This window comes from Trichosurus vulpecula, chromosome 1, assembly GCF_011100635.1.
Source record: "Trichosurus vulpecula isolate mTriVul1 chromosome 1, mTriVul1.pri, whole genome shotgun sequence".
Taxonomy (NCBI): Eukaryota; Metazoa; Chordata; class Mammalia; order Diprotodontia; family Phalangeridae; genus Trichosurus; species Trichosurus vulpecula.
Window position 1 is genome coordinate 181,075,943 of NC_050573.1, and position 72,089 is coordinate 181,148,031.

The 72,089-nt window shown below is 39.3% G+C and overlaps 1 protein-coding gene and 1 long non-coding RNA gene across 3 annotated transcripts in view; both read right to left on the bottom strand.

Annotated features, from left to right (window-relative positions):
- Positions 1 to 310: 310 nt before the first annotated feature.
- Positions 311 to 27,716, bottom strand: LOC118831650. Its single transcript, XR_005009148.1, has 4 exons — positions 27,638 to 27,716; positions 24,063 to 24,185; positions 2,147 to 2,222; positions 311 to 1,203 (listed from the first exon to the last, which is right to left on the bottom strand). It is a non-coding gene; the product is annotated as an uncharacterized LOC118831650 (long non-coding RNA).
- Positions 27,717 to 55,791: 28,075 nt separating this feature from the next.
- The window catches only part of MCUR1 (mitochondrial calcium uniporter regulator 1), a 21,424-nt gene continuing 5,126 nt past the window's right edge, over positions 55,792 to 72,089 (bottom strand). Inside the window, exons 3-9 of one of the 2 annotated variants that reach the window (XM_036734971.1) lie at positions 70,549 to 70,652; positions 69,767 to 69,868; positions 68,571 to 68,612; positions 66,100 to 66,171; positions 62,975 to 63,028; positions 60,519 to 60,633; positions 55,792 to 59,313 (exon numbers count right to left, since the gene is read on the bottom strand). In XM_036734971.1, coding sequence (XP_036590866.1) covers positions 59,258 to 59,313; positions 60,519 to 60,633; positions 62,975 to 63,028; positions 66,100 to 66,171; positions 68,571 to 68,612; positions 69,767 to 69,868; positions 70,549 to 70,652 — 545 coding nt within the window. In that variant the 3' untranslated portion in view covers positions 55,792 to 59,257. The remainder of the gene's footprint in view (positions 59,314 to 60,518; positions 60,634 to 62,974; positions 63,029 to 66,099; positions 66,172 to 68,570; positions 68,613 to 69,766; positions 69,869 to 70,548; positions 70,653 to 72,089) is intronic. The other variant, XM_036734978.1, reaches the window with a different exon arrangement.

The window sequence follows — 72,089 nt, forward strand, 5'->3', positions numbered from 1 at the left end:
TCTGATTTTTTCTGCCAAGGAGAATGACCCTTGGAATTGAAAGGACAGAACAAAAATGGCTAATGGACCTACCCCTGTGACCCAGGACACCACAGAATATTCTGGGCTCACATTGACCAGGTTTGGTCCTAGAGACTGACCCCTTTGAAGGTCAATTTCCTTCTCTGGCTGGTCTTCCCCACTAGGAATTACTCCATGAAAATCTATATTCTATCTATCTATCTATCTATCTTTTGAGGTGCCTTTTGGGAGAGCTGGTTCAGATGTGAAAGAATTCACTTAGACCTTCTCTTTTAGCCAATGGAAGCTTTTATTTTATGTAAAAAGCATCACAGGCCTCCTTAGCAAGAAAGCTAAATGAGACTCTGATATTTGGGGGAGTTATGCTTATGTAGAGGTTTCAGAATGATAATGTAGTTTTAGAGGTTTTTATGGGGGTTAAAAGATTAGGGACAGGAGGAAGAAGATGGATGACACAAGATAAGGGAGACAGGGGAATTTTATGATCCAGAATGGGGGGAGACAAGGAATTTTATGGTTCAGGATAAGGGGGAAGTTTTATGGTATTTCAAGATAAGGGGGAGAGACTTTAGGACACCTTCAGGTTAGAGAATAAACTAGGGAAAAGCAATTCTTAACTCTTAAAGCACTGTTTGTATCCTCATCATTTCTATCTAAATATATGTACCCATATATGTGTGTGTATTCCCCAAAAGAGTATTTCTTCATCTGCAAAATTAAGGAGATAGGACTAAATGACCTTTGAAGTACCTCTCAGTTCTAAATCTATGATCCTATAATCCTTCTCAGGCTATGTGTGGGTACACACATGCCTGCTTTTGCCAAGTGTTCCTGCTGGACTCTATGCCCTTCAACTACTACCACAGTACCATAGAATTAGAGGATGAGAGCTGGAAGGGAACCTGGAGGTCATCTAGTCCAACCACTTCAATTTTCATATAAAGAACTGATCCTCAGTAAGTGTTAAAGCTGGGGTTTAAACCCAAGTCCTCTGATTTTAAATCCATCAATTTCCACTACACCATTCTTCCTTCTCTGGATCTCCCCTCTCAGGCTACATACAAGCAGATGTGTCACATGCCTCTACAAATAAGTTGAAATCAGTTGCCTCCGAGGGAAAACAAGGGAGAATCTCTTTGCAGTCCTGACCGACTCTGCAGGTCTCTGGAAGCAAAGCACAAGCTGAAAAGCAAAAAGAGGGTCTTCAAAATGCCAAGGCTAGTTTTTCAGCTCACTTTCATAGAGCGTGGATAGGGGTGATTCCTCCAACAAAGTCCGTCCTCATGAATCCCATCCATCCAATTATCTTCAAGGCAGCCCCAGTCAGAGAAGTCATCTGTATCCTCTAAATAAGGCACCAGTGGGCATGCCTACACTCCAAAGGGAGATCCTGAAAGGTCATGCCCTGTTAACTTCATCAAGTTGACTGGGGAACTCATCAGATTGATCAAGGACTCCCCCAATCAGATGCCAATACAAAAAGTTGAAATCCAAGATAAATAGAAACCAGTTTTGGTGGAATAATAAGGTCAGACACCAGATTTTAGGGGTTAAGAAGGGAGTGAAAGAAAAGAAAATGGAGGTACTTATCATACATGGCCTTTTGGAGTTTAGCTACAAAGAGCAGAAGAGTTTTAGGACAAAAGTTAGCAGGGATGGAAGGATCAAGTGAATTTTTTTTTCAGGATGAGGAAGACATAGGCATGTTTGTAGGCAGTAAGGAATGAGCCACAGTAGACAGGGAGAGATTGAAAATAAGGGAGAGAGTGGGGGTAAAAGAGGGGGAAATCTATTGGAGAAGATGGGATAGAATGGGATCTTTTGAATAAGTAGAGAGGTTCACCTTGGTAAGGTGTAAGGTCACTTCATCATGTGAGACAGGAATGAAGGAGGTAATAGTGAGAAATGAGGATATCCATCTATTCCTTCAGGGCACTCAAACTTCTCTAAGGACCTGAAAGAAGAATATCTAAAGATCTTAGCCAGATCCTTATCCTCAGACGGACCAGCTAGGGACCTGGCTTTTCCCCTTCCTCCTCCACTAGCTGGAGGACTAACATAGGGGTGAATCATGCCCCACATAAACATACGTTGGTTCCCTGAGACAAAGCCCCCGGGCCCCTACCTTAGTTGTGGTACTGTTCTTTTCCATTGTTGCCTGGCTTCTGTGTGTTCCAGTTTGCAATCTTTTTGGCAGCACTCTGAAAACAAGGGTGAATTTGCATGTAATAGCTATCTTTCTGCTAGGCAGAACAAGCAGGCCCAATAACCTACATTCTACCCTAAAGTCATGATCCCAAATAAGATTATTTACCCAAAGATCATGGATTTGGAAGGAACTTTAGAGATTTTAGGAAGTCCATTTTCCTCCTTTTATAGAGAAGAAATCTGAGGACTAGTGAAGTTAAATGACTTCTACAAGGTCATACACATAAGTAAGTGGCAAACCCAGAACCTGAAAGTACACCCTGATTCCAGAGTCAGTGTTGTTTTTATTCTTCCATCTGTCAATCAGTCAACAAACATTTATTAAGAACTTTCTACATGCTAGGCACACTGAAAACACGTGAATAGAAAATTCCCTTACTGCAAGCAAGAGAAAGCATGAGGGAGAAACAGGGAGAGTAATTCTTCCTGATATATAACCTTACAGAAAACTTAGCTTACATCAGTTTACATGAACACCAGAAGCAACGAAGCATTTGCTTACTTTTTTATTTGTGCTAACTAAAGCATTTTATTGTTTTAAAGAATCACATAATCGTAGAATTTAAGACAAAGAGGGAAACTTTGAGATCACCTAGTTCAACTGCCTTCTTTAGTCTGATGCCCAGTGAGGTAATATTTCTTGTCTAAAGTCACACAGCTGCCTACTTGGTAGAGCCAGGACTAGACACCAGGTCTCCTTAGATCATAGATTTTAGAGTTCAAAGGGCTTTATGGATCATAGGATCATAGATTTGGAGTCGGAAGGAATCTTGGAAGTCAGCTGGTCATATCTCTTCATGTTATAGAGAGCTGAAGGCTGAATAATTTTCCCAAGATCACACAGATAATAAGTAAAAAAGTTCTATTTGAACCCAGTTTCTCTCACTCCAAATCTAACGCTCTTCCCACTGACCCATGCTTCTCACTTCCAGTCTGCTGTTCATTACCCTAACGCCAAATTTCATCTTAGTCATTTGAAAATTCAATGTTTGTTGACCATCTATCACATAATAGGTTAGGTATAGCTAGTAGATAATTAATATTTAGAATTTAGTCATGATGATACTATACAAACCATGGGGAAGATTTAGAACACTAGTTTACAATCTAAATATGGTGAGAGGGTTGGATTAGAGTCCACCTAATGGAGCACATTTGGGGATAGGGGGTATGGTACCTACACAGGCATAGAAAGGAGTAATATATACTAAGGTCCTTGCTACATACCCTATGGTAGTTTTTCCTCTTAAAAGGCAGTGAAACTGTCCTTGACACTTTATTGTTTCAAGAGATTAAGGTTCAGCTACTCACTTAGCTTCCTGGAGACCTAAGTACAAAAGCCAAAACTGGAGGAGTGACTAGCTCCTCCCAGGAGCTTGACACAGGCTTCTGAAGGGACCATTAGAATAGCCAATGCAAAAGCAGGTAAATTGAGCCCAACTGAATCAACACTGCATCATGGTTGAACACTCCCTGCCATGGCTAAGTAAACATTCTTCTGCCGACAGTTGGATGGTCTGCAAGTTTCTTATTCTAATCATGAACCTGAACCACTGGACCAGACTGAGTTAGGCCTGGCCAGCAAGACAACTATAGTGCTGAGTTTATGGCTCAGAACTCATGTGATGCCTTGCTGCCCCCATCCTTACCCCCCAATTCATGACAAGGGGACTGAGTTAAAAAGGATATGGGGTGGGGAAACCTGTGGCCTCAAGACCACATGTGGCCCTCTAAGTCCTCAAGTTCAGCCCTTTGACTGAATTCAATCCTTTTATTGAGGGGATTTGTTCTGTGAAGTTTGGATTCCGTCAAAGGGCCAAACTTGAGGACCTACAGGACCACATGTGGCCTCAAGGCTACAGGTTCCCCACCCCTGGATTAACCACTGAGGAATACAATCTACTCACTCACTCAGATTTTAAAGGGAGAAGTAACTTCCACAGTCTTGCTATCTTCTTTTTTCTCCCCACTTAATAGTATTTTATTTTTTCCAATTACATGTAAAGATAGTTTTCAATATTCGCTTTTATAAGATTTTGAGATCCAATTTTTTCTCTCTCTCCCTCCCTCCCTTCCCCCCTCCCCAAGACAGTAAGCAATCTGATATAGGCTATACATGTACAATCATATTAAACATGTTTTCACCTTAATCATGTTATGAAAGAAGAATCAGAACAAAAGGAAAAACCATGAGAAAGAAAGAAAAAAAGAGAAAATAGTATGGTTCAATCTGCATTCAGACTCCATAGTTCTTCCTCTGGACGTGAGTCTTTTGGAATTGTCCTTAGATCCTTGTATTGCTTAAAAGAGCTAAGTCTATCGCAGTTGATCATTGCACAATGTTATTGTTATTGTGTCCAATGTTCTCCTGGTTATGCTCACTTCACTTAGCATCAGTTCATCTAAGTCTTTCCAGGTTTTTCTGAAATCTGCCTGCTCGTCGTTTCTTATAGCACAGTAGTATTCCATTACATTCATATACCACAACTTGTTCAGCCACTCCCCAATTGATGGCCATCCCCTCAATTTCCAATTCTTGGCCACCACAAAAAGAGCTGCTGTAAATATTTTTGTATGTGCGGGTCCTTTTCCCTTTATTATGCTTGCTATCTTCTGAATATAGGGGCTTGCTACTACGGCAGCTCTCCCTTGGACTTCCCAGAAAGGGGAGGTGCGGATGGGCTGGGGAAGGGCTAAAAAAGGGATTTCTTCTTCCCTTTCTAACCCTTCCCCACCTTTGACATATGGCAAAGAACACAAGAGTGTGACACTAATTCTCAAAGCCTGAGCTGCCTCTTCTGCTCTGAGTTACTTTTTGCAAGTGACTATCCTGAGAATTCTAGAGTTAGTCTCCCCACCATCACCCCAGTTCCTCAATTGATGCCAGCTGCCTATTAGGTGATACTACCTGCAGCTACTAAGGAAGAGATGATCCTAAAAGGGAAGATGAGCCCAAGCCATGCACTGGCTTGCCAGAAGATATGGACCTTGAGTTAGCGATTTGGACAGTGCAGAGCCAAGGTGAAATGAGTGGTCTCCTATTAGTTTAGTAAGTGTTAAAATGAAACGAGACATTCATAGGTCATTTACTGGCTAACAAACTGATGTTTTCTTAGTCATAACATATAAAAGATGTTCAAGAAGGGCACCACATAGCTTGGGTAGGTATGGCCTGCCTCACCTCTGTATGGAAACTGTCTGATTATATATAGTGGCTCAGGGGGCCTTGGGACATCCTCTAAGACTGCAAGGCCTTACTCCACAACTTTGAGCCTTTTAGGCCCTTAGACAACTAGGAAATCATAATAATGAGGCCAGGGGTCACCAGGAATATGCCTAAAGGGAAGTGCAGCTCCAGTCTTCGCCCCCTAGGCCAGTCATGTGCCAGGGACATTTTTGTCACCTTTCATGGGAAAAGAAAATCTGGCCTAAGTCACATGAGGAGTCAGATGGAAATTGGAAGAATGGGGAACTCTGGTGGGCAGTGATCCAATCACACAAGATACGGGCGAAAGTGCCTTTTCAACAGTCCCACAAAGTGTTTCATGTTAAATACATCAGCCTCCGGGGAGAATCTAATAATACTATGAGACTATAATGGGCAAGCTAGGTGGTGCAGAGCACTAGGCTTGGAATCAGGAAGGTTCAAATCCAGCCTCACACATTTAATAGCTGCATGATCCTGGACAAGTCACTTACCTCTGTTTGCCTCAGTTTCCTTATCTGTAGAATGAGCTAGAGAAGGAAGTGACAAACCACTACAATGTCTTCACCAAGGAAACCCCAAATGGGGTCACACAGAATCAGACACAACTGTCAACAACAACAACATAAGAATACGATAAGCTGATAGAAAATTACAGCTGACTTTTTTATAGCCCTTTAAGGTTTGCGAAGCACTTTGTATATATTTATCTCATTTGATCCTCACTCTGCAAGATAGGCTGGCTTTTATAATTCCCACTTTACAGGTGAGGAAAACTGAGACTGAGAGAGGATAACTGACTTTCCCCTATGTATGCAAGGCAGAATTCTGACTCGGGTCCTTCCTGACTCCTAGTCCGGTACCCTAACAACAGCCACACCTAACTTCCAATTTTAAAGTCTTTGTAAGTGCATGCTTATGAATCTTTTGGGTTTCAAATATTTCTTTGGTGGTGGGGAAATAAATATTTATCCTATCCCAGATCTACTTTGCACACAGAAAAATACCCTCTTAATCCCTTCTGGGGAGGCCTGTGACATTAGCCAAACCTAAACTTTGTCCCCATACTGGGATTGGGGTAGAGACAGAGTGATCCAGAGACAAAGTGTAAGACCCCTCCCTTTAGAGGCCAGACTTTCCCTGAATTGAGCCAGCATGAGGGCATTCGTGGGAGAGGAAACTCCTTTCCCCCTTGGGCCACTCAAGTATTCAAACAGAGGCAAATAGCAGAGTAACTTTTTTTTTTGCTGCCATTTTACCATTTTTCTCTAATTTATGATGTCACGCTTAATAATTAATGATTTATAATGAATAATGCTTTTTATTTGTTTTTCCTAAAAGGTCTACATACAAAGAAAATATATTTAGTAATATGTGTCACTAATCAAATTTGAGCATTTCTAAAGTATCATATCTTGAAATGCTTTATCTATATCTTGAAATACCATAAAAATAGTCAGATTGTTAATAAACCTCATTTCTTCTATACCCCTTAACTTCTGGTGTTTCTTTTTACCATATTACCTATTGTAATAGGAAGGTTCTTTTTTAAAAAAAAAAAGTGAAGCTTACTCTGGACACCTACAGTAATTTGAATTCTTCAAATACTATTCAATACACATCTCTTGTTTTCAAATACTGGTCAGACTAAATACAACCATGAACATAAACACTTAAATACAAATTATCTGGATTTGGGGAATAGGTAATTCATCTAAGGGAGAGAAAGAAGGGAGGAAAGGAGAAGGGGAAGAGAGAGGAGGAAAAGAGAAAGAGATTCTTTAAAAAATTGATGTCCTTTGTTCTTATTTTATATTCATTTCTGAATTTATCCCTCCCCGTCTCCACCATTCAGCCAGCCTTTCCTTGTAACAAAGGAAAATTTGCTTGCGGAGGAAAGGAACAGGGAGAGTCATTCTCCCTGTAATCCATGTAAATCCCTTACATCATTTATGTGAACACTGAGTATTGAGAATTCTAGGATGATCTATAAACCACATTGTTTCTAACCAAAATCATAACCGTTTGGAATATTGAATGGTGTTTCATAAAAGACACAGAGTTACACTATTCTGTACAGGCTGTGTACTTCCACAAAGACAAATGCAGACTAATTTTTTATCCCCATCACGGTAGAGGTCATACAATCTGGATATCACAGTCAAAAACAAAATGCTGTCTTTTGATAAGCCTTTACCCTTGACCTATATTTGATGTTTAACATCTTGCTAGAGATAAAGGCACTGAGCCAATGTTAGATAATGCTGGAAGCACAGAAGGCCAGTCAGTCCCCAAGTATAGTAACACCTTTTATTTGTAGAGTGTTTCCTACATTTCATGTGGCTTTCTCAAATGGGCTTATTCTTTTTGTTAAAATTCTATAGCAGAAAGCTAATTGTTTTAAGTGAGCAAGTGAGGATCACGGATTTATAGCTGGAAGGGATCTTAGAGGTCATTTCACCCAATTCCTTCATTTTTCAGATGAGGAAGCTGAGGCCCAGAGGGGCTAAGTCACTTGTCCAATGTCACACAGGTGGGACTTAGGGCAGGTCCTCAGACTCCAAATCAGCACTATTTCCACCACGCCATCTTCGCCTCTCTGTTTCTGTTTTTGTTAAAGTTCGACCCAAATTTGAAAGGGAGTGGAAGTCCTGTAAACTCTTGAAACTGTACAACTCATAAAGTCTTGAAACTGTAAAAACTTGTAAAGTCTTAACTTAAAATTGTAAATGTACACTTGAATTATCTATGAAGAAAAATCATGATTGTCCAGTGATTCCATCCACATTCCCTTATTAACGTAGCTATATTGTCCTTTTTTTCTTGTTGCTATTAATATATAATACAGCAGCACAATATAGGCTGGACACGATTTAGAATGTACTTGTTCCACTGATTTCCTGTTTATCTAAGTTCAGACTGTCCCAGCATGTAACACCGTACGTACACTCATAACATCTGCTTGCCTGCATCTCCTGGATGACAGCAGCTTGGCTGAACGTGGCTCCTTTAAGGGGTAGGAGGAGACGGTGGGGATGGACTGGTGGTCTGCCAAAGAAACATGTGAGCATGATGAGGATGGCTCAGAACTTGAACATGTAGACAGGATTGATAGAGAATATAAATAGTTCTCCCTTCCCTTGGCAAAAGCAACAAAAAAAAGTGACTTTTCAATAGAAAGAAATGGTCATTTCAGCTGGAACTAGAAGAGTACTATCCATCAAATTGAAAAAGAATTTTTTTTTAAACAGGAAGTTTGGGGCCACATAGAAGCATGTTAATAATTGGCATTCCTGTAGCACATTATTATCCCCACTGAAACTAAAGCCAAGAGAAGTTAAATGACTTACTTATCCATAGTCATATAAATGGCAAAACCAGTACTTAAATGCTGGGTTTTTTGACTCCCAAGTTCAGTGCTCCTTCCACTAAACCAGGAGGTTGTGGAAATGCTCAAAGGCACAGGGGATTCTGCCCTGAGTCAGGAAGAACCGAGTTCTAATCCTGTCTCAAGCACGTACTAGCTATGTGACCCTAAGCAAGTCATTTAACTATGTGCCTCAGCTTCCTCAGCTATAAAACAGGAGTCAGCACGTACCTTCCAGGGTTGTTATGAAGATTAAATGAGATAATATTTATAAAGCATGGTGCCCAGCACATAGTAGGTGCTTAATAAATGAGTGTTCCTTTCCCTTCCTTTATCTCCATCTTTGAGATAAAGCAAAGGACTTAAGAAGTATGGAAATGCAAGACTTACAATATCCAGTAAGATCTCATTAATTCAGACAACCAATTCTGAATCTGTGATACTTGCTGGACTAAACTGAAGTTTACATTCGAATTATATACGAAGACAGGGGTTACAAAGAAAATATTTTTAAGCTTATTAGTAGATTTATATTAACGGCATTTATTTAACCTAAGTCAAACAGAAGAGACCATCTGGAGTAGTACATAGAATGCTGGCCTTGGGGTCATAGAAACTGGGTTCAAATCCCATCTCTGACGCTTTCTAGTTGTTTGAATCTGGAAAAGTTATTTAACCTCTATCTACTAAATCACAGTTGTAACCTACAGTGGTGCATGGAATGCCTGTACCAATTGACTGTTGAAATCACAGATCATTTCAGTAAATTAAATAAGCTTCTTCTAATACCATTAACTGTTGGTGTGCAAACTGTTAACGAATCACAAATGAGGTGAATGCATTTCTTCAGACAAACCAAAGATAACTTTTCCTTAAAGTATGGGAGGTTGGGGGGAGGTCACAAAACCAGCATTTATTAAAAGCCTGCTATAGGCCAGACGTTGTGCTAAGCGCTTTACCAATATGATCTCATTTGATCTTCACAACAACCCTGGGAGTATTACTATTATTATCCTCATTTTACATCTGAGGAAACTGAGACAGCAGAGGTTAAGTGACTTGCCCAACATCATCCGGTTAGTAAGCTCTCTGAGGTGGAATTCGAACTCAGGCCTTCTGACTCCATTTCTAATGTTCTATCCACTGTACTATCTCTACCACTTTGCCATCAATATGGTTACTGATACCTTGGGAACAGTTTTATGTGATCCAGCTCCCTGCCTGCCAGATTACAGCGGGGCCCTGGTTGCCCTAGCAATCACTCTTCTACTGGGAGTTGCCTGGGTACTCTTTGCATCTAGATTCCTGCCTCTCCCAAACCAGAACGTAAATATAATGATTTACACTTTAATTAATATGACACCTGTGGCACGGATTTCAATGCAACACCAATTCATTGTATTTTAACATGGAGCTGAGTCCTCGGACTCTCTACGCAAAGGTTTCATTATATTGTAAACCAAAGTCTCAGGCCACTTACTATTTTTTTTAAAACAGTATTGTAGCACTGGTAGACCTATCACAAGGTAAATGACACCAATTCTGAAAGTACTTTGGTAGGCCCAATTTGCCTGTCAGTTGGAACAGGCAACTTGAATCTCTTGAATTTGAGCAAAGTATTAACCTGCCTCCAAAGGCATGTTTCTCTCTGGACTGTGTATTGCTATATTTCCCATTGGATTTGTAAATGGCATTCAGGTAATATTAACAGTGTTCTGGGATGCCTAGTTCTGTACATCTAAGAACAAAGAGCTAACGTAAATGGGGCTGAGATTATAAATATGCCTGCCCTATAGGCAGCTGCCTAAGGAGTGTGACTTCACAATCACTAGGTGCGTGGGGGAGCTTTTCTTCCTAGCTCAAAATGCCTTGAAATGCAATAATGAGAGATTTATTTCTTTGACTGAGAATTTGACTTCTGTTAAAATATAAATATTGCAGAAAGTTATACCTTACCTTTACCTGTCATTCACACCTTAGTATAAATGAAGTTCTTAGCGCCTAAGAATAAGTTTTAGAAAGGGGAAGAATGAAATATGAGGGTGCTAAGCTCCTGCTGCTGGGAGAGCAAAGAGGAAGGTTTGGGGGCAGTACCAACTAGGTTACTTGTAATTTTGGGTCTTTAAGAATCTTCCATAATTCAAACACCTTTAATGGGAGTGTTATCAACTAACGGAGATTTATTTATATATGTGCGGAAAGCCAAGCCTTTTAGGAATGAATAATAACTATGGCAGAGGTGATCATTACACAGGGACTCGAGAAAATTGCCAAAGATAAAATTTCATCTCTTTCAAATTTTTCCTAAGGCTAACATTTTCTATTACTTTCATGTAAGCAGAAAATCCTTGTCTTTGTCTAATTCACAACCTTTGTCAAAAACACTTCGCTCCGCTCACCAGACAACACAAAGGCTTTTGAATCACTGTATAAGCCAATGAAGACTGTTGCCTGAGAATTCCTTATTGACCAATTTTTATGACAAATTGGTGTTGAAGAGAGACTTCCACATGATGCTTGTGAATAGTTAATTGAAAAAGCTGTGAAATAGCAAGGCATCTAGAATCTAAATTTAGGTTGGTATTAGAAAGGGTGCATGGAAGGAAGGAGCATATAAGACTGTTTAATAGAAATGCTAGTTTATATTGAGTATTCTGTCTATTTCCACTCCCACAAGGGTCATTTTTTTTCCACTAAGACCATAAGCTATTTATGGGCAGGGACAATATGTTACCATAACACATTATATGTCACCATAATCATGATGTTGATAACAGCTGACATTTATATAGTGCTTTAGCAAAGCACTCTACAAATATTATCTTATTTGATTTTGTAAAGTATTAGATCTAGAAAGGTCCTTAGAAATCACCTAATTTAACTACTCCATTGTTCAGATAAGGAAAATGCAATAAAGTGACTTGACCAAAGTCACATAGGTAGTTATTGGCGTATCTGGCATCGGAACCCAAGTCTGGTGCTTTTTCCACCACAACATATATCCACAGAAGAATATTTGGTTGGGAAAAATTAGATGGTTAAAAACCAGGAAATCCATAGACACTGCAAGTGTAGAATAATACTAATATATAGTTAATCCTTCTATATTTCTGGGGAATACAGGGTCAGGGTTACAGTGGCCCCTGTGAAAAATCCATGTAAAGTTTTGGTACCAGAGGAGAAATCTAATTTTTTTCTTTTTCCTTCATGGAGGGTTTACAGTACTTTATTGTAAAATCTGGATTATGTATTTGGTCATAGGCTCTGTGTCTGCTGGCCTTCACGTGTCATCTGCAGCTTCCACAAAACTCTTCCAAAATTTGCATTTAATTTCTGATACTGTCCTGCCATATATCATGATGGGGAAAGTCATGATGTGGAAGGGACTTACAGTGCTTACTATGTGACACGTACTATACTACAAACTCTTGTTACAAATATTAACCTTATTTGATCCTCAAAACAACCCTGGGAGGTAGGGCCTCTTATCATCCCCATTTTACAGATGAGGAAACTGAGGCAAGCAGCATTTAAGTGACTTGCCTAAGGTCACACAACTATTAAACATCTGAGGCTGAATTTGAGCTCAAGTCTTCCTGACTCTGGGCTCAGAGCTCTACCCTCTGAGCCACTACTCTGATATGGCTCTGATATGAGGATCTAAACAAAGCTCCAACATCCAGGCAGAGGGTACAGCATGATGAGAATCTAGCATGCTATACTTGAGGTTGACTCTTCTGTCTCAGGTTTTGAGCAGGTAACTTCCCATCTCAGTTTCCTGATTTATAAAATGGGAATTAGACTAGATGTCCGCTAAGGCCCCTTCCAGTTCTAAATCTAGAATTCTTTGAAAAGACTGCTTTTATCCCTTGAGTTTGGTCTGATTGGAGTCTAGGATATAAGAATCTTCCACCATCTTTTGGGATTGGGGGTAAGGGAACATAAGTCTCCCAGAGAGATAGAGACTCATAGAACCAAAAAGCAGAAAAGTAAACAGCAGATGGGAAAACCTGGATGCTTTTGTTCCAGGACATCACCTAGAGATGGATAGAGTGCTGGGCCTGGAGTCAAGAAGACTCGTCTTCCTGAGTTTGAATCTCAGACACTTACTAGCTATATGATCCTGGGTTAGTCACTTAATGCTGTTTGCCTCAGTTTCTTTATCTGTCAAAAGAGCTGGAGAAGGAAATGACAAACCATTCTAGTATCTTTGCCAAGAAAACCCCAAATTGGGTTTATGAAGAATCAGACACAAATAAAACCACTGATCAAAATTACCTAGTGATAGCCAAAAAGAGAGGATGAGGGGAATATGGAAAAGCCATCCCACTGTCTCATTGTTAGAAACGATGATCTGTTTCTAAGAGTAATAAACATGGATTTCCAAAGGTGGGGGAAGGAATCTAAAGTGGAGGAGTTTGAACTACAGGGGTTAGATGAAGAGTGTCACATGGGAGAGGTAGGGAAGAAACAAGACATACTTAGAGATAAAACAAAACAAAACAAAAAAGATTTTAATATTTCTGAAGAGGAGAGAAGAAAAGGCTCTGAGGAGGAAACAGAAGCTTGTCCTCTGTGTAAGGAATGCTAAAGGAGAGCTGTAGAGACTATCCCGTAAGAGATCATCCAATAAGGGTCAGAAAAAGAAGCTGAGAGTAACTGTGGTTGGTATTGAAGGGGTATTGAAGCAGGTATTGTTTACCTGATAACGGTGGTCTTCCTGAGGCACGCAGCCAAGATGCAACAGAAAATCTGCCAAATCTTATCAAAATGGATGACTGCTACCCACTTCTGGTGATTAATGTGGGTGTAAATGATACTACTTGAGAAAGAAAGAATATTAAAAAAGATTTCAAAGTCTTGGGCAAAAAAACCTAAAGACTGTAGGGACATAGCTTGTATTTTCCTCACTGTTACTAGTTGAAGACAAGGAATACAAAAGAGAAAAATTGGTTTGGGAAGCAAACATCTGGCTAAGAAGATGGTGTCTGAGAATAGGATTTTGGCTTTTGGACCATGGCTTAAAATATAGGGGTGGTCAACTCCTGGCCAGGGATGAAGTATACTTAACAAGGGCTAGTAGGAAAGTGTTTGCTGAATATTTTTATCTAATGAAGAGGACTTTAAATTAAAAAGGATAGTGGGAAGAGTGAGGAAGAAAACTGCTTATATATGTGTATATGTCTGTGTATACATATATGTAAACATATCTAAATACATTATGGGAAAACTTTATTATTTATTATATTACTTTAATCTAGCATCATATTGCTAGATATTGCTTAACCTAGGCTATGCAGGGTTTGTAGGTTATACTAACCCCAAAGACCCTACAGGGGAGCCACAGATTACTGCAGAGAATGTTTGGACCTTTGGCTTTGCCCAAATTTTATTGAATGTTTAGACTTACCTGCTGATATACATTTCATGCAGCCTACATGCTTTATCTGGAAACTGCCCCTTTTGGAAATTGCCTATATGCAGGGCACTCAGCTGACTGTTTCTTTGTACTCTTGTTTGAATTTTATATCCATGTAAAACTTACAGAGATTCAGAAGAAAAAGGCTACGCCTTTTCTGGCTCTCCCGTCTGCTGAATGACAATAAAATTCTTTCTAAAAAGCGTTTTTTAGAATGTGTTTAATAGGAATGTGTGTGTAGAGCACATATCAGATTGCATGCCATCTTGGGGAGGGAAGGGGGTCGAAGGGAGAAAAAACTTAAAACTTATGGAAATCAATGTTGAAAACTGAAAATAAATATTAAACATTTTTTTTTAAAAAAAGCCTTTTTTAGGTTTGGGATTTTGTTCTCAATTGACAACATAAAAACTATGAAGAGTAGTTCCAACGATGAAGAAGAATGGAAGGAGGAGGAGGAGAAATAGGAGTTACCTGAAGAGAATGATGCTGAGACACAGAGAACTCACAAACCAACTGAGATTTTTGAAAGATAAATACAGAAGATAGAATCAAAGGCCAATAATAGAGGATAAATATGAAAGAATCGTAATAATCCTGTTAAAAAGAGAGTCAGGAGTGCTAACACTTAGAGATGAGCTGAGACCAGAGGACCACCACTTCAGGTGGATGGGATAATGATTACTGCTCAACTGTTACTTTGCTTCTGTTTTCTCTTTGCATTTCTTTGTTGTTCAGTCATTTTTCAGTCCTGTCTGACTCTTGGTGACCCCGTTTGGGGTTTTCTTACTTTTCCAGCTTATTTTACAGATGAGAAAACTGAGGCAAATAGAGTTGAGTGACTTGCCCAGGGTCACGTAGCTAGTAAGTGTCTGAGGTCACATTTGAACTCAGGTCTTCCCGACTTCAGGCCTGTGCTCTATCCACTTTCATACTTAGCTGTTCTTTTCCAATAACTAAAGATGTCCAAGAATGGAATAGGTTACTTGGCAGGTATCTTTCTGGTGTGGGTTGTAATAGACAGTTGGTGAAGCTCCTTCCAACTCTCAAAGTCTGATTTTGTAAGATGACCTGTTTTACCCATTATCCCACATATAGTAATAAGTAAGAGCCAGGATTTGATCTTAGGTATCTTGACTATAGGCCTAGTGCCCTTAAACTGTATGGCATTGCTAGGCTCAGCAAATATAGGGGAATCTTTTGGAAGCTAAGTTTGTTAACAACAACGTCACTTTATATATACATGAAAAAGGGATGAGGGGGCAAATAGATACATTATTATTGTTATTCTTTTGTTAAAGTTTATGGATTTTTCCTTTATAAGATTTTAATAAAGAGTTTGGATTATATGGTTTTTGGGTTTTGTTTGTATTTGCTGAGATTATTGAATTTATAACAAGTTATTTTTAACTGAATTTGTTACCTTTGTTTAATGGGCTAAATGTCTTGGGGGAAAAAAAAGAGCTAAGCCAGAACAGGAAGAGGAAGCATTTAGCAACTATCAAATGTCTCAGTCTAAATCCCATGACTTCTTCTTTTTTTTGGATGACTATATTTCAGCTGGGCCTGGCTTATCAATAACAGTACCCAGTTATATATCTCAAAATTTGGCCTATATCCCTGATGCCTGAAATCCCACCATTAGAGCTTCATTTAACTGCTCCAGGTCAAAGACTGGATGGGCTAATGAATTAATCCATTGGTGGTCATCAGCACCAGGCTGGGAATTAGTTTACCACCACAACAGGGATTTTAACAACAGAGAGAAGAGCAGATAAAGGAATTAGCAGAAGGCCTAGCTTGGGTGGGTTGCCCAGAAGTAGTAGGAATATTAGGGTGGGGAGTCAAAATTAACAGCTGGGAAAGAAATTCTGAAAGATGAAGCTTAAATATCTAAAGACCAACTAGTTTACACCTCTGCCTAGGGCTGGCCACGGTCCATGGGGCTTATTCTTCTCTTTAACTTATTATGATTCAGTAGAAACCTCCAGCAGTAGGTACTACCAGTTTTTTTTTTCTGGGGCAGCCACACTGAATAGAACAGGTGTTCCAAAGTGTAAGCAAGCTGGGTATATGAAAATCCAGATTTACAAAATCTGGTTAAATTCCTTTCAATAACAAACAACTCTTTTAGTATGTTTAAAACATAATTATATTCATAAAAAAATGTACATACCACTGAAAAAAAATTTACCCTTACTTCCTGAGAAAGAATACATCTATTGCAAAAAAAAAAAGATGTACCACAGTACACATCTATCTAGATTGCTACTGAGAGAGAGGCCCTGTGTCCAGCATCTGAATCCTTTGTGTATTCACTACGTGTAAGTGTAATAGCAATTAAGATTTGAAGATCTTTCCCACCCATTAATAGGCCATGTGACCTGCTTACGTCACAGGAAGCCTAAGTCACATGTGGTGGGAGGACCTTACTGAGAGGAAAAGGAAGTTGTGTCATAGGAAATGCTGAGAGAGAGCCGTTATGGCTGTTAATGGCCATCATGATAGTTAGACCTGAGGCAAAGACAGCCAACCTGTGATAGCTGAACTGTGAGTTTTGGGAAGACCCCAGCAGGGGGTCAGAGAGGTTTTGGGATGGCAAGACTCCATGTTGTGATATTGTGTTTTAAGTTCCTTGCTGTTATGATAAAGTGGGCTTATTGGTTGTGGGAGCAGATTGCCTGGTTATGGGATATGGTTCTCTGGTGTCTGAATAAATGCTTTACTTCTTCTATCTTCTATATAGAGACTCTTTCATACTTTGTGATACAGAACTAATAGACATATTCACAATTACCGTTGATGTTGTGTTTATTGCCTCGCTGTTACAGTAAGGTATTTTGATAGCTTCTGTGGGGACTATAAAGATAAATAATTATAATTCACATCTTTATGGTGATTTACATACATTATCTCATTTCATTTTTGTAACAGTCTCATAGAGGTAGGCAATGTGAGCATTATCATTATTATTCTCATTTTGCAGAGGAGAAGACTGAGTCTCAGAGGTTAAGTGTCTCGCCCAGGTCACCAAGCCAGCAAGCAGCACAGTGGATAGAATGCTATGTCTGGACTTAAGAAGACTCATCTTCCTGAGTTCAAATCTGGCCTCAGATACCTACTAGTTGTGTGACCATGGGCAAGTCACTTAACCCTGTTTGCCTGAGTTCCTCATCTGTAAAATGAGCTGGAGAAGGAAACAGCAAACCCCTCCAGTATCTCTGACAAGAAAACCCCAAATGGGACCACAAAGAGTCAGACATGACTGAAAATGACTGAACAAAGTATTTAAACCCAAGTCTTTCTTCACTGGTTCAAGTACTCTTTCTGCTATGCCACTCTGCCCTTTCCAGAAGCTTAATAAGGAACCAGGTAGAATGTTAAGAGAAATTTGAGGAGGAAGAGGTCAGTTCAAGCTGGGAGGTCAGGTAAGACTTCATGAAGGAGTGGGAGGCTAAGTTGGATCTTGAAGAAAGGGATAGACTCCAGCTAGAAGTGAGGAGGAGTCCATTCTACACATGGAAAGACAATATGAGAATAGGTATCTATCAAAAGAATCAGAGCCAGCCTCACTGAACCTTGTGGGGTTTTTGTCCTTTGTTCTCAAAGAGGACCATGACATCAGGGATGTGATGACGTAACTTGCAATTGACTAATTTGAGCGAGGGAGGGCTGTGCGAGGTCACCAGCCTCACTTTCTCCTCCAGAGCCATCTGGGTCCAGTGGCCTGATATAGATCAGGAGGACTAGAGATGGCCCAGGATACAATGGGAGACCTTGACCTTTTAAGCTAAAGTCTTTTCAGGTTCTCACTTTGAGTGAGGCCTCTTTAAGCAGGGAGTCAAGGGATGGTGCCTTTAATTAAAAAAAACAAACAAACTGGGAGGGGAAGGCTCTCAGGGTTGCTGGCCAAAGAGAAACAGTTCTTATTTACATTCCCTGAACCTTAGACAGAGCACATAGGTGGTTTGGAGCTATTTGTGGAAGGCCTTCAATGCGAGAATCAGTTTATACCTTATTTAGGAGGTCACTAGGAGTTGTTGAGTAGAGAAGTGACATCATACCAGTAATAAGGAAGATGAATAACAAATGTTTATTTGTATTATTGTTGATGTTCCTGATAGGAGATAGGGTAGACTGGAGGCAGGAAGAACATCTAGGAGGCTAAGAAGATAGTGGGGAGAGAAAAGAAACAACCCACAGGGGTGGCTGCAGTGGGAGTGGAGGAGTATGATGCAAGAGATACTGTGCAGATTAAAACAAACAAGAGGTCTTGGCAGCTGATTGGATGTTTTGAAAGGATGAGAAGGAGCAGTCAAAAATGAGTACAAGTCTGGCATCCCAGAGGCTGATTCTGCCATCAGTAAAAAGAGATAAGTTAAAGGATGTTTTTGTTGAGGGCAGGGGAGGAACAGAAGTGGTAAAAGGGAAACTGACAGGTTTTGGCAAGAGATTGGACTTGGGGGATAAGAGAAAATGAGGAATCTGAGGATGACATCTAAGATCCAAGCCTGGGGGACTGGGAGGATAGTGGGACCCTCAACAGTGATAGGGAAGTATGGAAGGGGCAGGGTTTGAGGGAGAAAGATGAGTTCAGGTTGGGAAATGGGTTTAAGATATCTATGGGACATAGACATTTGGTCTGAGATTGATGAGCATAGTCTCTGGGAACCCACTTGAACTTGATGGGGTACAGTCTCTGGGAACCCCCTTGAACTCTCCTTGAATCTTCCCACTTGATCTGCCCTTCATTATCTAGGCCCAAATCTCTACCTAGCCTAGCCTTTTATTATCCATCTGCTTCCTACCCTTGATCCCATCAAAATCCCATTCTCTTGTTTCCTGGAGTCTTGACCTCTAGTCACCAGTCACCCCAGACCCATCAAGATCCTCCTTAGACTCCTCCTCAAGACCCTCCCTAAACCCCTCTTCTAGTCACCCCAGGTTACTTGACCACCCCTCAATCCCTCCCACAATCTTTCTGTATATAAGATCCATCTTGCCTCCATGAAGGCCCTCAGATTCAACCTAGCTCAGTAGATTGAATTGAGCACCCCTAAAAAACCTATGATTCCCTAACTTCATCATTTTCTTTAATCTCATCAGGATGCCCAAAAGACAGTAGGAGATGTGAAACTGGAGGTCAGCAGGAAAGGTTAGGGCTAGATAAGTAGATTTGAGACTCATCTGCATAGAAATGATCAGTGATAACATGATAATGAGATCACCAAGTAAAATAGTGTGGTTCAGTCCAGCCTGATTCTCAGTGACCTCATTAAGGGCAAAGGTGCTGGAGTAGTTTGCCATTTCTTTCTCCAGTTCTTTTTACAGATGAGGAAACTGAGGCAAACAGGGTTAAGTGACTTGCCCAGGGTCACACAGCTATTAAGAGTCTGAAGTCAAATTTGAACGCAGGAGGATGAGTCATCCCGACTCTAGGCCTGGTGCTCTGCTACGCCACCAAGCTGTCCTAGTAAAATAGTATGGGAGAAAAAAAGGGGCCAGGGAAGAGCCAAGTGGGGCATCCATAGTGGTAGTTATGTCCTAGAGGAAGATCCAGTAAAGGAGAAGGAGGATCAGAAGAGAGTGGTGTCCTGAGAATTAAGAGAGAAGAGATTATCAAGGAAAAGAGAATGACAGCATGCAAGGCTACAGAGAAGTCAAGAAGAATGATCAATGGGAAACGGCCTTTCAATTTGGCAATTAAGAGATCATTAATAACTTTGGAGAGCACAGTTTTGGTTAAATGATGAGTCGGAAGCCAAACTATAGAGTTAAGAGTGAGAGGAGAGGAAGTGGAGGCAGCCATTTGCCATCACAAGGAGTTAGCCACAAAAGGCAGGGATGATATGAGGCTACAGTTATAAGCAATGGATAGATCAAGGGAGAATTCCTTCTCAGGTTCCCTACCATCTTGTTCTCCCTCATCATCTGGACAAGCTCAATATACTTCCTCTGCTGGGTCACCAGAACTGATTCTTCTCCCCATGCTCCACTCCCAATTCAAGATAATCTTGCTCCGCAGATCTTGGGGCAATTTGGACTCTTAAATGCTCTTAAGATATTCTGGTTTGCGTGAGAGGGTTCGTTGGTGTGTATACTTAAACCATGTCCCTACTAGATTTCACACTCCTGAGGTCATGAAATTCACTTTTTAGTTCCTCAGAGTTGACCTTAGTGGACCTGAACCCTTCCTTCTAATTCATGCCTTGTACAGAGTAGGCTCTTACTAAGGATTTGTTGAATCGAATTACTTCCAGGGACTGCATCCATTCATTATTCCTGGTTGCTCCAGTGAGAGCTTGTTAAGAACTGTGTGCCTGACTTCATCATGGCAACTTCAGGTCTTCCTCAGTCAGCCCTGACCCTGAGGCTGTTCTTTCAGGTTTTACAAAGCCCAGCTTATGTATTAAGGCAGGTCCTGATCTCTAGCAAAGGAAACTGTCTGTTCCACCCAAGCGTCCTTGGTGCCCATGTCCTAAGAGAGTGCTCTGTCTTTTGGGTAAACCTAGGGCTCTTTGTGGGGTGGAGGTGGATTGGGTTTCCTTTGTAAGCTGAGAGGGACTGGTTCATCCAAGTCATCTTCTGGGATCCAGCCTTTTCTTCTACCCCAGGGCTGGGGCAGAGGTATTGAGAGCTGTGGCTTTGCCTGGTTTATGATTTCTCTGAAAACACTACAATTCTCTAGAACTCTGAGTGGGTTTTGGTGGTGGTGGTGGTGGTGGTAGAGGTTAGAATGTATAACACAGTTGTCCAAAAGAGGAAATATGGTGAGATTTCTTTGTGATGAAAAGAAAAGAATTTCCACCCAGGAGCCATTCATAATTACATGACATTCCATAATCACTTAAAACACAGATAATGAACAGCATTGAGCTCCGTGCAACAAAAGAATCAAGCAGAACAGGTACAACTTCTTTCCCACTTACATGAAAATCTTGGCTTCTTTACCATCTCAAAAGATAGCTTGTAATGAATTGAGAGTTTCCCATAAACTTTACCAGCTTTAATGGATAGCAGAAACATTTTTATTGTGCTTTGGTAGGCCCACAGCAGCATTTCCGGGTCTCATTTCTTTGTTGTTTTAGAGAAAAGAAATAATCACCTGAGGAATATCCCGAGGTCAGACAGCATAGCATCATGGGATTTAAGAACTTGAAGGAACCAGAGGATATCTAATCCAAACACCTCATTTCACAGATGGAGAAATTGAGACCCAGCTGAAGCCGAATGACTTGTCTAAAATCACACAGGGACCCAGGTCTTCTTAGTGTAAAACTGACAGTTTTTTTTTTCAGTTTTTTTCTTGAGGGGGGAAGGCAGAGCAATTGGGGTTAAGTGACTTGCCCAAGGTCACACAGCTAGTAAGTGTGTCAAGTGTCTGAGGCCATATTTGAACTCAGGTCCTCCTGACTCCAGGGCCAGTACTCTGCTCACTGCACCACCCAGCTGCCCTGTCAGTCTCTCCATTATATCCTGCTACTTGCCCTCCAATATTCTGGAAGTGACAGCAGGGACGAATGTTCGAGGTTTGAGAAGTTGCTTCAAGTTATTTCTGAGAACAGCTTGTTCCCTCTGATTCCAGGCTGTTCTCCAGGGCTAGGAGTTTACTGATAGTCACTCTCAAGCAAATAAGGCACTGTCCAATCTAACCGTACCTAAGTTAGCTGGATCAACCAATGCACTCCATTAGAGTAAGATCTTTTGTTTTCATGGGTTAAGGAATAAAATATTGCAAATGGAAAAAAGCTTCTTGATTGTTCTGTTCTCAGATTGGAAGACAGCCTGTTACAGTTGCAAAAGGAGAAAGAGAAACTATTGTTTCTCAAATCTTCCTCCTCCAGGAGGAAGAGGAATAAAACACGCAGAATAATATATATGTTGAACATTCCTCTATTTCTCCAGAAGCAGATTTGTCTTTGGTAACCTGTTACATGATGGCTTGGCAGGCAATGGTGAGAATTTGTAGTCTTGGCCTCTACAGCCCATTCCTCCCAGCAGGCAGGCTTCTACGTCCAGCCCTGGTTGTAATTTCTCTGAGAGGTTGCCAAGGAGAATGTGTTTAAAGTCATTACTGATTGCTATTTAACCTCTATTCAGCTCTCGCACTGAATCAGGGGCTGCACTGACTGCGTCAATCATAATCCCTCTGCTCACGTTCCCTTGTCCATTCCAACTAACAAGGATGAACAGTGTCATTAATGATGTGCAGTATGGATCAGGGAAGCCGTTAAGGTTCTGTCTTTACACCGAATAGCTGAATGTCTCAGACATACCCAAATTTATGCTGGGGAGTTGGGAGGGAGAGAATATCAAGGGACAGTCAGTGAGAGCACAATTCTCTAGTGAAGTCTAAGGGTATGGATTTCTTTATAGGCTGGAATTTTGCTTTCTGAAATGCATTCTTAAGTGTCCAGCTTGGGGGTGGGAGGGAACTGTTCCTTCTCTAATGATTCACCATGGTAACATATCTAAAACACTAAAAAGGAAAAATCTTAAGCCTAAAATGAAGAAAGAAGAGACAAAATACGATAATTATAATGATAATAATAACTAACATTTTTATAGTGCCTACTATGTGCCAGTTAGGGGCAGCTGAGTGATGCAGTGGATAGAGTGCCAGGCCTGGAGTCAGGAAAACTTGGGTTCAAATCTGGCCTCAGACACTTAGCTATGTAACCCTGGCCAAGTCATTTAATCCTGTTTGCCTCAGTTTCCTCATCTGTAAAATGAGTTGGAGAAGGAAATGGCAAATCACTTTGCCAAGAAAACCCCAAAAAGAGTGGATGAAGAGTTGGACACAACTGAAAAACAAGTAAACAACAATTGCAATTAGTTGATTCTCTGAGTCTGACAGTGCCAGGCAGCTTCTGATCCAGAGAAAAGTCTATTGAACATGCCCTAGCCCACTCTGAATGTAAAAACTGTCAGCATACTTTCTGCACCAGAATACCTAGTCTAAATCCAGCCAACATAGCTTACTAGTGATTTGTGGACATATAGGTTAGCAGGTAGAGCCTTCACAGACCTTAGATTCTCACCAAGTGACTGTTTTTTAAAACGGTACATTCTCCTCTTAATAGATTTGACTCAGATAAGTTCAAAGTTTTCTCCACAATTCATTTTCCTGGGCATAGTGGAGAGAGTGGTGAACTTAAAGTTGGGAAAACCTGAACTCACACTGGGCTTCAGATACTTACTTGCTGGGCAAGTCATTTAACCTCTTCGTAACTCAGGGAACTTCCTAGGACTTAGCTAATAACACTAATAGCTAGCATTTCTATATTGCTTTAAGATTTGTGAAGTGGTTTGCAAGCACACCATTTCATCCTTATAACAACCCCTAAAGATAGCCAGTAAAATGAGGATGTTACTATCCTCATTTTACAGATGAAGAAACTGAGGCAGGGAGATGAAGTGATTTGTCAAGGGACATAAAGATCTGAGGATGGATTCAAACTCAGGCTTTCCTGACCTTAGGTCCAGAATTTTACCTACTCTACCGCTTAGCTGCCTACTAAGTTATAAACTGGTTGGTGGAAGGAATTTCCATAGCTCAAGGTTCCTACTTGATACTGAAATTACAGATTACTCATTCAAATATATAGACATTAGGATACATACATGCTATGCAAATTAAAAATAAGAAAAATCTTTGGGTCATGCAAACCTCTCTGAAAATGTTGTTTGAAGTAAAGTTGTTATGCCTCTAAAAATTCTTTTTTATCTAGAGGATAGTGGTAATTGAGTGGGAGGAGGGTCAGAGGAAAAACTGGTAAGTTCTCATGTTTTTCCATAAATGTAACTTCAATAAGAAGATCTGAGAACAAACTTTCACTTACGTGCTGCTGGGTAGGTAGTAAATGAATTACCAGCATAATCGGTCCATGCAACCAACCTTCAAATGCCAATGTGAAAGACCAGAGGTGTGGCCAGCACAAAACTTACAGCAGAAGCCAAAGAACCTTTTGAAAAGAAAGCTAATATGTACCAAATACACTGAAATTGTCTTTATTATGGTATCAGAACATTCAAGTCAAATCAAGAAGCATTTATGGAGCCTACTCTGAGCCAGGCGTTAATAAAAGTTTCAGGGGCCCTCTTGAAACTGAAGTGAGTACCTGAACCCTCTTAACTATAGACCAAGCCCATCATTTAACAATTTGAGATAAGGGTTGATCCTCAAGAAAGGTAAGGCCTTGGCAAATTCACACCAAGATGGAAGTAAATGGTAGGATAGGGACTGTGTGAGTAAGAGAGAAACTCCCTTTATCAAAGTTTTTCTGCAGTTAATATAGACAGTTGCCTAGAGACCTGAGAAGGTAAGTAACTTGTTTAGAGTCACACAGCCAGGGTGTATCTGTCAACCCAGGCTTACAAAGGTGTGAAATTCAGAAAAATCAAGTACTTGGAAACAAAAGCCAGCTTTATTGAGAGGAGAGACTGACAGGATGGCGGATGGACCCAAGCAATTAGCTGGGATCATGGACCCAAGCAGTTATCTGGTGAAGGGAGTGGGGCACTCATTCCCAAACCAATAAAATTCAGTCAATTTTTATAGGGTTCTTATCAGGTTGTAGCAGGACCAGGCGTTGGGGGGAGGGAGACCAAAGTTTGAACCTCTGGAGTAATGCTGATTCATACTAGCTGGGGAAGGAAAGACTTGGGAAATTGGCAGCTAAGAAACTTTCAAACTCCCTGAGAAGGGGCTTTGGGCCATTACTGTTGAACTTACTCTGACAGGGAGACCAGGGGAAGTTTTCCTGGGGTTCTTCATTTAGTGGGTTCCGGGGGACTCCTGTATTCCTTAAAGTATCATAGATAAGAGTGTCTGATTTAATACTTCAGATGCTTTTTAGAGAATTGGTTTTGATTGGGGATGAGCTTGGGAAGGGAAGGAAGTGGTTTGGAAAAGGAGAGAAGGGAGGAGCAGTATAGGAGAATTTAAGGGCACAGCTCTGGGAAGTGGACAGGCACAGAAAGGAGAGGTTGGGAGTATTGAGCAAAATATTCTCTTTCACAGTTTTGCCCAGGAATGACCACATATGCTGGCATTTCTTCAAAACCAGGTTTCAAAGAAATTACCCTCCTTTAAATAAATTGATCTAATTTGTTGCTTTGTTAGAGTTAAGTGTGGACCAGCATAAAATAAGTACACCTCTCAAGTGCAGGTTGTGAACGGAAAACCCTGGGTGTATTCAGATAATCCTGCTTCTCCCCAGCCCTCCCAAGTTTTGTACTGGTAATCTGCCCCAGTGCCACTTGTGTGGCTGATTGGAAGGCTGATGTCCTCCCTAGTCTTTTGAGTTCCTCTGATTCTCCTTAGCCAACCTGGCCTAGTTATAGATTCCTCTTAACCTTTAATTCTGCCAAGGCAGGATTGAAAATTCCACCCCTCCCCCCACCACAAAAAATTTGTTTAAAAAATCAGAGAATGCTAGAAGAGATCTTAGCTCTTGTCTAAGTCTAATTTCCTCATTTTCTAGCTAAGGAAATAAAACCACAGAAGTATAATAACTGCCCTCGAGATCTTCTGCCCTAGACATGTGCATACATTGAGCCAGCACTCAGCTTAGTGGACATATTAAGAAGACTGGCTAGCGACAGCCCTGTCTAGATGGCCCAGTAGGTAGAATGCTGCAGAGCCTAGAGTCAGGAAGACTGGAGTTCAAATCCGCCCTCAGAAACTTACAAGCTGTATGACTTAACGTCACAGCCTCTGTTTTCGCCACTGTGAAATGGGAATACTATTAGCACCTACTCCATAGGGTTGTCGTAAGGATGGTCCCTGGCAAATAGTAGTAGGTTAATAAATGCTTATTTTCTTCTATCCTAGGAGCATGCTCTGAAGCGAAGAGGTGAGTTCATGAATCCAACATGTGTCCAGGACCTCATTGATGAGTTATCTCCTCTCTAACTGCTCCCCCCCTTTCTCTTATATACCCAAACCCTTTTTATTTTTCCTACCCTTTATCCTGCTTCGGCTGAATGCTGGAACAAAGTACTCAGATGCCTATCCGAAGGCAGCCGCCACCACCAGGTTTGGTGGGATTTTCAGTCCCTTCTAGAGCTGGCTTCCTTATCTTTTCTCTAGGGCAGAACTCCCCATTGCCCTCCCACCCTCACCCCCAGGACCAGGACCATATTGCAGTTCAAGTCTAAAATTGCTGGTTCCGGGATAAGGAAGGCATCCCTCTATCTGGTCCTAAAAATTTCACCTCTGCACTGACTCCTGCTACAGCTTCCTCAGCTCCTACAGGAGGTCTTGGTGTCTATGTCCTTCGATCTATTTATTTCTATCCTGTTTGGTTTGCCTGGGGCATTTTCATTAGCTGATTATTAAAACCGGTTCTAATTTTCAGGGAAGCCTAGCTTCTTCTCCTATTTTCCAACGCTTGCCTCCTGGCTTAGTGTCATCAGTGGCTATGATGCTAGGATCCAACGTTCCCTCCAGGAAAGCAGTAGTATTGCCAGGAGCAAAGATTTGCTTCTATCTTTTCCAAAGCTCACACTTCACTCTGGGTTGCCCACAAAGTTCCAGTTTCCGGTGTGGGGCCCCGCCTCCGTGGCTCAGCATATTTGCTGAATAAACATGAATGACACACCCCTAAATCCAGTGAATGATTAAGCCTGTCTCTACTCAGGTTTCTAGGCTTGCCCACTTTGCCAGGTTCTCTCTGATGACTCATCCCTCAGGTGCCTCCAGGGGAAAGGTTTCCCAGAATCCTAGCTTTATGGTCGGATAATAACAAAGTTACTTTATGTATAAAGAAACAGACAATTCCACCCAAAGCATCCGGAAAACCATCACCTCACAGACTGCCTTGGTCCAAGCAGCTATGAAAACAGCACTCTTCTATTCCAAAATCAATTTATGGTTCTTTTAAAAGGAGCAATCACAGCAGATTCCAGCCATCAACAGTAGCCAGGATACAGTAGCAACCTTTACTCTGGTGGGGCTATTGACACAGCTGAAACCTGAGAATTCCTTGCTTTCACCAGTCTATTTGTGGGCTTGGGGTTTTCTCCATTGATACTTAGATAAAAAAGACAGGCTATTTGGGGCAGGGGAGGGGTGGTTGTTTCGGATTTTTTTTGTTGTTGTTGCTCGATTGCCTTGGTCCAGGGGTGGGGAACCTGTGGCCTTGGGGCGCTCTGGTCCTCAAATTCTGCCCTTTGACTGAATCAAAACTTCACAGAACTAATAAACGGATTTGTTCAGTAAAACTTGGACTCAGTCAAAAGGCCACACCCAAGGACCTAGAAGGGCACATATGGCCTTGGGGCTGCAGGTTCCCCACCCCTGTCGTGGTAAGTACCATTCTCCCTTTTCCATAATGCCTTCTTCCCTTAAGCCCTTGTCCCACCCAGTCTTCAACCCCTTTCCAGGGGGAGATGTGGCTAATTTTAAACTTACCAGTTCAAGCTGGCAAATAGTTGCTATCACAACCACAGCTAAAGGGTGCTGTGGGAAAACAGGAAGCAAAGCTTGAGAGAACGGAAAACAACGGGAAGGTGACTTAACCCTTCCCCTCCACCAGAAACCAATGGCTTTAAAGTAAGACTTGATCATTCTGGTAAAGAATTATGAAGACAGTACTAGCTACTTCCTCTCTTTCTCTGTTTAAAGTCCTATCTCTGATGAGAATTAGAGAGCAAATTTCTATGTTGCTCTTGTCAGTCAACAAACATTTATTAAGTGCCTACTATGTGCTGGACCCTATGCTAAGTAACGGGATACAAAAAAGAAGCAAAAGATAATTCTTGTCTTCGAAGAGCTCACAATCCAAATGGGGAAAGCAACAAACAGAAAATACGTACAAACAAACTATATACAGGATAAATGGGAAATGGTGAAAAGAGAGAAGGCGCTAGAGCTAAGATGTGTTGAAGAAGGCTTCCTGTTGTTACTCGGTAGTGGCCCTATCTGGGGTTTTCCTGGCAAAGATACTGGAGGGGGGGGTGGTTTGTCATTTCCTTCTCCAGTTCATCTTACAGATGAGGAAACTGAGGCAAAGAGAGTTGAGTGACTTGCCCAGGGTCACACAGCTGGTAAGTATCTGAGGCCAAATTTGAAGTTTTCTTGACTCTGGGTACAGACAGCTCTATCCACTGTGCCACCCAGCTGCCCCTGGCTAACTGTAGAAGATGGTATTTTAGTTGGGACTTAAAGGAAGTCAGAAAGGTCAGTAGTCTGAGCAGAGGAGGGACAGCATTGCAGGCTTGGGGGGACAGCCAGAGATAATGCCCTGAGCCGAGAGCCCAGTCTGCATCCTTTGACTGAAGAGTATGAGGGGTGGGAAGGGGCAAGACGAGTATGGGGTAAGAAGACTGGGAAGGTGGGAAAGGGCTGGATTATGAAGGACTTCGCTTCGAATGCCAGAGGATTTTGTATTTAATACTAGAGGTTATCGGGAGTTTATTGAGTAGGGGGGTGACGTGGTCAGACCTGCCCTTTAGAAAAATCACTTTGGTGACTGAATGAAGGATAAATGAGAGTGGGAAGAGTTAAAGCAGGCAGACCTACCAGCAGGCAATAGTCCAGGCATGAGGTGATGAGGGCCTGCACCAGAGGGGTGGCAGCGTCACAGGAGAGAGAGGAGAATAATTAACAGATGTTACAAAGGTGAGATCCACAGGCATTGGCAACAGACTGGATATGGGGGGTGGAGGGGGTGGGGTGAGACATGTATCACCTTGTACCACCTCTTTGGGGATGTTCTTCCTGTTGCCCAGGAAGATTCATTTAATTGATTGTTGAATGGAAAGTATAAGGAGCATTGATGAGGCTCTTCTGCAGAGGTGAAACGTAAAATGGCTAATAAGCAGCCCTGTTGTAGGTGTCTTTAGAAGGCTTGTGTACTAAGTCTTCCTACCCCTGAGGCCTTCCTTTCTTCTGGTGGAAAGTGTAAGGATGATTCTAAACTTCCTAGGGTGAGCATGTGGTGGGGACATCCTTCTACCTAAAGCTTGTGAGTGCCCGAGCTCTTAGGAAAGTCTGCGGGATAGGGCCACCTGGAATGAAAAACATTTAGCGGCTTCCCTGTTTCCCAGCATCCAAGGGATAGGATATCAGCTACTGGAGTCAAGCATTATGTTATGACAGTAGCAGTCAAGACACCCACAGAGAGATAATCTACCGGGAAGAACAGAGCCCAGTTGGTGCTGATCAGGCTCTCCTTGGTAGAAGTAAAATGTATATTAGCTAAAGAGCAGTCCTTATTGCAAAGGTCGTGGTGAAGCTTGTTGTACCAGACTCTCAAGTGATCGAACTCCAAGAATTCCTCTAACATGCCTCAGAAACCACAGTGTCCTGGATATTCACTCCAGCCCTAGAATTCATAAGTTGAAAGTAGCCCTCTGGCCCAGGCTTCTCCCTTCTCCCTCCCTCCCCACAGCTTCCATTTAAGGCGGGCACCAGCCAAGACCAGTCATGTCTCCATTATTCTCCAGGCTGTACTCCTGACTTTCTTCACCATACATACCTTCATTCTCTTCACCACTAGTTTTAAGCTTCCTTTTATGGGCTGTCTCCCTCCATTAAAATGTAATCTCAGGGCAACTAGGTTGTGCAGTGGATAGAACATCAGTCCTGAAGTCAGGAGGACCAGACACCTACTAGCTCTGTGACCCTGGGCAAGTCACTTAACCCCAACTGCCTCCAAAAAAAAGACAAATCTCCTTGAGGATAGGACTGCCTGCTTGTGTTTGTATTCCCAGGGCTTAGCTGTGGTTTAGCCAGCCACAGTGCCTGGCGAAAAGTAAGTGCTTTATGAATGCTTTCTGCCTGGCTGCCTTCCTGACTAATTAAAACTGCCTGTTCCTTACCTGATTCATATTTGTACTCTGGATACTTTTTAACTTCCTCCCCTACTGTTGGGGGCGGGGAAAACCCTTAGACTTGGAGCCGAAAATAGAATTGTTCACCAGGAATCTGACATAGGGAACGGAATTGCAGCACTGGCTGGGAGCCCCTTATTTATAATAGCTCCCCTATTTAGGAGTCAAGCCAGAGTGTAATAGGAGGGCAGGTAAAGGACAGAAAAAGGCAAAGTTCACCAGCCCCAGGGCTGAAATCTAAAATAATAACTGTTTTTTTTTAAAGTAGGATTTTAGAACTGGAAGGGATTTTAAACGTCACCTATTGCAACTCCTTTATTTTAGAGATGAAAAAGCTGAAGCTCAGAAAGAGGAAGTAATTTTTCCAACATGATCCTTATCTGGCTTCAATTGATATCATCAAAGTCAAGAACCTGGGCTCTCTTCCACTATATATACTACCCGGCTTCTCATTGTTATGTTCAGGGTCAGTGCATGATCGTTCCAATTCTGCTCTTCCCTTGGAATCCCTCCATTCAAATCTTTCCATACTGCTATGTGGTCTTCTCATTTTCATTTACTATGGTTTGTAATAGTGAAAGGCAGTGACGCATGATAGATAACAAGCTGGCGTCAGTGTCATGACAGCCTGCCTCAGACACATATTGGCTTTGTGATTCTGGGCAAATCACAGCCTTTCAGGGCCCCAGGCAACCTTCTAAAAGTGAGATCTGAAAGTTGCAGAACAGCCTTTTTGTTTATTGATAGAGAGAGCTCCTTTTTAGGAGTTCCTTATGCTGAGTTCCAACACTGGTTAAAAAAGAAAAGGTATGATGGTATATTCTATCACATTAATAAATTGTCCCTATTTCAATAGATCTGTGATCTCTTCAATATTGGTATTACCTCACATGCTACAGATCAGAACCTATCCTTCCTATACTATGTGACTCCTATCCATGTATCCTGCAGGGACATCATCCAATGTGCTGGGGGCCTCTGGGTCTCATGACATTTCGTGAACACCAAAGGAGCTCAAGGATTGTCCATCATATTTCTCGTTACATAACTGGCCCATTTAATTTTCTGGTCATATATCTCTTTGAAAGTATCTTTTTTCCCCAACTTCATTTGTGCAATACTTTGTTGATTAAATTCTGTAGCCTACTCACACCAACCAAGATTGTTCTTTGGAGGGGCTACAATTTTGATTATTTAGAGATTAGGACATTCTATGATCGGGAGTCATATAGTGTCATTGAAAGGATATTGAGTGGGAGATAATTCTTGTGAAGACTTCACAGAGAGAAAATATAAGAATTATTTCTGGAATAAGCAGGAGCAGTGAGAGGATGGAATAGACCTTGGGATTTAACCTTGTAGGAATGTGATTACTTAACTCTCAGGAATTTGGGGCCTGGGGCAATAAGTGCCTCTATCTCTCTGTCTCTCTCTCTCTCTCAGTGCTAGCACAGAGTTGTTACCAAATCCAGGAAGACACACTCCCCCCCCCCCCCCCCCCCATTCCTCCTCCTTACCTTAGATTGGCTGTGCTTGATTTCCTGGTTCTTTGTCTAGCCTTTCGAGCCTAGATTGTAAGCCGCCTCCCAGCCAATGGAGAGGAGGGATAGTGGTGGGCAGGAATCTTTTTGTGTTAGGATATAAATTGGTCTCTTGCCTTTCATAATTCGCCTCTTCCACTAGTCCATCCTAGTGGAGGTGATGCCCAAATCACTCGAGATTTGTAAAATAAAACTAATTCCTTTTCTGTTCCTACCTGAGAAGCCTCTGTGAATTATTGGGGTACTCGGGTGGTCTCGCTACCCCACACAATATTGATGTTAAAAAGTTAGACTTTTTTTTTCAGGAAAAACTTGGGGTCATTAAAAGTACTGTGATTGAAGCAGAGATTCACTGCTCAATAAAAACTGCTAGGGAAACTGGAAAGAAGTCTGGCAGAAATTGGGTTTAGACCAGAATCTCACACAATACACCAAGATATATTCCAAATGGATATATGACCAATATGAAAAGTATCACAGCAAACAAACTAGAAGATCACGGATGGAAATATTTATTACAGAGGAAGTATTCATGACCAAAAAATAGAAAAGATAGACAAAACAGATAATTTTTATTACATAAAGTTGAAAAGTTTTTGCACAAGCAAAATCAATACACAAAATAAAATTAAAATTAGAATGGAAATGTAAATGTGGAAAAATATTTGCTGCAAGCTTTCCTGATGATGGTCTGATAGCCAAGATTTTTAAGGAAATGATTCAAATATATAAGAATAAGAGTCAGGCATGGTGTCATATACCTCTAATCTCTGTTGTCAGGGAAGATAAGGCTGGTAGAGCTATTGAACTCAAGAGTTCTGAGTTGTAGTAAGGTTAAGCCATTGAGTGTCTGCATCAAGTCCAGTACCAATATGGTGAACCTCCAGGGTGGGAGGTGGGTAGGTGGGGGTTCCAGGCTGCCTAAGAAAGAACAAAGTGGCCAAGGTGAGAAAAGAACAAGTCAGAACTCTCAAGTAAGTGCATCAATGATGAGATTAGACTAATGAGTGGCTACTAAACTTGTAGGCTGGATGATAGAGAGAAATCTAGTCTCAAAAAAAAAAAAAAGAACTAGAATCTTTCCCCACAAGGAAAAGGAAATTGACAATTGCTAAAGGAGCTTTGGGAAAATAGTCATAATAAAATACTATTGGTGAAACTGTCAATTTGTCCAACCATTCTGGAAAGCAATTTGGATCATACACTTGATATAGTGATACCACTACTAGGCCTATACGCCAAAGAGATCAATGAAAAAACAAAAGGACCACATATACAAAAATATTTATGACAACTTTTTTTGTAGTGGTGAAGAACTCGAAATTGAGAGGGTGCCTATCAATTGAGGAATAGCTAAGCAAATTGTGTTATATGAAAGTAATGGAATATTATTCCTCTACAAGAAATGAAAAAAGATAGCTTCAGACAAACCTGGGGAAGATGAATATGAAATGAGGCAATATGAGGAGAGCAGAACTTGAAGATCAATTTATGTAACAACAGCATTAAAAAAACCCCCACCAAAAAAGACTTAAGAACTCTGATGAAAGCAATGATGAATCACTAGGCTCAGCCCTTAAGAATACAAAAAACGGCACAAGACAATCCATGTTCTCAGGTAGTTCACAATCTAATGGGGGAGACAACATGCAAAAAAAAAAACTGTATATAAAAAGTTATATACTTAGGTTGTGAGCCTGAGGGCTGGAAGGATGTTGGTTCTCAAGACAGGAATAGGGAAGTTAGGGACAGATAATGAGTTCGGTTTTGGCCATCTTAGTCATCAGTTGGAGATGTCCAGTAAGCATCTGGAATTGCCAGTCTGCATCAGATGAGCTAGATGTGTACAAGTTTGAACAAGAGAGATAGGAGACATTCCTGAGACATTTAGAAATTTTGAGAATCTAAGAATCGAACCTCTGTAGTCTTGACTTGGTCCTGAGCTTGGGGGATAAAACCAGTAGCTTTGCAGACACTGATGATGCAAATATTATTTATCCTCTTTTTTATAGATCAAGAAACTAAGCCTGACAAGATGAAAAATGCTATCCATCTCCACAGAAAGAAATGATAGCATCTGAATGCAGATCAAAGTGTACGTTTTTTACTTTATTTTTATTGAGGTCTTTTTTTTTATGGTTTGTGTTTTCTTTTGCAACATGGTTAATATGGAAATACATTTTGCATGATTGAACATGTATAATCTATATCAGATTGCTGGCTTTCTTAAGGAGGGGAGTTAGGAGAGGTGGGGAGAGAATTTGAAACTCAAAAATTTTAAAAAACAAATGTTAAAGATTGTTTTTGCATGTAATTTGAAAAAAAATATAAAAATTTTCACTTAAAAAAAGAAGCAAAGTCTGAGAAAACTTGTAGCTTTGTGTCCCTTCCCCACCCCTGTCAAGTACAGTCAAGCTAGTCAAGTACAACAGCCAGAACTTGTGCCAGTTCTTATGTCTAAACCTGTATTCTTTCTGTTATACTTGCCTATTAATTAACACTCACCATTATATAATGTTTTTACAGTATAAAAATAATTTTGCACGTAGTATCTCATTTCCTACTAACTCCTGCAGGTGTTAGGTAATAATATTTGGCCTTTATACAGTACTTGAAGGTTTATAAAGTACTTTGTACACATTATCTCATTTGAACCTCAAATAAAACTGAGGCTGAGAGAGCTTGAGTAATATGCCCATCGCCGAAGAACTACTAAGTGCCAGAAGTGGGATGTGAACGTAGCTTTCTCATGACTCAGAGTCCCAATGCACTTTCTACTATTCCATGCTTTTGGGGTAACGATTATTATTCCTCTTTACAGGATAGGAAACGGGGGCCAAAGACTTATGACTCCAAGTTCACCGTCCTTTCCACTGCATGGGAAGGGGAGGCTCTGGCATCTTTATAGAAGACTGTTCTTTGAAGTGAACTTGGTCTTTCGATATAACTCACTCCTAAAGAGCCATCAGTACTGGGGCTTGATATAAGTTTAATCCCTTTCTGGCCTGAAACTATGTGCTTATGGTGCCCCCTTCTGGATGCCACGCTAAGACCAATCCAATCCATCCTGAAGCCACTTCCCTCCCTCTTCTAATGACTCAAATATTCCCTCTTCTCTAGAGATGACAACAAGATCTAGAACTTTACGCCTAATTTTGATATGCTTAGTACACGCATTGAGGACTAGACACTTTGATCTGTCATAGAGATTAAAAAAAAACTTCAAGTGAGAAATAGCTCGATTGCTTTTTTATCATATTTTATTATTTAATATTTTAGTTTTCAACATTGATTTCCACAAGATTTTGAGTTACAAATTTTCTCCCCATTTATTCCCTCCCTCCCACTCCAAGATGGTATATATTCTGGTAGCTCCATTCCCCAGTCAGCCCTCCCTTCTGTCACCCCATCCCCCCCATCCCTTTTCCCCGTAATTTCTTGTAGGGTAGGATAGATTTCTATGCCCCATTCCCTATATGTATTATTTTCCAGTTGCATGCAAAACCAACTATTTTTTTTGAGCATCTGCTTTTAAAACTTTGAGTTACAAATTCTCTCCCCTCTTCCCTTCCCACCCACTCTCCCTAAGAAAGCAAGGAATTCAACACAGGCCACACATGTATCATTATGTAAAACACTTCCACAATACTCATGTTGTGAAAGACTAACTATATTTCCCTCCATCCTATCTTGTCCCCCTTTATTCAATTTTCTCCCTTGACCCTATCCCTTTTCAAAAGTGTTTGCTTTTGATTACCTCCTCCCCCTATCTGCCCTCCCTTCTATCATCCCCCTTTTTTTATCCCCTTCCCCCTACTTTCCCGTGGGGTAAGATACCCAGTTGAGTATGTATGTTGTTCCCTCCTCAAGTCAAATCTGACGAGAGCAAGATTCACTCATTCCCCCTCACCTTCCCCCTCTTCCCTTCCAACAGAACTGCTTTTTCTTGCCACTTTTATGTGAGATAATTTACCCCATTCCATCTCTCCCTTTCTCCCTCTCTCAATATATTCCTCTCTCATCCCTTAATTTGATTTTATTTTTAAGATATCATCCCTTCATATTCAATTCACCCTGTGCCCTCTGTCTATATATATGTATATTCCCTTCAATTAGCCTAATACTGAGAAAGGTCTCATGAATTACACACATCATCTTTCCATGTAAGAATATAAACAAAACAGTTTAACTTTAGTAAGTCCCTTATGATTTCTTTTTCTTGTTTACCTTTTCATGCTTCTCTTGATTCTTGTATTTGAAAGTCAAATTTTCTATTCAGCTCTGGTCTTTTCATTGAGAAAGCTTGAAAGTCCTCTATTTTATTGAAAATTCATATTTTGTCTTGGAGCATTATACTCAGTTTTGCTGGGTAAGTGATTCTTGGTTTTAATCCTAGCTCCTTTGACTTCTGGAATATCATATTCCAAGCCCTTCAATCCCTTAATGTAGAAGCTGCTAGATCTTGTGTTATCCTAATTGTGTTTCCACAATACTCAAATTGTTTCTTTCTGGCTGCTTGCAATATTTTCTCCTTTACCTGGGAACTCTAGAATTTGGCAACAATATTCCTAGGAGTTTTCTTTTTGGGATCTTTTTCAAGAGGTGATGGGTGGAATCTTTCAATTTCTATTTTACCCTCTGACTCTAGAATATCAGGGCAGTTTTCCTTGATAATTTCTTGAAAGATGATGTCTAGGCTCTTTTTTTGATCACGGCTTTGAGGTAGTCCAATAATTTTTAAATTATCTCTCCTGGATCTATTTTCCAGGCCAGTGGTTTTTCCAATGTGATATTTCACATTGTCTTCCATTTTTTTCATTCCTTTGGTTCTGTTTTATATTATCTTGATTTCTCATAAAGTCACTAGCTTCCACTTGCTCCAATCTAATTTTTAAGGAATTATTTTTTTCAGTGGTCTTTTGGACCTCTTTTTCCATTTGACTAATTCTACCTTTCAAGGCATTCTTCTCCTCATGGGGTTTTTGGAGCTCTTTTGCCATTTGAGTTAGTCTACTTTTTAAGGTGTTGTTTTCTTCAGTACATTTTTCAGTATTTTTTTGGGTCTCCCGCAAGTCATTGACTTGTTTTTCATGGTTTTCTTGTATCACTCTCATTTCTCTTCTGAATTTTTCCTTTACTTCTCTTACTTGCTTTTCCAAATCCTTTTTGACCTCTTGCATGGCCTGAGACCAATTCATATTTTTCTTGGAGGCTTTTGATGTAGGCTCTTTGACTTTGTTGACTTCTTCTGGCTGTATGTTTTGATCTTCTTTGTCAACAAATCTAGAGTCTGAGTCTCAGTCTGCATCCTTTTTTTGCTGCCTGTTCATGTTCCCAGTCAACTACTTGACCTTTGAGCTTTTTGTCATGGTATGAGTGCTTGTAGAGTAGAGAGTATTTTGTCCCAAGCTTTAGGGGCTGTGCTGCTGTTTTCAGAGCTACTTCTACTCCACTATCACCACAAGCTCTGTCACAGCAGCGCTCCTCCTCCCCCAAGAACTGCCAACCAGGATTGTGACCCAGATCCAAGCAAGGCACAGCAAGAGAACCTGCCTCTGAGCCAGCAAAGCCCTCCTTGCATTCCCACTCTGATCTGCCCCTTGATTCCCCCCACCATGTGAGACAGGGTCTCCAGAAGCAGCTGACCCTGGAGCTCTGGAAGCAGCTGCAGGAGCTTCCTGCTGCTGCCACCACCACTACCATGCCATCTCTGCCACCCCCAAAGCTGGGGCCAGACTGCTCTCTAACCTGATCCAGCAGTTTTCCTGCTAACCTGCTCTATGGTCTTTGGTGTTTGTGGGTTGAGAAGTCTGGTAACTGCCACAGCTCAATGATTCATGGCCCTCAGGCCTGCTCTGCCCAATTCCCAGTCTGGTTGGTTCTGGCACGGCCCATGCTGGGCTACGCTCTGCTCGCAGAACCGTGTGATAGATCCTTCCCTGCGACCATCCAGGCTCTCCTGGGCTGGAGACTTGCTTCCCTCTGCTATTTTGTGGGTAACACATTTCTGGAATTTGTTCAGAGCCATTTTTATAGGTGTTTGGAGGGATCTGAGGGAGAGCTTATGCAAGTCCCTGCTTTCCAGCCACCATCTTGGCTCCGCCCCTCCATTGCTTTTATTTTTGAATTTTGACAAAAGAGACACTCCATGGGATCATAGGTTTAGAGCTGGGAGAGACTTTAGAGGTTAATAAGTCCAACCCTGCCCTTCCCCATTTTATAGATGAAGAAACTGAAGTTCATAGAGAAGTTAATAGACTTGTCCAGTGTCACACAGGGAACATCAGAGCCAGTATTTTAATTCAGGTCTTCTTACCCCAAATTTAGTACTTTTTCTATTGCCATCCTCTGCCCCATAACACCCAAACAATACCTCATCTTCCCAAGTACATACCGAGAAAATAGTTAAGCAAAACTCCGCAATTGTGTAATTGCCACCAATAGGACAAGTCACTTTCTACCTTTGTTGTGTATTAACAGAAAGGAAGTCATCGTGCTCTAATTTTAAAGTTAATAGTAATTTACCAAGTAGCCTTCTTATCTGACCCTTCTACATTTACTTGATCATGGTCGTTATGTATATTGTTCTTTCAACTCTGCTTTCTCTACCCTGAGCCACCTTATACAGATTTCCCCATGTTTTTCTGGTTTCTTCATATTCATCACTCATTGTGGCACACAAATTTTCCATTGGATTCATATGTCACAGTTTGTCCAGCCGTTTTCTAGTTGCTGGGCACATTGCTTTTCCCTAGCTTGTTGTTGCTGCAATAATACTGCCGAAAATAATTTTTGGAGATAGGGATCATTTCCCCCCATGTAATTAACTTAATTGGGGGTATAATCCCAGGAATAGGTAAGTAAAAACTAATAAAAATGAACCTTAAGAATTAAAATTTTGGATTTAACAATGGAAAAAAAATACCATTTTTTTTTCTGCTGAGACAGTCTAACAGTAATAGCTCACATGTATATAACACTTAACAGAAACAAGTCAGAAATAACATGGTGTAATAAAAAGAGTATTAGACCATTGTTGGTCCTGGATTCCTCTGCATGATCTTGAGCAAGTCCTTTTCCCATTTTAGGTCTGTTTCCTTATCTTTACAAAAGAACAATTTGGGCTTAATGATCTCTAGGGCCCTTTCCAGCTCTGTGATTCAGTGAAAAAGCTATGGTTGTTTTTTCAAAGCACATGTACTTTTTCTTACATGCTGCTGAGGATGGGTAGGAAGCCTTGCAACTTTGCCAATTTTTCCTCCCTCTTTTTTCAATACCAAGGATTCGGTAAGCTCAGGAAGCAGCAAAGGCTGCATGTTTTCCTCCTTATCACATATGAGAGCAGACAAAGATGACCTAATGCAAATGAATTAAAGAGTCTCAGGGAAAGGTAGGTATTGTAAAGACTTGAGCCATGTTTAGGTAACTGTGATGTTATGGGAAGATCTTCCCATTGGAGCCATTAAGGGAAGCTTGCTTAGGGGAGGCTTTCTTATAGGAAGACTCACACCTTTTGCTAATTTCTAATTAGGCACTGAATCAGAAGGATTGTGATGCCCTCTGGTTTCGAGAAGCATATATATATAATGTTCTTAGGTGAGGTTTTGCTTTGGGGGATCACTTATGAGAAGGACTTTGTGATTCCCTGGTTGAGACTCTGAGTGGTTGTATGTTCAGAACTCCCCAACTGCTTAGAGGTAAGGGCTCTCTTGATCCAGTGATGTATGTTAAGTGTATGGCAACATTGCTTTGATTCAGGCAGTAGAGCCCTGTCTATTGGTCTTTATTTCTCTGCTCATATTTTCTCTGAAGTTCAGGGTGCTGACCTTTCCCCTGAACTAAGTGAATGATATATAGATCTAATCGAAGTAAGATTATTGACCCCTTTAAAAACTTTTTTTCCTTTAAAAGCAGATCAAAAAACCTGTGCTAGCAGCCATTCTGGGCATGCTAGTGTGGTTGCTGATACAGTAACAGCTCTACTTGGAAAATTCAGAGATGCCTCGACTTGTGTCTTGTGACTTGTGTCTTTCTAAAGTGACTTGTCTTTTTCACTATGATGGCTGAGGATAAAGTGACCTAGTAATCACATTGCAAATGAAGAATGCCAAATGAGGGATGCCTAAAAAGATGATTCTATAGGGAAAATATATGTGTGTGTATGTGTGTGTGTGTGTGCATATACAAATAATATGTATGTATATACACACATACATAGACACATATCTGACAATAAACAACTTCTGATACGTTGAAGAGGATGGAGCTACCCATCATCTCTCTCTTTATCAAGGGGTACCTCTGCTCTGGATCTATACAAATAGTGGCCCAGTCTCAGACCTGGGAAAGCTTGGTCAACCAGAAGAGGGGTCAGAAACATTTTCTTTCAGTCTCTTACTCATTACACCTGGCACCCCAGGGAAAACTTGATTCAATCATAGAGTTGGCCCCTATCTAGGGTCTCCCCAAAGAGTGAAGTAGAAAGGTCTTTGATTTACATTGTAAATCGGTTATTGGACAGGCATTTATTTATTTCATGTATGAGAAATGCTAGATACAAAAGATTCTCACAAGTATGTGTTGACAGAACTTACACAAACAGCGATAAAAACCATTGTTATATTCTCCTGGGAGGTTGAGACTTAAACCTTAGAATGTGAAGTGATTTGCAGAACTGACAAACAGGCACTTTACATTTCACTTTGCACCATCTCCCTCTAAGTTGGTGCCTTACAGTTAGCCAGGCTAGAGATCGGGCTCATCCTCTGGCCAGAGGTATCCTTTCTACTGTAGGAACTCAACAAGCTACCAGGCTGTTCCAAGGAACCCAGGATCTCCAAACTCCTGAGCTGTCAAAGGAGCCACCAAAGACATGACACCCACCAATGTCTGGTCATCTACATGTAAACTCAGAGAAGGAAACACAAAGCAGAAAAGGCAGGCAGGGGTTCAAGTTCAAATTGGCCTGAATCCCCTTTCTCTAGCCGTCATGTGAGAGTAGCCATGGACAGGAAAGTGTGGCCCATTCCTTCATCCCTCACAGGAGAAACTCAGATTGTTCCAGCAGGATCTGCAGCCAGAAGGAAAAGAGCTAACTGAAGGTGAGTCACTCCTTTGTAAAGATTAACTGAGTTAAAAGTTCTTTATGCTTAGTGGCCAACAGAGGGATTCTTTTGTCTTATCCAAAGTGCCCAGTCCTTTAGAATGGATTCACACATAGCCAGTCAGAAGCAGACAGGGACTTTGTTATCCCCAGGGAGCCCAAGCCATGAGCCAGCACACATAGTCAGAAGTGGGCAGGGCAGATCTGTGTACGTTCTATCCCTGTTACATATGGAAAGGGCTTCAAGTCACCATGGATGCATGAAAGTAAAATTTAAAAATTATCTTGATTCTAAGACATTTATGTGTGCTTTGATATTGAAATGATTTTTTTCCTTCTGATATCTGTAAATTCCTTTAAAATACTTTGCCTTTACATGTTGATCATCGAGAATAAAAACACAGTCTTGTCTTTAAAGAAATTAGTTGATATCTCCCAACATTACTTGCTTTTCCTTATGGCACTTTCCTATGGCACGTTCTCTTCCTTGTTTCCTTCACCACAAATACCAGTCACAGAGAAGAGGTATTGGTTCCAGATTATCAGGCTCAAACTTTCTAGTCATCTTTTACTATCCATCTTTCTCATCCATAGCCAGTCAGTCCTCAAGTGCTATCAAATCTTTATGCCTTCTTTTCTATTCCCATGACCACTACCTACTATGGCTGTGGGGCCTTACAACCATGTGCCCGTGTTAGGAGACCATGGTCACCTAAGTAAATCACAGAAGCTGAGAGTTAGAAGACATGTGAGAGACTATCCAATCCAGCTGGTACCTACGAGAGAATCCCTTCTACAATGTATCTGACCAGTGGCTGCCCAGTCTTGCTTGGAGACCTTTAGTGAGGTAAAACTAATTACTCCACAGTGCAGCTCAGTTTACTTTGGGATAGCTCTAGTAAGGAAGTTTTTCCTAAATTAAGCCTAGATCTGTCTCTCTGAAACTTCCAAATATTTTTCCTCATTCTGTTTTCTAGGACCAAGCAGAAAGAGTCCAATCTATTCCTGGGGTTTTGGCCCCTCGAAGACATCAACTTCCCCCTAACTCTTCTCTTCTCCAGGTTAAACATCCCGCTTCCTTGGACCAGCCTTCTTATTGTATGACCTCGAGACCATGGTGAAACATCCCAGTTGCTTTCTTTTGGATGTCCTAAGAGTTTCATTACGAACACTCAAAGAGGCAAAGTTTTATCAGCAATATATATGGGTTCATACTTTTCCCATGTGATGGCTTCTCTTATTCTGGCTGTTGTTTAGTTATTTTCATTCCTGTCCGACTCTCCATGACCCCATTTGGAGTTTTCTTGGCAAAGATATTGAAGTGGTTTGCCATTTCCTTCTTCAGCTCATTTTACAGATGAAGAAAGTGAGGCAAACAAGGTTAAGTGACTTACCCAAGGTCACACACACACTTACGTGTCTGAGGCCAGCTTTGAACTTGTGAAGATGAGTCTTCCTGACTCCAGGCCTGGCACTCTACCCACTGAACCATCTACCTGTCCTTTCATTCTAGTAGCATTGACAAAAGTCTCATATATACTATGATCCAATCAAACTCACCTTCTCACTGTTCCTCATACATGATACTCCATCTTCTATCTCTATGACTCTTTACTGGCTGCCCCTCGTGCCTAGAATGTGCTCTCTCCTAACATCTTCCTCTTAAAATCCTGAACTCAAACACTGCCTTCCACACAAAGTCTTTTCTGATTCTCCTCTGGTTCTAGGGCTTTCTCCCCAAAATTACTTGTATCTATTCTGTACATACCTACACATGTACATATGGTCTCTCATAGTTGGATTATAAACTCCTTGATGGCAGAGACTGTTTTGTTTTTGTTAATATTTATATTTTTTTAATCCCCTGTGCCTACCCCAGAGTTTGGCACATAGTATGTACTTAATAAATGCTTGTTAATAGATTGATTGAATTTATTCTTTAAGAGCTCTTATTTCTGACACCTTTCATCCTTATTCCCTCTTTTGATTCTCTTGTGAACCATCCTGGGTGTCTTTTGCTATTGATTTGATATAAAGTTGGGTGTTCCATAGAATTATATTCTTTTTCATCAGGGATTCCTGAATCACTTTCCTTGACTTTGTACTATTTTTTTTCATTGTAACGTGTCTCTTTCTAGATTGTTTACTCATTTTCCCTTTCTTAATCCATCTTAGTACTAGTTTATCTGTGATGTCATATGTTCTTTTCTGTTTAGTTTTTTCTTTACTATTTTGGGCACATTGCTAGGCATTCTGAGATAGTGGATGTGGGTTAAGCTTAGACATAGTCACTCATTCATCCATTTTGCTCAAAGTCCCCATTTTTTCCCCCTCTTTTCTTGTTTATTTGGTGCTATTTGGGGCTGAGTCATGCCTGATGATGTCAGTCCTGAGCTTATGGCCAGTCTCTCCCTTGACTTTCTTGCCACAAATCCTTTCCATTCCACATGTTCTTTCATTCCACATAACATTGCATTCCGTTGGTTCCCTCCCCATCCATAGCTGTTCACTTCATCTTATCCAGATCACAAAGGCTAGGTGAGTTCAATGACTTCCCCTGTAAAAGAAGTAGGGTTGTCCATTTAAGATTCTGTTGTGATTGTGAGGGAGGGAATGAGGAGTCTGAGGGGGAATGACAGATGCTATTGCAACCATGGGGAACTGGGAGTATGAATTTGGTAGTTTTGTTGTGTGTTTTCTTTTTTTTTTAACTTTGGTGAATGTCTTGTTGTTATGAGGTGGTAAGGGTGGAAGCTATCTTCCTGGGGCAGCTTCACATTCATCTTTGTTTTATTCAGTACCATTTTGACTTCATATAGCACATTGAACAATGAGATGCTTGAGTCCAAATCTGGTGGCTTCACTGTCATTAATGGGGAAACAAGTTTATTATAGAAATTTCCAGAGATCTTTTCCATTTCTTGTCTATTTAGTGTCCTTCGTCCTTAAATGATATTTGAGACTAAAATGGCTTCCTATTCTAATTGATCGAAAATATTTCTGCTTTACCTTCAAGGCCTCCATATCTTCTATCATATTTCTCCAAATTAATTTTCCACAAGATTGGGACACTAATGCATTGTTGGTGGAGTTGTGAACTGATCCAGCCATTCTGGAGAGTGGTTTGGAACAATGCCCAAAGAGCTATAAAACCGTGCATACCTTTTGATCCAGGAACACCACTGATAAGTCTGTAAGCCAAAGAGATTATTAAAAAAAAAGGGAAAAGGACCTATTTGTATAAAATATTTATAGCAGCTCTTTTTGTGGTGGCAAAGAATTGGAAATTGAGGGGATGTCCATTAACTGGGGAATGGCTGAATAAGTTGTGAAGTATGATTGTAATGGAATACTATTATACTATAAGAAATGATGAGCAGGATGCTCTCAGAAAAACCTGGAAAGACTTACGAGAACTGATGCAGGATGAAGTGAGCAGAACCAGGAGAACATTGTACATAGTAACAGCAATGTTGTATGATGATCAGCTGTGAATGACTTAGCTATTCTCAGCAATACAATGACATAAGACAATTCCAAACAACTCATGATGAAAAATGCTGTCTGCCTCCAGAGAAAGATCTGATGAAGTCTGAATGTAGATTAAATGATATTCTTTCACTTCATTTTTTTCATGGTTTTTTTTGGGGGGGTGAACTGTGTTTTCTCACAACATGACTAATGTGGCAATATGTTTTGCATGAATGTACATGTATAACATATCAAATTGCTTGCCTTCTCAATGAGGAGAGAAGGGAGAGAAGAGGGAGGAAGAGAATTTGGAACTCAGAATTTAAAAAAAATCCAAATGTTAAAAATTGTTTTTACATGCAATTGGGAAAAAATAAAATATTATTAAAATTAATTTCCCTATCTTCCTATCTCAACCCCATCTCCTTAATATCCCATATGCATTTTGTTTGTTCCCATTTCTATGCTTTTGGCCACGCTATTTTTCAGATATGCCCTTAGGTTTAAAAAAATAGTTAAAGCTGAATTTAATATATTGTTGTAGATGTTATAGGATTGCAAAGGATCTCAGAGGTCATCTAATTCAACCCTCTCATTTTATAAATGAGAAAACTGAGGACCTGGGAAGTTAAATAATTTTCCAAAATTCCCAAAGTTAGGAAATTGTAGAGTGGAAACACTCTTTCCAGTCTACCACATTTCCTGTTCCATTGTAAGACATATTGACCTTTTTCAAGAAATATTTTTGGTTATTCTGGGCCAGAGTTGCTAAGGTTATTGCTGAGGGACAACAGCTACCAAGGTTAATTAGTAACACCAGTCATTGTGTATAGAACAAGTCAGCAGTTCTTGAAAGAGAAAGCTCGAAGGAAGAAGGGGAACCGAGAAGTGGAAAACTACCTCCTTTTTTCCTGGTGTAGAGAAAAAAAGTGAGATGAGGAATTTTAAGATGTAGGTGATGAGAAGATGCTATGCAGTTCTCTCTTTTTTTTCTGCTTCTTCGAGACGACTGAGTGAAGTTGAAAGGGAATGAAAAGTAGGCTGCTCAAAAAGAGGTAGCCATATAAATGATTATTTCAGATGAAATATTGACTTGTTAGGGGAGATCCGACAGAGCACTTAATGACAAACTGACCTGAAGTGCTAGAGCCATGAGTGACCTCTTTGGGAGAAGTTTTATCCCCTCCCTCAGGTTAAAATTTAGGGTTAGTTATAAAGGAATATTCTAATAGAGGCTTGTATATGAGGTTTTGCTGTTGTGGCTGTTGTTTAATCATGTCTGACTCTTTGTGGCCCCATTTGGGGTTTTCTTGGCAAAGATACTGGAGCGGTTTGCCATTTCCTCCTCCAGTTCATTTTATAGGTGAGGAAACTGAGGCAAACAGGGTTAAGTGATTTGTCCAGGGTCACACGGCTAGTAAGCGTCTGTGACCATTTTTGAATTTAGGAAGAGTCTTTCTGATTCCAGGCCCAGAACTTGATCCACTGTGCCACCTAGCTGCCCTTGTATATGTATATAAGGTTAGGGTGAGATTAAATTGAAAAGAAAATTTAATGATGAGTAAAATATACCCAAAGGCATACACACAGACACACAAAATTATTTTATAATACTTCTATTTATCAGCTCTTTTCCTGGATGCAGATAGCATCTTACTTCATATGTCCTTTATTTTTAATTTGGTTATTTATAATAGTCAAAATGACTTAGTTACTTAAAGTTGTTCTTAATATTGCTGTTGCTGTAGAAAATGTTCTCTTGGTTCTGGTCACTTTGCTCTTCATATTGTGTGATGTTTTCCATGCCTTTCTAAAATCATTGAGGTCATCATTTCCTATAGCACAGCAATATTCCAACACAACCACACACCACAACTTTTTCAGTCATTCCCCATTTGATGGAGATCCCTGCAGTTTCCAGTTATTTGCCACCAAAAAGAGAGCCACTATACCCATCCCATTCATAGTCAAAGTTATAATTACTAATTGTGAATTTTCCTCCATTTTATTTTTACTATTTTCTTTCTTAGCTTTTCTTTTTGTCCTATTTTATCCTGTTACCTTACCTTCTCCCCCTACCTTCCACTTCATCTACCCCTCTAGGCATCCCCCCATCCTCTTTTTCCACCTTCCCACATCCCAATCCACACATCCCTCTAAAAGTCCTTCCCCCACCTTTTCCCAAGTTTTCTCACCTCTCTACATGTTCAGAAGACTTCTATACCCTTCCAGATGCACACTGTTTCCTCTTCAACCCAGATGAGAGTAAAGTTTCAACATTACCAGCTCTCTGCTCTCATCTGTATTAGTTCTTTTTTGTTGTTGCTGTTATTTTTATTTTTTTCCATTAATACATTTATTTTTATTTTGAGTTTACAACACTCAGTTCCTCAGGTTTTTGGGTTCCAAATTTTCTCTCCCTCCCTCTCCTCCCCTCTCCCCGCCTCCAAGATGGCATGTAATCCAATGTCAGTTCTACATATACCTTCACATTAAACTTATTTACATAACAGTCCAGTTGTAAAGAAGAATATCTGTATTAGTTTTTCCTCTCATGCCCCATTTTTATAATATGATGCTCCCTTTTATCTTTTCCTACCCAATTTTGTTTTTTAGAATCACCCCATCATGTACAACTCAGCCTCAACCTTTCTTTCAAATCACCTTAGTAATGATGACAGTTTTAAGGATACTGCTAGCATTTTCATACATAAATATAATAAGTAAACAGTTTGACCTTAATGAGTGCCTTATAATTAGTCTTTAATGCTTAATGTTTTCCTTATATTTCTTCTGGATCTTTGATATTGAATTTTCCATTGAGTTCTGGTCCTTTTGTTACAAATACCCGAAAGTCTTTCAGTTCATCAAATGACCATTTTTTTTTCCCATTCAGGATTATATTTAACTTTGCTGGGTAAGTTATTCTTGGATGCAACCCCAGCTCTTTTGCTCTTCAAAATATAATATTCCAAGACTTGTGTTTTTTTAGAGGAGAAGCTGCTCAGTCTTGTGAAAGTCTGACTGTATTTCCATAGTATTTAAATTGTTTTTTTTTTCCTTATTTGCAATATTTTCTCCTTAACCTGGGAGTTTTTAAAGTTGGCTATGATATTCTGTAAGTTTTCCTCCTGGTATCTCTTTCAGGTGGTAAATGGCAGATTTTCCCATTTCTACTTTATCCTCTTGTTCTAAAACCTTAGGGTAATTTTCTTTAATAATTTCTTGTAATATTGTATTGAGCTGCTTTTTTTGATCAAAACTTTCAAGTAGTTCTGACAATTTTTATATTGTCTCTCCTCAATCTGTTCTCCAGATCAGTTGCTTTTCTGATGAGATGTTTCAGAATCTCTTCTATTTTTTCTAGTTTTATTATTTCTTGGTGACTTATAATGTCATTCAATTCCTCTTGCCTAATTCTAGTTTTCAAAGAGTTATTTTCTTCCTTAAGATTTTGGACTTCTAAAAATGCTCTAAATCACTACCAATTAGAGAAATGCAAATCAAAACAACTCTTAGGTACCACATCTCTCCTGTCAGATTGGCTAAAATGACAAAACAGGAAAATGATAAACGCTGGAGAGGATGTGGGAAAATTGGAACATTGCTATGTTATTGGTGGAGTTGTGAGCTGATCCAGCCATTCTGGAGAGCAATTTGGAACTATGCCCAAAGGGCTATTAAAATGTTCATACCCTTTGACCCAGCAATACCACTTCTAGGGCTGTATCCCAAAGAGATCACACAAGTGGGAAAAGGACCCGTATGTACAAAAGTATTTCTAGCAGCTCTTTTTGTAGTAGCAAAGAATTGGAAATCAAGGGATTGCCCATCAATTGGGGAATGGCTGAACACGTTGTGGTATATGAACGTAATGGAATACTATTGTGCTGTAAGAAATGGGGAAGATACGGACTTTATAATAACCTGGAAAAACCTACATGATATAATGCTGAATGAATGGAGCAGAACTAGGAGAACATTATACACCACCATAAATATATTGATTCTGTGACGACTAACCTTGATAGACTTGGCTCCTCTTAGCAATACAAGGTTCAAAGACAACTCCAAAGGACTCATGAGGGAGAGAGCTATCTACATCCAGAAAAAGAACTATGGAGTCTGAATGCAGATTGAGGCACACTGCTCTCCTTTTTTTTTCCTCTTTTGTTTTTCTTGTTTTTGTTTCTTCTTTCTCATAATTCATTCCATTGGTCATAATTCTTCTTTACAACTTGACTATTGTGTAAATAAGTTTAATGCAAAGTTATATGTAAAAGATATATTGGATTCCATGCCATCTGGGGGAGGAGGGAGGAAGGGGAGGAAGAAAATCTGGAGCTCAAAATCATGCAGAACTGAGTGTTGTAAACTAAAAATAAAAATCTTAATTAAGAAAAAAGATTTTGGACTTCTTATTTCTAATTGGTTAACTTTCTTTTCAAATTTTCTTTGATGGCTTTTATTTTTTTCCTAATTTTTTTCCTTGATCTCTCTTATTTGATTTTTGAATTCCTTTTTAAGTTCTTCCAAGAACTCTTTTTGCACTCATGACCATTTGACATTACTCTTAGGAGTGGTTTTTTTTTTTTTTTACCTCACTATTTTCCTCTGAATATGAACCCTGATCTTTGTTTACGCCAAAGTAGCTATCTATAGTTAGGTTCTTTTTCCTTTGCTTACTCATTTTTATTTTGTTTAATTTTCTTTTTAGCAGCTTATTATTATTATTATCATTAGGTTTTAATCCTGAGTTGTGGTTAATATTGCTCTAGGCCGCAGGTCTCCCTTACTGTTATTTTCTGAATTCTGTCAGGGGGCTCAATCTCAGGGATCTCTCTCCTCCCCCAAACCACAGCCAAGGCTCCCAGCCACGCTGCCACGAAAATGTTCTTGCTTTTTGTCACAGTATTCACCAGGTGTGTGCTCACTCTTCCTGGCCCACAGCCACAACCCGGGATCATGTCTGGTCAGCACCACTGGGCCTGGATTCCAGAAACAGCAGGGGGTCCTTCAGTCTTGCCCCACTCAACATCTGCTGTCCTTAAATGAAAGTTTGTGAGGTTAAAGTTCTTGAGGTGAAATTTCTTTCCTACAGAGCTGCCCTCAGGGCCTACTGTTTGTTGATTCAGCCTGGAGGTGTTTACATTTCACTCCAGACAGTCTTTCTTTTATAAAATACCTTACCTCTGGTCAGTCTCTCCATCTGATTCTTAATTACTTTGTATTTCATGCCCCCTGATATACTGGGCCAGAAGGAGGCTTAGGTATACAGCAGAATTACATCCTACATAAGGAGTGGAGTCTAAAGTCTGAAGAAAAGGTAAAAGTCACCTATAGTCAAAATTATCTCCTCTCCCCATCAGGTCTCCAAAGTGAATAGCATGCCTCAAATGTATAGACTATGTGGATTGGCTTCAAGGGCAGGGTTGGCTGAACTAGGTAAAGAATCAGAGCTAGACCTTTGTTGTAGCTTGGCCAAACATCTTCATTCCTTCACTCCATACCTCCTTCCCTCTACAACATCTCTCCCATCTGTTTCTCTCTGCTCACACACCACTACTTTAGTTCAGGCCCTGAGGTACACTGGGAAGGTCCTCTGAAGCAAAACAACCAGCCTATGAGTGTGGGAAGTGAGCTAGAATATTGTGATAATGAGATTAAGATCAGCAGTTCATTCCCTATGTAAGTTAATATATTTTGCCCTGATCCATGAAACTACAATATTCCTGATTTGAGCCAGTATTTTATGAATAAAACACTGTTTTTATGAATATAGCCCGTTTTATAAATAAAAGTGTTTTATGTGTCACCAGTCACAAGGGAGACTAGGTGAGACAATGAAGATGAATGGAACATGTCCTGTTTCCGTAGCTCCAAAGGACTTTTTTATTTTCCCGATGGAAGAGCTTTACCTATTATCATATCCCCACGGACAACCCGACAGCTGAACCATTATCAGCACTGAAATGCCCGTTACAATATGTATGTGCGCAACTATTCGATTAGAATTTGTAATGCTAGAATACCTTTTTTTTTTTTTTTTTAAAACAAGCCCTCTAAAGACAATGCATGCAAGTTTGCCATTACTAGAAAAACTGGTGAGGCTAAGAAGAGGACAAACAAAAAACACAATGCCATTCTTTTATTCAATGGCTGGTGAGGAAAAACTGCAAGCTTTAGTTCTCCCTCCGCAGAAACAGATCCTTAAATCAAGGTGGAAGAAACATTGAAAATGTACTTTTGCTTCCAGTAGTTCTACTTCATTTGACAAATGCCTATTAGTCACTTCCTATGTGCGATGGTTTGTTCTGTGCATGGGGGAAGAGAACAAAGATAAAATAAGGCAGGATTGTTGCCCTCACAGAACTTCATTGGGACGGTACACGTATAACAGAGAAGCAGAATATAAACTAGAATGTAGGTGCATAGGGAATACAAAAGATGGTCACAGATTTGTGAGTTTGCCGAGGTATCCTGGGAAGGGCTCCTGAAATAACCACAATTTACTAGTTTGGGAAGTGAGCTGAATTCCAACTCTCTGATGAGATTAAACTCAGCAATTCATTCCCTACATAAGTAAATATATTTTGCTTTGGTTCATAGAACTACAATATTCTAAACTGAGCCAGTGTTTTATGAATAATTGTGTTACTTGTCACAAGGGAGAGTAGGTGAGACAATGAGCATGAATCTGCCTGTATCTATCACTTGTACATTTTATGGTAGTAATTTCTGGTATAAAAAAGGTTAACCTTGTGATATTTTTCTTCACTGTTAGCATCTTTGTATGTTTATCTCACCTGCACTTTTTTGTCTTTGGGATAATAATATGGCAGAATGGAATTATAAGAACGTGATTTAATTTCCTAAGTCATTAAATAGTTCACCTCATCTTAGATAGAGGTAGGAATCCTGCTTCTGACCCTTGACTAGCTCTGCGACTATAAGCAATTCCCTCAACTCTTTCCTCATTCCTAAAATGGACATAATGGTGTTGTTAGTGACCCTGTGTACCATGGCATGCTAACACAGTCCACAGGGTTTTCTTGGTGAAGATACTGGTGTAATTTGTCATTTCCTTCTCTAGTAGATTAAGGCAAACAGGTTAAGTGACTTGGCCAGGGTCACACAGCTAGTATCTGAAGCCAGATTTAAACTCAGGCCTTCCTGATTCCAGGTTCTAAATATTGGGCCACCTAGCTGCTTCCTAAATGGGCATACTATTTGTTACAGTGCTTCACAGGGTTATTATGAGGTCTAAATGAGATCAAGTATACAAAGAGCTTTGTAAAGCTTAAGGGACTACATAAATGTCATCTTAAATTGTTTGTAGGTTTAATTCTAATTCTTTCCATTAATTCCTAAAAAGTTTTGGGAAAGGAGGCAGGCAGAATTCTTTTTTTTTTATTTAATATTTTTAGTTTTCAACATTGATTTCCACAAGATTTTGAGTTACAAATTTTCTCCCCATTTCTACCCTCCTCCCCACCCTAAGATGGCATAAATTCTGATTGCTCCTTTCACCAGTCTGCCTTCCCTTAGATCCCATCCCCCCCCCCTCACCATATCCCCCTTCCCCTTACTTTCTTATAGGGCAAGATAGATTTCTATACCCCATTGCTTGTATATCTTATTTCCCAGTTGCATATAAAAACAACTTTTTTTTTAAACATTTGTTTTTTAGAACTTTGAGTTCCAAATTCTCTCCCTTCTTCCCTCCCCACTCACTTGCCTTGAGAAGGCAAGCAACTCAACATAGGCCACACATGCATCATTATGCAGAACACTTCCAAAATAGTCATGTTGTGAAAGACTAACTATATTTCCCTCCATCCAATCCTGTCCCCCTTTATTCACTTCTCTTCCTTGACCCTGTCTCTTTTCAAAAGTGTTTGCTTTTGACTACCTCCTCCCCCACTCTGCCTTTCCTTCTATCATCCCCCCCTTATCCCCTTCCCCCAATTTCCTGTAGGTTAAGATACCCAATTGAGTGTGCTATTCCCTCCTTAAGTCAAATGCGATAAGAGCAAGATTCACTCATTCCCTTCTACCTGCCCCCTCTTCCCTTCCAAGGGGGCAGGCAGAATTCTAACATCTCTAGAATTAGTTTTTGGATGATGAACTTCCTCTTGCTTTTCTTCTCAAAACTTTTTACCCAAACTAGTTGCATCTATGACTCAATCTTTGACTCAACAGTGGTAATTGATCACAACCATTATCTAGCCTGCTTCTAGGATTATACTGTATTTACTAAGCAGATAGTCAGTGGAGGAATAGTGTAGAACTTACTGGTGGATAATATTGCTGCCAAGGCCCAAGCGCAATGACTCACACAGACAGGTAGCCTTTGCTTTACACAACAGGTATGTTTCTAATAAGTCGTATGACAATTTGACAAAAGAAGGGCTCATTTCATTATTTTTTATAGTCAAGGAAAACAATTTGTTATATTGGTCATGTCTCATTCAATACCTAGAGTCCATCACCTTCCACTAAGAGGCAGGAGACATGTGTGATCACGGAGTTGATTGATCACTGCATTGATCAGAATTCATCAATTTTTCAATTATTTTCCTTTGTAACGTTGTGGCCACTGTACAGTTTTTTGTTTGTTTGTTGCTGTTTTACTCACTTCACTTAAGCATCAGCTCATATAAGCCTTCTCGGGTCTCTCTGAATCTGTTCCTTTGGTAATTTCTTCATAGCACAGTAATATTTCACTAGATTCTTTTGATAATTTATTTAGCCTTCTCTAGTTGATAGGAATCTATTGTTTCTAGGGCATATAGGTAGTGAAGTGAATAGAGTGCTGGGCCCTGTCAGGAAGACTCATCATCATGAGTTCAAATCTTGCCTCGGATACTAGCTGTGTGACCCTGGACAAGTCACTTAACTCTGTTTGCCTGAGTTTCCTCATCTGTAAAATGAGCTGGAGAAGGAAATAACAAACCACTCCAGTATCTTTGCCAAGAAAATTCCAAATGACGTGATGAAGGGTTAGACATGACCGAAATGAATGGACAATAAATTGTTTCCAGTTCTCTCCTATGTAAAAAAAAAAAAACTGCTATAAATATTTTTGTTTCATTCTGTTTTTGATCTCTTTGGGGATTACACGCCTAGTAGTGAATCAGAGTTTAGTGACTTTTGAGACATAGTTCCAAATTGCTTTCCAAAATAGGTGAACCACTCCACAGCTCCAACAACAGTGTTATTAGTGTACCCATCCTCCCCCAATTGTAGTTTCCTTGTCATTTTTTGCCAATCTAGGTGTATGAGATGGAAACTCAAACATGTTTTAATTAGCATTTCTTTTATTAATTTTTGGAGCATATTTTTCATATGATTGTTGATAGCTTGGATTTCTTCTGTTGAAACTTGCCTGTTCAAATCCTTTGACTATTTATCTATTGGAAAATGGCCCTGGTTTTGATATATTTGTATCAGTTCCTATGGTTATTAGACTTTTGTCAGAGATTTGCTGCTAGGACTTTTTTCTCTTGTTAGCTGTTTCTTTTCTAATGGCATCATTTTGTTTGTGCAAAACTTTTCAATTTCAGGTAATCAAAATTGTGCATTTTGCCTCTCCATCCCTTGTTTGGTCAAGAACTCTTCCATCTAGAGGAAGGCATCACTTTCACTTCTCTAATATATTTTTATGGCTTTTAAAATATTGGTCAATTTGGAGTTTATTGTAGTATATAGTGGTGTATATGTTGATCTAAGCTTAATTTCTAAGTCAGACTTTTTTTTTCTTTTCAACTTTCACAGCAGTTTTTATCAAAAAATAATTTCTTACCCCATTAGTTGGTGTTCTCAAGTTTACCAAACGGTACACTGGTACACTGAGTATGCTATTTGAATGGAGTGCCATTTGAATCAATAGCAATCACTTATTAAGTGTCTATTCTGTGCCAGGCCCTGTACTAGGTGCTGAGGATTCCAGTACAAAGAATAAAACAATGCCTCTTCTAAGGAGCTTTTATTGTAATGGGGGAGACAAGTACGTATATAAATATGTACAACACAAATACAAAGTAAATAAATACAACAGCACACAAAACAGCTCAATATAAGATAGTTTGGGAAGAAGAGCAAAGGCAGTTGGGGCATCAGAAAGGGCTTTGAACATGTTAGGACTTGAGTTGCATAATGAAGAAAAAGAAGTCCAAAGCATGTAAGATGATCAGGACAAAGGCACAGAGAACGGGAATGGAGACGTGATAGAAAAAGGGCCAGTCTGGCTGTATTGCAGTGTGGGGAAGAGTGTGAAGCTGGAAAGATAGGTTGGGGCCAGGTTGTATAGTACAATCATCAGATCTGTCCTTAAGGAGAATTACTCTGTGTAGTACAAAGCAATGTGTAGGATGGACTGGAGTGATGAGAGCCCAATTAGGAAGTTTTTGCAATAATCTGGGTGAGAGGTGAGGATGGATTAAGGTGAGTAGAAAGAAGGGGTTGGATGGAAGAGATGTTGTAGAGGTAGAAATGGCAAGACTTGGCAATAGATTGGATATGAGCTGATGGAAAGTGAGGAGTTGAAGATAATACTGAGGTTATGAACCTGAGAGACTGGATGGATGGTGTTGTCTTTAACAAAAATTCTTAAGTTTGGCAGGTTGAGGGTGTGAGGTAATCAGTAGCTGTTTTGGATATGTTGAATTTGAGATATCTCCATGGAAATACAATTTGAAATGTCCAATAAGCTTGGAGAAAGACTGAGGCTGGGTATATAGATCTGAGTCATTGGCACGGAGATGAAAGTTAACTTTGAGTTTACTCAGAGAGTATAAAGGAAAAAAAGGGTCTGGGACAGAATACTGGGCAACATGCACATTTATGGAGCAGGTTGTGAATGATGAGTCAGCAAAGGTGACTGAGATGAAAAGATCAGACAGATAAGAGGCTAACCAGGAGAGAACTATCACAGAAAACCCAAGGGGAGGGAGTCTCCAGGAGGAGACGGTGATCAACAGTGCCAAATGCAGCAGATACATCAAGAAGGATAAGGACTGAGAAAAGACCATCACATCTGGTGATTCAGGGATCACCGCTAACTTTGGAGAAAGCAGTTCCAATTGAGGAATGAAACCAGTTGCCAGAATGCAAAGGCTTAAGGAGAGGAGGCAAACTGGAGGCAACAATTATAGACAGTTTTCTCAAGGGAGTCGAGCTGAGAAAAGAGGAGAGATATAGGACATCAGCTTGAGGGGATGATAAGGTCAAGTGGCTTCCTAAGGATGGTGGACACAGGTATGTTTGAAGGCAATAGAGAAGAAACCAATAAGGAGAGGTTGAAAATTCTAGCATTGCAGGATGAATGGATTAGAAATCTTGATGCAGGCAAAGAATAGGTTTAGGAGGGATGTGGCATAGGGAGGGGTAGAATGATAAGATTATGGTGAGATAGATGTCAGAGCTTCTACTTAGGGAAGTGGTATATTGTGGGTAATATTGAAATATAGTATGAGACCATTCTTGTATGGTTGGGGTGGAAGGAAGGAATAGGTCATAAGTTTAAGGAAGCTAAGGAGGGTTTGATAAACAGGGTAGAGAGTAGTTTTGATTCTTGACTTTTTCTGATTAGGAAAAAATGCAATAGTCACATAATGCTCTCAATGTATTTTATTTTAAATATTAAAAATATTTCATGCCCTCTATTACAAAGGCTGTTTTCCCTCTTTATATAGTTAAATTTATATATTTAAATTTAATTAAACATCACTGAATAATATAGTTAAGAAATGATTTAGAAATGGAAAAAGATAATTTGTTTCAAATAGCATACATATAGGAGACCCCAAATATTCTCAGACATTTATATACATGATGAAAGAGTTGTTTCCAAAAATATACTTTTGTTCTGGTATCACCAAGAAACTTTTGTGTTAAATTATTTAAAGGCTAGATCAATCTAAGACCTAACTCCAGGGAGTCCTCAGTAGAATATTTTAGATGTTTTAAAAATAAGATGACAGAAATCCTTATAACAGAGTTCCATGTGACTCAAAGGAATAATAATGGAGGTGCTTGTCAATACTGACGAGGTTAATTATGAAGCAGAAGTGCTGGGGAAAAAGGAGATTAGAAAACTGAGGAAGATATATGCTATACATCATGACAAAACTAAATTCAACTGACATTTATTAAGCACCTGCTGCATATAGAGTACTGTGCTAGGTGAGATACAAATTTTAGATAAGAAATGTTCATTTATGTCATTGGTGGAGTGTGAGCTCAGAGCAATGAAGTAACAGATTTTTGAAATTATCAAAGTATAGAAACAAGCAGCAAAGAATGTCATTAGTAGTAATAGGAGGGAGCAGCCAGGTTAAAGTTGGAGATATTCACTAGTGCTCATTGAGGATTTTACTTTTATTCAATCTTCAATGCCAGATTCCAACCACTCTTTTAGTTTCAGTAAAATCCCTCTCCTCTGACTTGCTGTTTCTCAAAAGAGGCATTTAAAACACTTGAGGGAAACAATGGATACATTCAAACTCCTTTACTAGATATTAAAGTAGAAACCCAGCTGTGATAATAAAAAGAGCACAGTAATTTAAACTGAAACACTGCTTCCAAAGGAGAAATACTACAAAATATACCAACAGGTGACACATTAGCAGAGGATTAGAAGAGCAAGGAATGGTTTTTGGCTGCCTTGGCTATATCTCTATTTTTAAAGGCATGACTGGGAAAGCATCCCTCCCACCCCCACCCCAATAAAGACTGAAGTGTCTACAAACACGTCCCACATCAAAAAGGAAGCAAAACCTGACTGTTTAACTGATGTCCGTTTTAGGTGTTTGGTTTTACATTGTACCCCTGATACTAGAGACCATCTATGCTACTGTTTTCTAGGAGTTTATTTTCAACATCTAATCAGAGCAAGATTTTTTATGTGGACAGACCAAAAGCTGCAGCTTAGAGATGCTACAATATGACTCTATCGTTCCCTACCTGCCACCTTCCCATCCTCATTCTCTGAAATTATGACAACCCATTTTTTTCTACACAGGACAGGGTTCTGTCCTGTTCGGTAGCAGTACATTTACACAGCCTAGCTTCCTGAGCTTACAGTACAAAATATTTTGCAGGGCATTTTGGCTAGAAAGTGCTTAAAAATGAAATAATGGATGAAAAATATTCCAATCCTTCCTAATCCTCAGATGTAGGGGCAAAACACCTAGTAGAAAAAAAAAATTGGAATAAGAAGGTTCCAAATTAGGATGGAAAAGTTCTTGCAAATTATCTTGTATTGACAGTAAAGCAAGAAATAAATGAATTAAAAAATCTTATCAAAAATTACATTTTTATAAGTAAGAGGAATGTCAATCAGCTGTGCTCTAATATATATGATTTGACAGACATCCTTCTTCTCTCCACCAAGAAGCTATAAAGACTAAATAACAACAAGGAATTTTTGATTGTGTATTAAAAGAAAAACTCATTAGCTGGGACAGCAGATTTGGTCAATTATAGCTGCATTTGTTGAATATTCAATCCTTTCTGGAAAGTCTTCCAAAAGGGGAAAAAAAAATAAAGATGTTTCACTCAACCAGAAGAAAGCAACATTAAATATTAGATTTAATAATGAGTATTGAAATTTAATGTATTTGACAAATATGTTAAATTATTATAGTGTCACTTGGTTGCTAATGCCACAAATAAATCCAGGGTTGGAGGAGAGGAGAAGGGAAGAGAAAATTGGGCTTTGATGTTTATTTGGAGGGGGGCAGTCTTAGGATTTTTCTACAACCCAATTCTGTTCTGGAAAGGCCATACTAATTGTACTCTAACAATTAGGAACTATCATTGATTATATTACATGCAAAATTCCAACACATAGCTAATAATCTAAGTCTCTTAACTTTTTTTTACCTAATCATGGCACTTGTACTGAACTGTTACATGAATATAAAAATTCACTTCAAATTAAAATGCTTATTCTGTACACAAAGAATTAAAACTGAGATGAGAAGAAAATGTTTTCTAAAACTAAAACTTTGGCTGAATTGGATACAGAAAATTCTCTAATGTTCTTATAAAAAGAAAAACTACATACACCCTTGAAAAAAATGATACAATCAGAAGTACATTTCAAAACTTAAGGTGGGTTTTTTTTTTTAATCATTAATGAAGAGGCAGACTAAAATAGATGACATGTCTGCGCTAAGATGATATTTGGGTAGGAAGAGTCTCTGGGCTTAAGAGCCCAAGACTGAGTTAGTGATAGATGAGAACAAAATCCTCAAATGATCAGTTTTATATCTATTGAGATAGGAGTGCATATGCCATCATGGAAACAAGACCAAATATCTCCATTGTACAAAGTGGATGAGTCCTGAAGAAATAGACTGTCACACAAAACTGAAATACAACATTGTCATGTTTGTCATTAGCAAGTTTTCAAGGTCACTAGAAAATGACAGAGTATTAGTACCCCAGTCACTCCATTGATAGACAGGGAAAGAGGAAAAAAAGAAAACCCCAGAATATTTCAAGAAGTAGAAGAAGTGATTCCTTACTATGCCAACACACTTTATCAGGCAACATGATTTTCTGGCTGGACGTCACAAACAGCAAATACTACAATAATTTAGGTTGTTCAGTGAACACAGCAATCAACCCAGGTTTCAACAAAATGCACTGAAAACTAGTGTGATGCACTAGCTATTTGATGTTAGAAGCTTGGGTCAAGAGGGAAAGAAATTTTTGTGGTCTTGGATTAGTCTGTGATTCTTTGTCACTCATAAAGACACCATAACTTTGTAATAGTAAATTCCTTAAAGAATAAGTATACCAGAGGTGATCATCACCCTGGTCAAGGTAAGTGGGTTCTTCAGTACTTCAGCCAGTGGTATCTTCCTCACAAATATATTGGTGAGATCAAAGGATATCAAAAAGATAAAGAGCCACAAAATGGATTTCTTGACACTTTAAAGTTGGTTATATATCATAATTTGCATTTAAAAACATAAATAAAATCAAAATCAGGATTAAAATTTGAAACAAGAAAAAAGTAATAACCTCATATTCTTAAGGCAAGACAATACAGGTTCTTTTAAGGAGGCACTTAAATCCATAGACGATAAAATCCCAGAGCTACAGTTAGACACGTAAATATAGAACCTGTTAAAAAAAAACACAACAGGGAAAAACTATTAGTTCTCTTAACAGCTGCTTTAAGGAGTGCTTAAATACACATACATAACCTTGCCCTCTTCCCACAGAAAACTAGCAGTTCAATGATCTGCTATATTTCATGAAATGTTTGTTCATAAAAACTACAGCTGTTCAAATGTAAGCACAAAAATAACACCACTTTTAACCCTCAAAGTATAAAGGAATGTACTTCTTTTTTTAAAAGAAAAAACACTTGACACACCAAATCAAGGAGATGCCCATCAATTGGGAAATGGCTAAACAAGTTGTGGTATATGAATGTAATGGAGTACTACTATGCTATAAGAAATGAGGAACAGACTTCATTATAACCTGGAAACACTTATATAATCTGATGCTGAGTGACAGGAGCAGAACCAGGAGAATATTATACACAGTTACAGACACATGGTATCTGTGATGACTAACTTTGATAGACTTGACTCTCCTCAGCAATATGAGGTTCAAAGACAGCTCCAAAAGACTCATCATGGAAAAAGCTATCTACATCCAGAGAAAGAATTATGGAGTCTGAATGCAGATTGAGGCAAACTGTGTGCTCTCTTTTTTTCCTTTTTCTTTTTTGGTTTTGTTTCTCCTTTCTCATGATTCATTCCATTGGTTATAATTCTTCTTTACAACTTGACTATTATGTAAATAAGTTTAATGTGAAGGTATATGTAGAACCTACATTGAATTATATGCCGTCCTGGGGGGGAGAGGGGAGAAGAAGGGGAGAAAATTTGGAACTCAAAAACTTGTGTGGGGCAGCTAGGTGGTGCAGTGGGTAAAGCACTGGCCCTGGAGTCAGGAGGACCTGAGTTCAAATCTGACCTCAGATACTTGATACACTTACTAGCTGTGTGACCTTGGACAAGTCACTTAACCCCAATTGCCCTGCCTTTGCCCCTCCAAAAAAAAAAAAAGAAAAAAACTTGTGGAACTTAGTGTTGTAAACTAAAAATAAAGAATAAATTAAAAAAACTTAGCATAGCATAAGTTATAGCAGGCCTGCAGAAGAGACAGCAAACATTTTATTTCTAAGTGGTTAAACTTTAAGATAATTAAGGCTTTATGAGAGATAAAAATTCTAAATCACTGCTATTTTTTCTTTGTGGCTTTGTATTTGGGGCTTACAATTTATTCTAATAGCTAAATGCAGAACATCTTACCTGCTAAATATTTAATATTGTCAAGCTTGTGTGATTCAAGCATGGTTTTCAGGCCAGCAACTTCAGTGTCTATTTTTCTGTCTGTCTGAGTAAGAGCCCGGAGTTGTTGTGCCTGCTTTAAAACAAAGAGATACATGATATTATATAACTACAGGTTATCAGGTCCCATGGAACTCATACATTTAATTTAAGAAGTTTGACCTAATTCTACTATACTGTAGAAGGCAGTACCTCATAATGGATAGAGTGCTGGACTTGGGAATGAAGATGACCTGCATTCTAATCCTTGTCTCTAACACTATGTTACAAAAACTCTGAGCCTTGGTTTCTCCACTTAAGAGAGATTATCTCCAGGGATGTTATAGGGTACAAATGAGAGAATATATAAATAGTATTTTGAAAAACTTTTGAGAATCCCCCAGCATACATGTCTAGTTCTATCATATTTTTGAATACACTGTACTCTAACTGGTTTATGAACCCTTATTCCTTAATTAGACTATGAATTTGATAGGGGCAAGGACCATTTCTTCAGCTTTAAAAAAAAAAGCCAAAAAACAGTCCCTACAGTAATGGCCACAGAAGAGACAACTCAGAATACTCTTGAAAACAAGAGTACTGTCCTGTCATTTTGTCTTCTCGAATTTTCTAACATTACTTATATATAAGCTTATATAAAAACAGCATAACATATATGGCTGATCATTATGTAGTTTGGATACACAGAGATATATTGAAAGTTAAGTCTGATTACAAAGTAACCCATAAAGGTTAGTCATGTTCCTCATAGAAATACTATATTTCTCTCAATTTACTTATTCACAATGAAATTGAATTTTTAAAACTGCTGATGGATGCTGAGTAGTTTTATATTGCTACCCTTTTGATAAAAAATAAAGAAAATCTGGATAAGCAGTTTTCTATTAGGCATTAATGTACCACAATTCCTTCATATAGACCTAAAAAAACCCTTTTGTTCCAAAGGGGGCATTCAGCTTCAAAACTAAAACAATACCTATCATTTATACTGCACTTTAAGATTTGTAAAAACACTTCAAATGTTATTTCACTTCATCTAACAACAACCCTGGGAAGTAAGTGTTATCACAGCACCTACAGTTAAGGAAACTGGCTCTGAAAGAGGTTAAGTGACCTGCATAGGGCACAGAGCTAATAGGTGTCTGAGGCAGGGTCTGAATTCAGGTCTTCCTGAAGCCAAGACCAGTACTTTATCCATTACTCCGTCTAACAGTCAACACACAAGTAAATTTGATTGTGCTCTAGTAGGGGGTTGAAGAGGTTGGGGTCAATTCCACATGAATAAGTTTATAATCATAACCCTTTCTTTCATGGTCAGATTTTTAATTTGATGAAAAAAAAATCAGGATTTAGAAGTGCAGGGAGAGGGAGGCTGACTTTTGTTAACAGAATAATTGTCTTTTAGAAAAGGAAGCTTCTCCCTGATGCTTACACCAATTATTATTGAATATTAGTGTCCAAATGGTTCAGGCGGAGTATAAGGATTATTCATTTATCATTTGAATGTTTTCAGGTCATATCACCCCTAGACTTTAGAGAGAGGTCTCAGTAAGGACCAGCTAAATATGAAAATAAAAAGGTATAAGAAAATAACTAATAGGATTAAAAAGTGAGACAAACAAATAAGGCTCTTTGTATCACCAAGTCCCAACAGTTATTCTTCCAGAACCCCAATGGGGAAGTCAAAAAGGTAATAATTAGTGTCTGGCTTTTCAATGAAATTACAAATCTAGTATCTATCCCTATCCAGTTTTCTAAAACATAAAAGCAACATCAGCCAGCCATTTTCCTGACCCCTCATGCAGGATTAGTAAATGTCATCATAAAAATAACCCATAGGAACAGACTCAACTATTCAGTTCCTTTCCTTTAAAAAAAAAAGTTGTTTTATTGGTTCATTTTGAATCAACTCATTGATTCATCAGTTATTTTGGAAGTGGAGAACTGTCTCTTTGACAAACTTACAACTAAGCGAAAACATCAATATTAATCACGTCCTATCTTTTCATTCTTCATTTCTAAGGAGATATGGTTGTATGCCCAGGAGGATTCATGTGTCTTTGCTTTTGAGTTATTTCAGCCACAAAAGTAATTTTCAAATTCTGAGGCTCTACAATCCTTATGAATCTTCACTTTGGAATTCCATTCCAAAAGATGCACTGGGAGACATCATGGAAAGGAAGAAAAGCAGGGAGAATCTCTTCATAATTCTTTTTGTAAACCAGTACAAAAGCTACCTAATGTTTGCTACTAGTTAAGAAGGGATTTTGCGTCTTTAGGAGCTAATTCTACCATCATGAACCTGAGAGTTCAGAATTTTACCACAGACACACTGGTTATTATCCATTAACATATTAGAACAGGGGGCAAAGGTGAATTTAAGATACAACAAAGCAATGCTCAGTTTCACTTCTTACCAATGTTAATACTTCAGATCTCACTTCAAGTAGCTTCCTTTCATTCAATGCATACTGAAAAGATAAAATTTAACTTGTGTTAGACCACAGCTTCATTCCTGTTTATGTCTTGCTCTGGTATCATAATTAATATTACGACAGAGTATTGGGCTTGGAGTCAGGATGACTTAACTTCCTGAATTCAAATCTGGCCTCAGACTCTTACTAGCCACTTAACCCTGTTTGCCTCAGTTTCTCACATGCAAGATGAGCTGGAGAAGGAAATGGCAAACCACTTCAGTCTCTTTGCCCTAGTGGGGTCATGAAAAGTCAGACACAAGTGAAAACAACAACAAAGCATTCTAGAATCACCTGAGGGTGTAGGAGCAACCATATTACTTTTGTCTAGGGATGCACTACTAACTGTAAATAAGAGATCCAATCCTCCAGATTCAGCATCCCAATATTCTGGAATCTTTTTCTCCAACTCTTAATGCTATATCTACTTTCATTTCTCCTTTAAGGATTTAATTTTTGGGGAGAATGAAAAAGGTGGGGAAGAATAATTCAAGACACATTGGATGTTGGCAAATCAGGTGGTTGAAGCCTGAACAGAAAGAATAGGGAGAAAAATAGTTGCTAAAAAAATAGGGGCAGCTAGGTGGTGCACTGAGTAGAGCACCGGCCCTGGAGTCAGGAGGATCTGAGTTCACATCTGGCCTCAGATGCTTGATACACTTACTAGCTGTGTGACCTTGGGCAAGTCACTTAACCCCAACTGCCCTGCCTTTCCCCCCTCCCCCTTAAAAAACAAAACAACAAAAAAAAGGACATGTGTCTTTGGAATCTTAGATGAGTAAGTTCACTACTAACCAATGTGAAGGCAATGGACTGCAGTGGGAAAAGTCCTGGATTTGGAATCGGGGACTTGGGTTCACATCCTTATTTTGCCACTTATTAGCAATATGAGCAGAGTCAGGAATCTAACCCAAGTCTTCTGACTGCAAATCTGCATAGGGACCTTTGCTCTCTTTTAAAAAAAAGTTTGTTGGTTAAAAATTGTACATGCTGATTTATATGCCAAATCACACAAATGTTATGGCTTATTAAATATACTTAACTCACAGTATCACAGTGAGAACAAAACAAGACTTTCGTCACCTGTTCGGTGTCAGCTGTAAAAAGAGCCATGCTGTAGAGTTATAGTGGATGCTACTTTGTACTGGGTGACAACACTTAGAATTAAGCTTGCATTTTCCCTTTGGCCATAGTTTAATACAGTTTGTTGGCATGCAGATCACACTTAATCATATCACTCGAGTGACTGGAATTCTTGAAATGAGGATACAGAAGAGACAATTTGCAGTTTTGGTGGTAAGCAGAAATAATTTAACTATTTTTTTTCAAAGATCATATGAAATGCCTAACATTAAAAAAAAATTCCACTATATTTTTTATCTGTAAAGAATAAAAGTGGCAGCTAGGTGGCGCAGTGAGTAGAGCACCGGCCCTGAAGTCAGGAGGACCTGAGTTCAAATCCGGCCTCAGACACTTGACACATGTACTAGCTATGTGACCTCGGGCAAGTCACTTAACCCCAATTGCCCTGCCTTTCCCCTGCGGAAAAAAAAAAAAAAGAATATAAAACAAGAATCAGGTTAGTGATGAGGAAGGGGCCCCAAACTAAAAGGAATTTTAGAAGGCGGTAGCAACCAAGTATGATGAATGGATAATGGTCACTCTCAACTTTGAAGCTACTGGTTCAGTGCAAGGAAGCTCACAACCAGAGGGCAATGTGGTGCTTTTTTCTAGCATTTGTTTACTGCTCTAGCCTTAACCATCTAAATATTAAGAAATCTCCTTTCCATGAGAATATACCACATTGCTTCACTCATTATCCAAAAGGAAGGGGATAATCAGCTGAAGATTAAATGATAAAAGTAACCTAATCTGTTTGTATTAGGCATCTAACTGATAGCTCCATGGAAACATACAACTACAATGATGGTTTCAGCTGAAAAATAACATGGGCAGACCTTCAAGTATGGAAAAAAATAGTTCTCTTCGTTTCACTGGTTTTGTCCATGTTTTCAGTGCCCCCTACAGCTGCAAGTGCTCCCTAGATCAGGCTGGATCAAAGAACAGGATATCTGCAATGAATACAGTTTCTTATTTGCAAAATCATAAAAACCAAAAGGTACAAGAAAGAAGTATGTTTTCCTTTAGAAACTGGTCCTACGGTAATGGCCACTTTGCACATAGTAGGAATTTGAAGTACAGTTGGCACTTAGACTCCCAGTCATAGTACTAGATTAAAAAGCGACTGTCCTTTGGTCTCAAAGATGCATAGTTTCAGTATGTATGAGAAAATTGTGAAGAGGAAAAAACAAGAGCTAATAATTATTCTTTAGTTGTGTATACTGTATATACTAAATCCTATGCTAATAAAAGACAATTTAGAAGCATACATTCTTTAGCAAGAAAGACAATGAAAAATGAGCTATACAGAATTCCCTAGACTTCTACTTAGATCACTAAACTATTTTACCACTAAAAATATTTAGCTGTTATTAAGTTTAATAAGCCTGAGGCCAAAGAATATGACTTTGAAAGCAAACACAAAAAGCAAAAGAGTGCTAGTTTACAATTTAAATCTTTATTACTCCAATCCAGTTATCAGTATTATTCAATTTTTTTCTGAAATAAGGTCTGAAGATACTTAATCTTATTCAGTGTAATACTGGAATTAAGTATAATCCTCATATTAAAGTCTAGGTGATACACTAAGAGTTTACAAGTATGCTCTCAATTCAAGTATTTTATCAAAGTATCCGAGCTGAGTTTGACTAAGCTTTAAATTTTCATTCTGATAACATATGCCAAATTAAGGGAAAGAAAAGTTCCTGAAGGTAGAATAAGAGCCAATCTGAGAGATATTTTGAAATATAGGGTACAAGGGAAGTTGAGGAAAGTTTAAAAATTTAAAAGTTTAAAAAAAAGTTCAAAAATCAACTAAAAGGTTTTGCCTATGTTTAGCCCTGCCAGAGACTAATGCACAGGATGGTCTCAAATGTTCAAACTTCGTGCAAATTCAAGTTTCACCTAGAATTTTATCTTAAAATGAAACTAATTTTCAAAGAACATACCAATTCTTTTACTCTGCTCTTTTCTAGATTGAAATCCAATTTATTATCTGCCCGGACTTTAAGTATTTCATCCTGGAAGGCAAGTGAGAGAAAAGAGAGGTGGAGAAAAAAAAACAAACAAAATAAAACATCAGAGAAAGGATGGAATCAAAAGATGGATGTTACTCAATTCTACTTGACTAGAACATTACTTAATTCTCACATCTATGAAGACAAATTCCTTTGTTCTTTTACACAGAGATATTCACTATTTAGAAGTCAAATAGGAAGCATGGTAAGTATTTTTTAAAAAATATGAAAGAATATGTTGCTCAAGAGCATATATCCTCTCTCTAAGGAGTATTTCATCTGTAACAATTTGAGTTACTGCTGGAAAGAGATCAAAGTATTATGAAAAGTAACTTTTTTATTTCTTTTGTAAAAGTAAAGAAAAAGTAAAAACATACCTATCACCAAATAGACAAAAGTAGTATTCTGTAATAGTTCTACCGAAAGGCAAATAACTTGTAACCTCTCAAGCCATTTAATATTCTAAGAACTTATTTTTCATGTGACATTGTGAGTCTGACAGTCACAAGTCATAAAGATGAACTTTAGTGGATTGAGAGCTAGCCCTATATTTCAGAAAATATGGGTTCAAGTCCAACCTTTGACACACTGGCATGCGCATGTGCCTACACACACACACTCCACATGGGAACCAAGAAGAGAAGTCCTGAGAAGAATGGAGCCAGGAGAGGAGTAAGCATGGCTGAACTGGGCATTTTACCAACTAAAGGAGAGGGCTGAAGGGGCAGAGGCATTTTCCAAAGTGAGAAGGCTGCTAGTATAGAGGTGGAGAAGTCTGGAGAGAGGAGCAGAGCTGGGAGAGGAATGACTTTGCCCCCCTTAGCCCTCTCCTTTAGTTGGCTCCTTTGTGGATACCGCGCCATTTAATAAGAATCCCCTCCTCCCACTCCCATTTATGCATTGTCTTCTCCCATTAGAATGTAAGCTTCTTTAGGGCAGGGTCTATCTTTTTTACTTGTATTTGTATTTTCGGCACTTACTAGTACAATGCCTGACATATGGTAAGCTCTTAATTGATGCTCTCTGTATCTGTCTCAGAGGGAAGGCATTAGCCATGGGGAGAAATGGGGGAAATTTGGGGCGGTACAGGAACCAGGAGGAGCTTCCTGTAGAATGTGGGTTTTGAGCTGAGTCTTGAAGGAAGCCAAGGAAGCTAGGAGGCAGAAGTGAGGGGGGAACATGCCAGGTATGGGGCACAGCCAGCTGTAATGGTAAGATATAGAGTATTGAATATGGGGAAAAGCAAGTAAGCTGGTTTGGCTGGATCACAGAATGCACAGAGTAAAGACTAGAAAGGTAGGAAGGGGCCAGTTTTTAATGGGCTTTAGATACCAAAAATAATTGATCCTGGAGGAACTAGGGAGCCACTGAATTATTGAGCAGGGGTGGTAACATGGTCAGACCTATATTTTAGGAAAAATCATTTTGGCAGCTGAGCCAAGAGTAGACTGGAGTGAGGAGACCAGAAGTAGGGAAACCAAGCAGAAGGTTATTGCAGTAGTCCAGGTGTGAAGTGACAAGGGCCTGAACTAAGGTGGCATCAATGTGAGTGGAGACAAGGGAACTTATTTGGAAAATGTTCTGAGGGTCGAAATGACAAGACTTGACAAGAGATTAGATATGGGAGGGAGTGAGGAGGAGAGGATATCCTGGAAGTTCCAGGCCTGTTTACTGAGAGAACGATTGTGCCATCAACAGTAACAGGAAAATTGGGAAGAGAGGAGTAACTGAGGGAAGAACAATGAGTTCAGTTTTGGGCATGCTGAATTTGATGTCTATTGGACATCTAGTTCAAGATGCTGAAAGGCAGTTGGTGATATGAGACTGGTGCTTGGGAGAGAGGTTAGGACTGGATACATAGATCTGGGAATTATTTTGTGTAAAGAAGATAGTTGAATCCAAGGAAGCAGATGAGATCAACAACTAAGCTAGTAGGAAGGAAGAAGAAAAGAGGACAGAGGTTTGGGCAACACTCAGTGAACAAATAGGTTTACCTATGTCGAGCTACAGCGTTTCTCTAACGTGAAAGGTCATTTCTTTGAAGTCATCATGCTTTATAAGAAATTTTCAAATACTAGTAAAAATGCAAAATTGGTTGTCTTTCTAGCACAGGTTCCCAATTCCTACTGCTAAGGTCAGTTAGTTTTAAACAAACTAAACACCAGAAAGACCAGGCAAGTCAACTGTTACAAAAATGTTATGACTTAAACTTTGAAATAAAAAAAGTTTATCTTACTATCCTTATTTTCTTTACCTCATGGGCTAAAAAAATTGCACTGTATCAATTGATGCAGCTTGGTCCTTTGAGGTATTATATTCTAGTCTGTCTAGTGTAATAACAAGTACTTTTAAAACTATATTCATTAAAGATTCCCTATTATTACTCATAAAAAACATCTTACCATCATTCGCTGTTTTAACTGGTGGAGTTCAAGTATTAATTTCTAAAAACATCAAAAAAGAAACAAGTCAAATATAATAACAAATTAAAGGTTTGTGAGAAAAGAGAAAAAGCTAAAACTCAGTTTCTTTCTCCTGGACCAGGATCCTTCCTTTCTCTTCCAACTTTATGAATTTCAGGTTTGTTCAGGACAACTCACTTACGTCAAGATTCCCCTCAATCTAATGTATTAACACTCATACCACTACATTAATTACACAATGCTTCTTGAAGGAGATGTGTACTAATAAATATTAAGTCAAAAAATGTTTAGCTGTTAGTTGTGGGAATTTGCCTCTAAAGCTGAGCCTTCCTCTTTTCCAGTATTTCATTCAAATTTTTTTTCAACTACTCTAGCCCCAGATGTAATCTCAAATTATAGCTTTCAAAGATGCTTTTTCAATAGCTTTAAGTCCCATCATCTGGCCAAAAGGAGAGGATTATCTTTGAAGATGAGACCAAAGGAAATAGCCTTTTTTAGATTTTTTTTTTTGAAGAGGACTAAAAGTTGGTAAAGCCCATGAGTTAATAAGCTAAAATAAATGCAACATTTTCAGTTAAATGGCAAATTATGAACTAGTAATTATTATATAGGCTTGGAATCAGTAAGACCCACCTTTGTGAGTTCAAACTCAGCCTACTAGACACCTACTAGCTGTGTGACCCTGGGCAAGTCACTTAACAGTTTGCCTCAATTTCCTCAGCTGTAAAATGAGCTGGAGAAGAAAATGGCAAACCACTCCAGTATCTTTGCCAAGAAAACCCATAATGGGGTCACAAAGAGTTGGATATGACTGAACAAAACAACAACTATCATAGAACTCGGACTTCAAACCCTCTAGAACAGGAGTTCTTAATCTGGTGAACTTTAAAAACAATTTATGTGTATGTATGTATGTATGCATGCATGTATACATATATATGTGTGTGTGTATATATAATTTCAATAGAATTGGTTTTGTTTGTAATCGTATTTTATGTACTATAAAACATCATTCTGAAGTCTTCATAGGCTTCACCAGATTACTTAAAGGCCCCATCACATAAAAAGTATTCTGAGATTTATGTTTTCACTGCATAAGGAATTTTAAAACTTACATTAACAATGTGACAGCACTGTCTTGCTTTTTATAAGTAGGAGGAGTTCTATAGGTTTACCTCATTTTCTGCTCTGAGGGTTGAAAATTCACTCTTTTCTAAAATGATCATATCCTTTTTGACACCAGCAATCTGAGACATTATCTGCTGTACAGTGATCTCCTAGGAAAAGAAAAGCCCGTACACAATTGGCATATATTACCTAGAATGTTCAACTTATCCTCTCTCTGGAGTTGTGGTCAAACGTAAAGCAGATACTTTTTTACCCATCTCTAGAGGGCCTGAATGTAACATGTTAGCTGTTAACCAACATCAAGGAGATAATTAAAGTGACGAAATTGAATGTTATGTTTAGCCATGCTTTTAAGAACAAATACTTGATTTTTGGTCACTTCTAAATTTACTAAAACAAGAACAGCAATCTTTTTGATACCTAGTTTAAAGATTATATCTCTAGATTAAGAAACATTATCAAACATATGTGAAATGCTTTTCAAATCTTAAAGTGTCACACATGCTTAGCTATTAAGTATTGGTAGGAAAGCTTTAGAGAAAATTTATCTATTTTCCCTCCTTGCTCCCCAAACCATACCACATCACAGCAACTATGGGAAAAACAGTTATGTTTTTGTTTTCAATAGCTGAATTTTCATAGCATTGAACCTCTTTATCTGAGGACTTTGGAGATGACTGCTTGGCACTCTTCATTTGAACACAGGTGCCCAATGAATGTTAGGTTCAAAACACGATGTGGGATACTGATACACATATGCATATACTAATTTACTTATTTTAAAATGCATAAAATACCCACAAACCTAGAAGATTTCCTCTCATCTAACCTGATGCACCTTGGTGACCATATCCTGGCCGACAATCTCCATGTTGTTGTTCATGATCTTCACTAATGCAGAGACAATGATTTCTGCTTGTTGAGTGCTAAATCCTAAATAAATAAAACAACTACATTCAGCAAAATTCTATGCCTTGGATAAAATCTTCAAAGAAATATCCAATTAAAAGACTATAGAAAGGAGATATTTTACAGCAAAGGCTTTATTTTTTTGTAGCATAACCAATATGTGGCTGTACCAATAGTCATAAGAAAACATTTCTGTGGGTAGAAATACATAGGCAATGTAGCAGAATGGGAAGAATGAACAGGCTTTTATGAAACACTTATGTGCCAGGCACTGGGGGATACAAACATCGAATAAATAAATAAACAAAATCAAAAGAGTCTCTGTCCTCGAAGATCATAAATCTAAAGCAGAAAAGGGAATATGAGAAGATACAGTTTAAACATCTCATTTTAAAGATAAGGAAACTAAGGACTAGGAAGGTTAAGGGACTTGCCCCAGGTTACACAGGTAGCAAGCATAAAAGGTGGAATTTGAATCCTGACACCAATGCTTTTTACTGTATCATGAAGAACTTACATTCTATCTAGGGAAATAACATGTACCAATTAAAGTAAATAGAAGATAAAGGTGGGCAGGAGGCAGACTGTGATGAGTTTTAAATACCAGGAATTTGTATTTTATCCTAGAAATAATAAATAGGGAGACACTAGAGCTTTTTGAGCAAGATAGTGACATGGTCAGACCTGAGGTTTAGGAATATTAAGTTGCCAGCTGTGTGGAGAATGGATTGGTGAGGGAGAATTGAGGAAGGGTGCCTGATTAGTAAGTTATTCAATAAATCAACAATGAAGTGCCTACTATGTGCCAGGCATTGTGTTATGGGCTGTAGATAAGCTATTTAGAAGCAGCTTACATTCTGATGGGGAAATGATAAGTATATATGTAAATAGATAGAGATGATAAGGCCAATACAAATAATTACAAAGTAGTTAATTACAAGGTAGGAGGGAAGGTACCAACAGTTGGGGAGATCATGAAAAGTTTCATGAGGAAGATGGTACTTGAACTGTGTCCTAAAGGAAGAGAGGGTTCTATGAAGCAGAGATGAAGAACAAGTGCATTCTAGGAATGGGAGGCGGCCAATGCAAAGGCAAGGAGATGAGGAATGGAGTGCTGGATCACAGAATGTAGTATGTACAGTGAGTCTGAAAAGATAGGTTGGGGTCAGGTTCTGAAGGGCTTTAAAAGCTAAACAGAGAAATTGAGCTTATTGAGTAGAGGAGAGAAATAATCAGACGGGCACGCCGGCAGAATAGAAAATGGGCGGAAGTTGGGGGGAGACTGGAGGCAGAAAAAACAATTAGGAAGCTATCGAAATAATCTGGGCAAGAGGTGATAAAAACCTAAACTAAGGGAGTGGAGGTATGAATAGCAAAAGGGTCAGATGTGAAAGACTACCAACCTGGGGGACTGAAGAGTGGTGGTGTCTTCAACAGAAAAAGGAAAGTTTGGAAGAGAAC